Genomic DNA, 64953 nt, shown 5'->3' with positions numbered 1-64953 from the left:
TACTTGCTCAGAGGTTTGCAATGACATCAGTCCATCCTGATATGTGATGGTATTGCCTCGAGCGCTTCTTTAAATCTCTCCCATTTACCAAAATCCATATGAAACGAAGAGCTTTCGGGTAGGGGAGTAGCGGGCCGCCAGGTGTGAACAGTAGTAAGAAATTTAAATATACGTGTCCAGCGTTTGGAGTATTATCATTCTCGTACATTGTCTATTCCAGGCTTGATTTACAAGCATCTACATGTTTCATCTGCAAGCATCTACATGCAATCCGTCAGAGTTTTTCATTCGGATATTGGAATCGATGGCGCGAGGCGTCGCAAGACCCTCAAATTCCCGTCCAGCGTCTCGAGTAGTATAATTCTCGTGCGATGTAGATTTTTTCATTGCTATATTGGAATCCATGTGATCGAATTGGAATCCATGTGATCGTATGTACGTTTCCACAAGTCTCTACTACATTTTTTTCGGCATTTCGTATTTTCTATTTCGATCTGGAAAGAACCGACGGAAGTTCACTGACAAAGAATATCCATATTTCCGTCGGGGATCTCTTAAGAAATTGACTTCATTTAATTTTAAATTTCTTCACCAGCCTGTTCAAGGTTATTCCGATCAATCGTCACGACACTGCCAAATCTGCCTCCAGACAACATTTTTCCATCAGACAACTGAAGCTGACTGATACGACGGACATACGACGTTAAGTGCCTCCTTTGAATGTACATATCACAAACTGCCTCCTTTGAATGTACATATTACAGAATTCAAGTGGATTTTTGTTTTAATTCTCTGAGATATTTTGCAACATCTCTTTGTTCATACAATGGCACCCGCATCAGTACGAGACGCCTTCATTGGGTTTCGCCTGGGTTTCGCCAACGCTAATTATGTATGTTACATACTTCCCTTATTAAATCTGGGTATGTATCAGACTTCGACAACAAGATAATTCTAGGTGTCCAATTTAGAGCAAAATGCCAGTAGTCTAAATCTAATCTATTTTGCCAAGGGCCAAAATACCTAACTTAGCGTTCTTACAAAATCACATCGCCGTCTGCATGTGGCCCGCGTGTTGGTGACCCCTGGTATAGTGGGGCTAAGCTTGATGTGCAGACGTTAACCATTCTTTCATGCTTATTGGAATGCACTGTGATTTGATATGAACTGACCTCGATTTCGCTGTATTTCACTTCTCATTCACAATTTCATTCAATTTCCAAGTTTTTGCGAATTCAGTAATTCTAATTCTAATTTGGAAAAAACTGTATGTGTAGCTCTAATTCTATTCTAATCTAATTGGGAAAATATTGTATAGCTCTAATTCAAATCCTAAAACAGATAGATTTAAGCAAAAGACTATATAGGAACTGCGTTAGCTTTTAATGTGTTCCATCATGAAATGGGTGACGCAATTTATAACTGCGTGCTAAGTTTCGAGCTGGGGAGTCAATGTTTAGCACGGTAATTCCCTTAATAAAGTTGGGTATGTATAGGTGCGACTTAGGGTTGTTCAGAATTGATCGACTTTCAAAATGTCGTGGTTTTCAGTTCGATTCCCATGCCTTATACCAGAAAAAACATATTCTAGGTACTTTTTTCGTAATTCATCCCTTGCATCCGTGTGCACATTGATCTGGAAGAATATCGGCTAAAAATAGGGGATTCCCCTAAAATTTGAGTGTCGCTATTCGGACTAGGCTAGTAAAACGTCATATATAAGCTGGTTTTATGTAGCTATTGCTGTTGGAGTGCTACATAACCTCACTATAGAAAGTATTGTCAGTTCAGGACACCATTTACATGTCCCACACTGCCTTAGAACTCCTCAAAACTGCCTAAGACTGATAGTCATTTTGTTGGATCACCTATCCCAAACTCCTCAACCCTACCCGAGATTGTTCATCAATTGCCGGGATCATCACGTGCAAGAATACAACTGTAAATGTATCATTCACTCACAGCCACATTATAAACATCACATTGTCCAAAGGAAACGAAAGAAAAAGACAAAGAAACAGATCGACTTGGCACATTGCATTGCACTGGGAATCTGGGATGCAAAGCTCACTAGAAGTCGTTTCGGAGGGGAATTTGAGGCCTTGGCAGTGCTGGCATGGTCTGCGTATTCCAACGCATTTGAGAAAGGCAAACTTCTTGGCAATCGAACTCTGGAGAGTGCTACAGGAAAAGCACAGGCTGATCTGTCATTTGAACTGCTGGAACTTTATAATTTAACAAATAATGTCAGAGCTCTTGTGTTTGACACAACACCCTCAAACAATGGAAAAAATAAAGGTGCGGTTCTGTTACTTGAAGAATTGATAAACAGGAAAGTTTTCTACTTTCTACTTCTGCTTGTCGCCATCATATTTATGAACTAGTCATCCGGGGAGGTCTGAAAGTGAAGTGTGTTTGGATCTGCGACCACAGGCCCTGAAAACACAGATTTTAATACCTTCCAAGAAGTGGAAAGATATTGATCAATTAAGAAGCTCTAAAACACTTCAGTTTGATGAATGCAGCTGGTTGGCGATCAAAGCTGATGAAGCTAAGCAAGAAATAATTCCACTGATGAAGCCATATAATGGAAAGCAGAAAGAAGTCTTGATAATAAATGACTAGAAAGAATGTGCAACATGCACCTTGGCGATTGTAGCTGCCCAATATATTGATAATCGTTTTCGCAAGCCTGGTGCTACTATAGCACTGGATGGATGAGTCAAGTGCTGTACTGTCAAAAATTTTCATGTGGAGATAGCAAATGGGCTATTCTGAAGAGTTCATTTGAAAGTTGCCATGTTTTATGTCCCAGCTTGGTTGAAAACTGGTAATGCATGTGACGCACAGTATATTGATCTCAAATTCCTTCATGGCATGACAGACTTTTCATTGTGCGATTTCACAGTTGCTGATGTGGCATATAAAAATATGCGAGAACATCATTGGCATCTCACCGAGGAAACGGTGGTATAAACAATGTTCTCGGCTAAACCAAAGATTCCTGACAAAGTGAAGGAAGCGATGACTGCTAAATTGCTTCAAATGCCAATCCTTGAACAATTTCGCAGAGGTAGGCTATACCTCTGAGTCTAATCTCTGACTCTGTCTCTGAGTCAATGAGTATGGTTGCTTTAATTGAACCGGAATCATGGTTTCTATTCAATGCTATACATGTCGAACATGATTGGTTTAGTCTTCCAGTTTTGGAATGGCATACTGATTCGCATTTCGTGACTGTTCAAGAATTTGTGAGTAGCGTTGAAATAGTTAACGGCGCAGCAGAGCGTTTGGTGAAATTGAATACCGACGTTGATGCTTTCAAAACAGATGACAAAGAACAGCGAGCGAGCCTCTTACAAGCCGTGGAAGATAACGGGAACAGATATGCCGATTTCTCTAAAGCAACCATTTCATCCGGACCTGATTTAAGTAGTATTTGCCAAGTTGATCTGTTTCTTTGCCTTTTTGTTTCGTTTCCTTTGAACAATGTGATGTTTATAATGTGGCTGTGAGTGAATGATACATTTACAGTTGTATTCTTGCACGTGGTGATCCCGGCAATTGATGAACAATCTCGGGTAGGGTTGAGGAGTGTAGGATAGGTGATCCAACAAAATGACTATCAGTCTTAGGCAGTTTTGAGGAGTTCTAAGGCAGTGTGGGACATGTAAATGGTGTCCTGAACTGACAATACTTTCTATAGTGAGGTTATGTAGCACTCCAACCGCAATAGCTACATAAAACCAGCTTATATGTGACGTTTTACTAGCCTAGTCCAAATAACGACACTCAAATTTTAGGGGAATCCCCTATTTTTAGCCGATATTCTTCCAGCTCAATGTGCACACGGATGCAAGGGATGAATTACGAAAAAAAGTACCTAGAATATGTTTTTATGGTATAAGGCATGGGAATCGAACTGAAAACCACGACATTTTGAAAGTCGATCAATTCTGAACAACCCTAAGGTGCGTGCTAGGCTCCCGCAAAACTGATTTCACGCAAAAGTTGATGTTGGACGGCGTTAGCAAAATGTCATACAACCGCGTACCAAGTTTCATGGTGGGGACTCAATATTTAGCATGATAATCCCGTTATTAAATTTGAGTATGTATAGGTGCGTGCTTTAAATTTGAGTATGTATAGGTGCGTGCTATGCTACCGCAAACAGAATTAACGGAATAGTCGATATCGTACGGCAAGGGTCGGCAACCTACGGCCCGCGGTCCGGATCCGGCCCGCCAAGCGAAATCGTCCGGCCCGTGACGAAATAATTAGTTATCACAAGAATACGGCCCGCCGTTTCCTAATCAGTTCCAATCTGCAGAGCAGCACTGCTTGGAAAGAATGCGGCATTGCTCCGATATAAAGTATCCTACGTCGTAGTAGTCTATTGCTACGCCATAAAACTGGTGCGAAGGCGGTCGACTAGTAGCCTATCTCGTACTAAAAGTAGATGGAGAATGTCTGTAGAGTATATTAGACCAGTGCTTATCAAGCGGGTGTATCGCGCAACCGAAGGTATACCATACTTTTTTAAGGGTCTGCCTCTCAGATAGGGTGCGACAATAAAGGTGCCGTTCCTCTACTCAGACGCAATGACAAAATCTCCAACTTTCTCAGTTTCATCATAGATAACTAGCCTCCGTATGTTAGTCATCTGTAGTTTAATTCACCAGAAGACATTTTACGCCAAGACAACAAACCTGAGTAGTGTTTTGGACACAATGGTGAAAGCTGATTTTGTCTCACAAACTGAATCAACAAAAGTTAGCCTACCTCAGATATTGCTAGAAGCAGAGCATCAATATGGCGATGTCTTGTATATCGTCGCTGGAAAACCAAACTGTCCAATGTCCACTTTTGGTGATTTTGACTTGTTTGGTTTCTATTACTATTTGGACATAGGTCTTTCTTTTTAGCCGGGTTTCATGCTTCTAGGTAGTGTTGATCAATGGTCAAGTGGACATATACACATGGATTTTCAAGGCAAATTGAAAACCAAACTGGGTTATGTCCAAATTATGTACATAAACCTCTTTGACCTTCCACTTGACTAAGGTTTCATGTACGCCTGTGAGGCTTTATGTCAATCATTGCATGTAAGTAAAGTGGCGGGAAGATCCTGCCATGTGTCATTCGAGTGTTCTATAGTATCTCTCAGGATGTCATTACCTTTTTAGTTAGGTTAATGCATGTTCTCGAATATGCTCTGCCAAAATTCAGAGATGAACAGTGTGAGATGCCATAATTCAGAGTACTGGTAAATTAACAGTGAGAGATGAGATAATAATACTTGTGTTGAAATTTAGATGTTACTCATATCTTGATGTTTTTACTAGATTCCTATCAAGATTACAGGGATATATTATGGTAATTCCCAGTACTTGTGGTTGAAAAGTGGCAGAATGAATCGAATTAGAATAAATTCAAGGGTGCCAACGGAAGCCTGGCAATTTGATGAGAAAAACCAGTTTGACACTGACAGATGGTCTTATATGCATTTTGAAGATAATTGGAGGGATGCAAGAATACAAGGAACAGTAATAAAAGCTTTGGGATCTAAATAGCAAGTGAGAAGTTGTTTCTAGAAGGAATCACAGATAGAAAAGGAGGAGTTGCAGTTGAGCCATCTTGTTCTGGTGGTGCTGTAAACAGAGGCAGTGACTCTGACTCTGAGGAGATTGAATTAAGTGACTCTGCAGCGGGAAGCGATTCAGATTATGATCCCGAAAATGAAAAGAAGAAAATTGGCAGCAAGTGGAAAGATGTGTTTCTGGTAGATGAGCCTTGTTCGTCAAAACAGACAGATGGTCTTATTGAAGGAGAGGGGGTATATTTGTGTCATCATTCTATTATTCCAAAAGACTGCGGAATTATAACTTCACAATAACTTATATATAGGCTTACCATACGTCCTCTTTTAAGAGGATTTGTCCTCTTTTTTGACTTTTTTGAAAGTATCCTCGGAGGACGCCCTTTTGTCCTCTTTTTTGAGATTTTGTCCTCTTTTTTGAAAATTTAGGCAGATTTAGAGCAAATTGCGAGTGATATGCCGCATATTAGCACAGAAGTGAAGCTCCAGCGGGTATTTCGGAGTGAAAAACGGTGAGTTTAGCTCTGAGCAGAAGTGATGACCTTTTATTTTTTTTTTTTTCAGTCATCCACCCGGCAATGTGGAGTAAAAAACGTTATCTTGAGCTCCGAGCAGAAGTGATGACCTTTTTTTTTTTTAGTCAACCGATCACAAAGTGGGAAAAATTAACCGGTTTTTCAGAATTTTACTCCAGTTTTGCAAGCTGCAAATTTCTGAAAAAGTGTCCTCTTTTTTGATTTCCAAAATATGGTAAGCCTATTATATAAATTCAATGAAAACGACATGCTTCCTATGGAATGAAACTGAGGCCAAAAAAGGATCCTGTGAGGTTGCTACCGCAGTTTGTGTGCACTTGAAGTCATTGAATGACACAAGAAAGAAATCTGTTGATTTATTCTGTGACCGGTGCGGGGGGGGGGCAATAATAACAGAACGGTTGTTGTAATGCTATGCCCATGTTTCTACTGTTTTTGAATTTGTAGGGATAACTTTAAATTTCATGGTAATTGGACATTCACAAAGTGAATATGACAATGCACACTCTGTCATCGAAAACGCCACCAGAGGAAAGTGCATATTTACCACAAAACAATGGGAAATGGCAATAAAAATGGCATTTAAGAAGAATTCACCTGAAGTCAATGCCTTTAATTACAGTGACGTTATTTACTTCAAGTCACCACTGGGTTTTCCGCAGTATGCCTCAATTTGGCAGAGCAAATCCATCATTGATGCTGGGAAAAATGCCGGTGAAAAAATTTACTGGTCAAAAGTGATGTAAATGAAATTTTTGAAGGGTTCCAATTCAACAGTTTTTTTTCAAGTATAGTTAGTGAGCCCTCGTTCCAAAAATTGCAGCTGTCCAGTTCAAGACCAGCAACTAGGTCAAATGCCACAGTTCTACCGCTGCTGTATCAGGAGAGACCAGGGATTCCGGCAGACAAATACAAAGACTTGTCTAAACTCTGTGATAAAAATTTGGTTCCTCCAAACTTGCACTCCTTTTACAAAACCCTTCCGGTGGCATGCACTAGTGAAGGGAGTGACTGAGTTTTTCAGTTTCTTTCACTCGTTTCATTTCTTGTGTTCCTGTTTCTTAGTTTGACATTATTTAGTCTCACTCGTTTCATTTGTTATGTTCCTGTTTCTTCCTTTGACATTATTATGCCATAAAATGCTGATAAAGTACATTATTGACGCATTGATTGGTAATTTGAAGAGGAGTTATGTCCAAGAAAATACTTAGTTGAGGACTATTTGAGAACCAAACATCGCCGACTCATAATCTTGTCATCGAAAATGGGTATCTAATCTTGCTTTCGTAGTACATTTAACGTCACATCAAAACAAATTGAATTTGCAACTTCAGAGGGAAACAACTAAATACATGAGATGTTGAGACGCATTCGAAACAAAACTGTGACTCTGGGAAAGTCAACAATACAAAGGAAATTATATGCTCACTTTCCTATACTGGAGGAGAGTAGGCCTAAACCTAGTACCAGCACTAAAAATTTGTAACTGTGATATACTAAATTTAATTACTGAATTCCCACCCGCTTTTCCGACATTCGTTCTGTAAAAAATTAATTCTGACTACTCAGTACTCCGTTTAATGTGGACGCCAATACCATTGCCACAAAATTTCAAATCGGCCCATTTGAAATGCGATGCAGTTGAATTGAATGACAAATTTCATACAAAGAGCATATCGCCGAATGACTTTAACAAAGAGTACGTTCTGGAAATGGATCTTCATCCGAGCTTGACCAACAATGCAGAAGAAAAGCATCGAGTTTTGGTAGCACGCACGCATGTGAACAATAGTTTTCAACAATGAAATTCACGAAGAGCAAGCTAAGATCACGTATTCCAACGCCCATGTAGAATATGGTCTGATTCTTGCTTCCTCTGACTCGTTACCAGAAGTTGAAAACCTTTCGTAAAGCAAGCTGCGCCAAGTGTCACATTTATCCTGCGTTATTGAAGTTTAAATACGTGTGTTTTGCTCTTTTTGTGATTTGTATGATTGAGATTGCAGCATTGTAGGGTAATACACCGACGTGAGCGTTAATTATAGTATTAAGAAAAATTCCGGCCCGCCAAAACGTTGTGCACTCGAAATGTGGCCCGCGACTAGTAAAAAGTTGCCGACCCCTGTCGTACGGCGTTGGTTTTGAAGGTGTTCCATCGTAAAATGGGTGACGAAATTTGGTATGGTACACCTTAATGATGTTAGATATCACTGTTCCTAGTTTCGTAATTGGGACTTAATCAACAGAGTAGTGAGTGTACAGCAGTGACGAGCATCGGACGAACTCGGATAGCGTTCGGACCGGATATGGGCATATTTTGTGGCAGTCGGATATTACCACAGTTTTTTTTCGGATATTGTCGTATAGTTGTAACTTTTAATACGGATATTTCCGGATAGTTGCAGCCAGATGTGAGGTTTGATTACAAGACCACAGAAAAAAAATCATCAATTCGATAACCAAATACAGACAGCTGACACCTTGCAATATGACTGGTAGCACTCTAAAATGTCTGCCAAGAGTCCAAGAAAATATAAATCATTTACCACCGCTACCATTCAAGAATAGACAATATTATAAGGTCAACCATGTCATCACATTTATCTGCTAAAACATCAAGCATACTAGACTTGCCAGTCCAACGATATATATTATGTGAACAGATAAAAAATGGTTTGATTGGACATGAGCTCTCCTAACCTAGTTACCATCAGTAAGGTATTCTTGCAGAGCAATGTCTGGAGTTCACCAAAATTGAAGGTATTTTTTTCGATATCAGTCGCGGAACTGCATTTGCTCCCCGCCTCAGAGTGGAGACCAAAAGTTCGCTGAGACGGTTAAGGCGCACTGTCAGTCAGACATGGGGTAATCGCGATTAGTAATCGTAATCGATTACGACGATTACAGCATTTTCAAGTAATCGTAATCGCAATCTATTACATTAGAAAAAAATCCAAAGTAATCGTAATCGTAATCGACTACTTCACATATCTAATCGATTTATTAGTGAAAGAACGATTACTTTTTATTTGCACAATGAGTATGACATGACCGAATATTCGTGAACAAGGAAGAGATGTTATACCAGGTTATGGATAGCGCAAACGGTTGATTTTCAAACGCCACTGCTCATTATTACGTCAGAAGTATTAGCCTTGCTCGTCCTTGCGTAAGAAGTATCCACATGTAGTAAATATATATTCGCTGTACATTGTTGTGTGATTGTTAGAAGAGTGTAAGCCATGCTGTATATCAGGTTATCAATACACTCAAGACGCCACTACCTCGCAGCAAGATAATAATCACCACTCTGCCTAGTTTCAAATAGTAACTTATTCTCAGTTGAACGCAGTTTGACCGTTGATGCTTGGCGAGCAGTAGGCCTATCTATGTAGTATACGTATGTATTGTACGTACACCGGACAAAGATTTGAAATTTTGTACTCGTCAAATAAAACATTACGATGGTTAAAATCACCAGCTGCTGATATATATCATAACCGAGCCGTTCTTTGCTGTTTCTCGTAACGGCAGCTTTCAGTATCGGTTTGAAGTGTAAGAATTTTAAGCTCACTTTATCTTATTCTCATATGACTCTACATGAAACGGGCGCCAATCGTTATGTCACAATCCTTCACTCGACATTTATACCTTCGCCATAGCCATCCGCTTATACACCATGTTAGCGTAGGTAGTAGGCACAATCAGGACCAAAGCAGCAATTCGTCCCCCACTCCCAACGTTAGTATTGGTAGGGTTGTAACCAAGTCACAAGTCAATCTCACTTTTATAGTTTTGACTCGAGTCAAGTCGAGTCATTTTCAATTCACCCCCGAGTCAAGTCTGAGTCCAAGCCAGCTAGTATAGGGACGAGTCCCAGTCATAGTGTTTGACTCGAGTAGGCCTACGAGTCCAAGTCGTTCGTTATGTTCACAGATCAGTTTTCATGTCAATCCGGTTCAACCCACTTTTTTCAACTCTGCTCGAGTGATATAGAATGGCTCGTATTCATCATGTAGTAATTTTCATCAGTTTTCACAGTTTACGGCCCTATTTCCAAGTATCAGGACTGATAGACGAAATACAAATAATGTGGTAACTTTACTATTCTTCGAAGTTACATGAAATGTCTGTCTTGGCCGTTCTATTCTCGAGTCATACAAAATGACTCGAGTGCAAGTCGAGTCAATACAAAAATGGACTCGAGTCGAGTCCATTTACGCATTTGAAAAAATGACTCGAGTCAAGTCTAGTCACCAAAATGTCGCGACTCGAGTCATTACAACCCCTGGTATTGGGGCCCCATAGGGTGGTCAGTTTTCAAGTTGATAACTGAATTTCGTCAATAATATTGGTAATTGCATCATGTTGCTATTCATTCAGATTTACCGGTAGAGCTGGGGCACGTAATTCATAATTATAGCATCTAGTACGTTGTTATAATTACTTCATTGAATGTTGTTAATTAGTGACCGCCCGCCTTTTATATAATCAAAAGATACTGTAGTCACCCAAACGCAGCAGACTAATAAAAAAACTTTCGTGGGACGCACACACAAACTGTCATGTCTTTATTCCTCTGTGAGTGCCCCGGGTGGCATTTGCATTGTTGGGGCTCAGATTGGAAGGACCGGACTATTCGTCACGACCACAGAGCGCGGCTACTGACAATGGTGGACACATACCCAAAGTTTTGGCACAAAGGTCATTCTATGGTAGCACACTTTGTGGAGTTGCATGTTGGCCGAAATTGCATACGTCTTTCGGTGTGTCGTGGTGGGGTAATGACCGCCCACGAAATGTCTATTCCTATAAATTATGCTTGCTTTTTTTCTTGAGAGGGAGAGGTATGCATTTCAAAATCAAGCTATTTAGAGACAATAAATCCCGAAGCTCGAAGAAAATTTTCAAGTTAATTAACTGTCTTGAAAATACTCTATAACAATTTATGTTGATCTACGAAATACTTTTAAGTCCCCTTAGAGCTCGCTCCCGGTCCTATTGGGGAGTTTGGGGTGTGGCAGTTACGTACCTGGCAAGAATGCAAATCGTTGGGTGCGACGAATAATCCTGTATAGAGTTAGGCAATGGGCGCATTATGACGTAACAAGCAAATGACGTATAATTTATAAGTAAAGTTGTTATCTCATTAGACCTTTTCATCGCAAGCCTTATATTGTCTTCCAATATCTCTTCTGAAATTAGTTTTAAGAAGCAAAACAAATGTAATCGTGATTACTTTTGAAATGTAATCGTAATCGTAATCGACTACTTCCTGATTTTGCTGTAATCGTAATCGTAATCGTGGGAATCACAAGTAATCGTAATCGCAATCGATTACATTCGTGAAGTAATCACCCCATGTCTGCTGTCAGTATCCTTGGAGTCTCATTGAATTTGACTGACATTGGTATCCGTCATGGAACCACGTTTCCACATGGTCGTTTCAAGATTTCAAATGCCTCAGCTATCGTTTTTACTCCGCAATCAACGTCGAACATTTGATGGTACCCGTTTCTGTTTGATTGGTATTGCATGTTTCGCATTGTGTGATCTTTTCATACGCCAATTCGTGCTTCAATCCGAGCTCTTTCAATAATTTTGACAAATGTGACATCCAAAAGAAGCCAAAGCAATCCTGCTGACTACCAAATTCCAAATTAGGTCTGTTGCATACAGTTCGAAGAGCATTCATCAGTACTCCACGTGCAACCGGCTTGAAGTTTGTCAATGGGACGAGTATATTTGTGACTTCCGGATGAATTTGCATTGGCCCCGACACCCGACGTATGACATAAGAGTATGCCTGTCCCACGGAACTGAACCAGCATGTATTTCCCAAGTTTATGAGTCCTGGAATTTGAACGATTATCCCACTTTCCATTTCGGCATTCTGTAAAATTGAGATGACGTTATGTATAGTTGATGCAAGTCCCAAGTGATTTTTCCACGGAATTCATTTTGTGAACATCTTTGAAGATGCTGTTGCAAGCAGATATACGCTGACATACATACGCAAACGCCACATGCTGACGAGTCACAGTGGCGGCTCGTCCTATGAAGCAACTGGGCACTGGCCCACCTGAAATTCTGTTCAATAACAATGATTTACCATTTATAGACACTAAGCAATCAATATATACCGGAAACAGCGCAAATCGCATTATTTTTGTGCTTTCGCCAGGAAATGCCCATACACAGCTAAGTCTCTGCTAAAATCGAATTATCTTCTGTCTTCGCTTTGTAAATGCCCAGCGGGGGCTTGTACCGGTAACGATCGTAACAAGTTTTCACTGTTGGTTCTCTCAAAGCCGCTCACATTTTAAAGAAACGGCGAAACTGCTCACTCCTATTCATCAAATTACCGAGGCAACTGCCAGTGTGATGTAATGGTATATATATATATATTTGTATATCTGAAATCTGTTACCGTCCTATGCGTTGAGTCGACCTTTGCTGCTATTTCGCAACATAATTCTTGAAACCTTGTATGTAATGTCGTGATGGTGGCATTCAACACGGCTCCAAGTTTCAGGGTTGCTACTTGAAAGTTTAGGGTAATAATTTCGTTTCTAAAGTTGACTGTGTACTTATCCGTTTGTATCGCAAACAGATTTTGCTCAGAAGCGGGTATTGGTCTCCATTGATTTTGACGATGTTCCATACCGAGATCGGTCATGACATTTGGTATACCAAGTCTCAATGTTAGTATCGAACGCTCTACCAAGTTTATCGCAGAACTGTGAGAGCTTACTCGATATTTATCGCTAACAGATTTTACGCAAAAACCGGTATTTGTCTCTATTGATTCTCTATTGATTTTAACGATCCCCAATACCTAGATCGGTCATGAGTTTTTTTGGACTGTATGTCTTGATTTTAGTACCGAACGAACGCTGTGCTAAGTCCCGAGGTTGAAACTCGATGATTAGGTCGAGTATCGTAGAGGCGTACGCTGATCTGACACATAAGCCTAACTACCGCATTGCGGATTTCACTCAAAAGCCTGTGATCACTTGATCAGCCTATTCCTCAATATATTTTACGCAAGGCCCTTATCAGCCTAAAATTGTCCATTGATCTAATCGTACGCAGGAGGAAAGCGCACTCTTACATGGTAAGGCTGACGTATGAGGATAAAGGTCTCTGCACACTGAACTCGCGACGCAACATCGCGAGTTGCGCGTTGCGAGTCGTAAGTCGCGACGCAATGCACACTGCTGCCAAATGAGGGCTCGGCAGTGCCCACAGGCGGTAACTACCTCAAGCGCCAGTTCTGCCAGAAATTTCTCTGAGCAAAAATACACACTGAGAGAGAGAGTATTTATTTTCTTCCAACCAAAATACATAACACACGGCAGTGATGGTGGTACAGAAAATATGCTTGCACACTGCACAGTATTCGGTATTAGATAGGAATGATCGATAAGACCGTGAAGGTCATCTAGTCTGATCACACCAGCATCAAACAGGTACACTTGACTCTGAGCAGTCTGGCTGTAAAAAAGGTTACAGTAGTTAAAAAAATAAAATAGAAGACAAATTAAACGATGGTAGCAAATGATCAATGAAGCAATGTCTGGGCGAGGTAGGGCAACAGTGTTAGTGTAACGACAAGAGGTGATCAAGTAGGGCTTTTTTGAATCTATTATAAGGCAATTCACGGATGTGTGGTGGTAATGCATTCCAGATGATAGGTCCCGAGTAGTCGATAGATCTCTTAGTTAGGTTGCTATTGGGTGGGGGTAAGTAGATGTTTCCTTTAGACGAGGATCTCGTGTAGTGGGAGTGGACATTTTTGGCAGGTATGAAAAAGTCATCAAACACAGGAGGCAAACTATTGGAAAAATATTTGTGAATGACTTTTGATACTTCGAAGCGGTATAGTTTGTCAACTTGCAAAATTCGGTGCTTACGGTAGTAAGGCGATAGTTTGGTACGTAAAGGTACAGATGAGATCAGCCGTATCGCACGGTTTTGCAGGGTTCGAATTCTGCACAAAAATGTTGTGCATGCACTTCCCCATACTACGATTCCATATTGCAGGTGAGAGTGGAAAAGAGAGAAATAGATGGTTCGTAGTACTGATCTGGAAACAAAAGATTGCAGACGGGTCATTATTCCCACACACCGAGCTAGTTTTGATATTGTGCATTCAATATGCTGCTTCCAGGACATTTTGGCATCAATGGTGACGCCAAGATATTTTGCTGAGTCACATATGGAGATTTGTTTATGATGATGTCCACAGTGAAACTATGACTAGCGTTATTTAAAAGGAGCATCTCGGTCTTATCTGCATTCAAACTTAGTTTGTTTGCTTGCAGCCATCTCGACACTTTTGGGAGTTCCCTATTCACAGATGCATGCAAATCATCGACAGTGTTGGAGGTAATGAAGAGGTGAGTATCATCAGCAAATAGGGTTGTGCGGAATAAAGATGCATTAACAATGTCGTTAATATAAATGAGGAAAAAAGTCGGTCCAAGGACTGAGCCTTGTGGCACTCCACAAGTTATATCTCTGGTAGTCGTTCTTAATGTCCCCAGTTTAACAAATTGTTTGCGGTTTGCCAGGTAGCTTCCAAGTAGAGTTGCTGCAATACCCCTGATTCCATAGTGCTCTAGCTTGTATCTTAAGATTCTGTGGTTAACTGTGTCGAAGGCTTTGCGGAGGTCGATAAAAATGCTGCAGCCACTTTCTTTTTGCTTGATGGTTTTGTAATAGTCCGTTACAATTGATAGTATTGCATGGTTGGTGTTGTGGTTTGATCTGAATCCATGCTGAGTCGGGGACAGTACTGCATTCAGTTCGAAAAAATTCTTGAGTCTGCAGTCAATCAGTTTCTCAAAAACCGTGGCAAGATTTGGCAAAACAGAGATTGGTCGGTAGTTCGAAATTAGCTTTTTACAGCCTTTCTTAAACACTGGCATTACTCTGGCAGTTTTCAGTGCATCTGGGAAAATGCCTAGACGTATCGACTCATTAAAGAAAATGCATATAACATCACCAATAATATTAAAGACTAGCTTCAGAAAGTGTGTTGGGATGAGATCGGGTCCTACTGCTTTGTTACTTTTCATTTCAGATAATATGATCGCAACTTCTCCTTCACTTGTCGGCTCAAGAAAAATGGATTTCTGAGGGCCAGGACTCAAGTACGAGAGAAAGTCATCGGAGGGCGATCAACATCTGTAATCGTATGAATGAAGTCGCACAATAAAAAAATGTATTGCGTCATCTGCCATTGTAGATTTAGGCTCGGCATAATTCAAAACTATGACTACATACGACACAAACTTAATATCCTCTGCATACGGCTTCAGTCAGACTTGGCCATTTAGATAATTCTATTTGTCAATATTCTAATTAAAGCGAAATGATTGTAATTATGATCCAATTTATGACATCTTACTTTGCTATAATCCAATTTCTGGTTTCCTGTAAACGCTGCAGAGCCGTATAGTGCAAAGCGAGCCAACCTGCTGTACAGACGTTTGCTATGGTCATACTGATTGTTGGTTCAATGTCCCTAGTTTTTGCGAATTCGGTAATTCTACTGTAATTTTAAGAAAACCGAAGCTATGATTGTGATTTGGAGATAACTGTAGCTATAATTATAGTTCTACTCAAATTTGGAGAAAACTTCAAAGTCTGTAATTCGAATTCAATTGTGAAAAGCTGAGAATTTTCTAATGGTCCAACCCTGGTTTCAGTGACCAGCAAGTCTTCATATCCCGGTGCACAACTTCAGTCCGACATTCGACAGCAATTTCATTTTATTTTTCAATTAGTCTTCAAAGATAATCTCAGACATTTTTTTCATTTTGATTCTGGATTGCTCTTCAGGCATCAACCGCAACTGGTTTGTGATGAAGTCGCCAAAAGTTTGAAACTGGTCCGTGGGCTGGCTTACTTCTTCAGTCGAAGCTCTCAGGTACTTTATCATCTCCTCCTTAAAAATAGATTTATGAACATAATTACAATAGGAAGCTGTGGTAGGCTTATATGACATATGAGCATAACCAACCCCCAATTACATATTCACAGCCAAACTGAAAAATATTTTCAGAGACTCAACTATCAACATACTGAAAAACCAATGGTCTACTGCCTCCCATTTATCTCTTTCATTTAGCTCTGTAATATTCAAAATAACCAATCATGACTCTGGCCACACATCTTACACTCATACATTGGCCACACATCTACACTCATAAATAAACTAACTAGTTTTGTTTATGCGCTTAGTTGACGTTCAGTTGTGCAATGTTAAAGTGACTATTGATACCACCTTTGACACGAGGTAGGCCTAGGCCTACTGTAATTACTTGAACTTTGCTCTTGTCTGCATGACAATAAGGCCTCTTTTTATTTTGGTATCGTTGGGCAGTCTGATTCTGCGAATCCACATCAGCAGCAACTGGGGATTCTAGATTTGCAGCAACTGCGGAGACGTTGATCGAGCCCCCTGAAACTATCAAGCACCATGAGGATATATATGTTGTATTAAAAATATCTGAACTCATGTCACCATCGCTAGATGCCGAAATGCTCACATCCACCTGATCTTCCAGCAGCACTGGTTGTGAACTCAAATTATCAACTGAACTAAAAATAAACCAGCAACAATTTTAAAATTACTTAATTGCTGAACTAATGACAAAATGGCATCCATTACTCTTTGTGGGTTAAGACTGGATCTAGAAAACTCATTTGAGAGTAATATATCCAAGTTTCGGGAACGGCTGCAGCCGACCCACTGGGAATATCCTTCCGCTTCTTGTGTTTTCTGCCATATTGTGTCCGAAGACTTGTCCAACGTCGCTGGCAAAGATCAGCTGAAAAAGAAGGTCAGAGTTGTAAATGTCTGGTCTCCCAGCTGACTATGTGCAAGTCCATATACTCACGAGAAACTGAGAGGGTAGCTGCGATATATCTCCACGCATCCTCGATCATTGGCCGGTTTTTATGTTGATGCAGTTGAACATCCCAGATTGCTGCATGCTGGGACACAAGGTCGATGAGCCGATGGTTAAAAAAGGAATCCATTTAATAATCTTGAATTCCAACTTTCAGACAGGTTTATTTTATAGACTACCAATCTGTGGAGAAAATTCAGCATAACAGTAGTGGAGAACTTTCTTCATCAATACAAAAAGAATGTATCAAACACAACAAAATGAAATCTGCCAAGAAACACTCAAACAAGTTCACTGCTAGGGAACTGACCCAACCGTCTCAAAATATCTCATTAATATATTTCTATAATGTCCAACTTCCCTGCTGTAGTTATTTGATCCCATGGATGATAAAGCGGCATAGTGGCCGTCTTGGATAACTGTGGGAAATTCGGCTCGCCAACTTCCATCAATGATACTGCTATTTGAACAAACAACGTCCCCTTGAATACCAATGTCGGCCCTTCTGCTACTGTTACTGGATTGCAAATAATTATGCAAAACAACTGCAGCTTGCACAACAACTTTGGCCCGCTCTACATCACAGCCGATTGGACGATAGAAGATCTGAAATCGAACTGCTAGTATCCCAAAAGCATTTTCTACGACCCGTCTAGCTCCACAGAGCCTGTAGTTGAAAATTCTCATTGCTCTCCCAAGAAAACGTCCAGGGTATGGTTTAAGCATACCAATTTGTAGTGGAAAGGCATCATCACATGCAAAAAAATAAGGCATTATAATGTTGGTCGAAGGCAAAAAGCTGGCTGGAGGAATTGCCAAAGTGTTATTTTCAAATCTCTTTCCAATTTGCGAGTTGCTAAACACACCTCCGTCACTGTGACGTCCAGAGTCACCAATATCAACCAATATAAAACGGTAATTTGCATCACAGACAGCCCAAAGAACGAGTGAAAAATAGCCCTTATAGTTATAATATTCACTGCCGGAATTGGAGGGAGCCTTTAGTCTAATGTGTTTCTCATCCATTGCACCTATGCAATTGGGGAATTGCCAAATGCTGTCAAAGTCACGAGCGATTTCTTGCCACTTTGCTGTTGTAGGCGGAGCAAGCTCTAACGCAATGAGTTTATTCCATATAGCCTTACAGCATTCGTCAAGAATCACCCCAACAGTGCTGTGACCAACTCGGAAAGAAAACGACAAGTCTTGTTGGGTAGCACCAGTTATCAAATACCTGCAAATAACAGATTTGAGATATTGGATCGCAATCTTATATCTTATCTCATTTCCAACCTCAATGTAACAATCAGTCTTCTTTGAGGAGCAATTGCTTTTCTAAAATTTGTATCCTCATGGAAAATATCCTCCTTAATTAAATCCAATAATTTATAGAATTTTTCTCTCGACATTCGAAAATATTTATGACACAGTTGCGGGTCCCCATTTTCACACAGAAGACTTTCTGCCAAGAGAAACTCGGACTTCTCATCTCTTTCCTGCCATAAGTCATGCGTCCAAAATGATCTGCTCAAGAAAGTTTCATACACCAAATTACAGCAGAGAAAATACAAATTCAGCAGCTAAATGACACACCTGCTGACACCTGGGAAAGCATCTTCAAATAAACTGTAAGCCAAACAAGCTTTCAAAGTCAAATTACGAATCTTTCTTTTCCTGTTGTTATTTCTCCGCTCAAATTAGGATATACTATTGTGTACGGTACTGCTATACTAGTGTGCACTGTACCCAAAAGCTCGATAAAATGGAACATTGATGGAATCTGACATCTGTACCATGCTACCTGATCATTTCAAAGGTTACGGTCTTGAGATCTATTGGTATCAGAAATTTCGATTCCAACTCGACACACTTTGACCACTTGTTTTTCGGGCAGTGCATAAGGTAGGTTACATAAAACCGAAATCCATTACGCTTCCATAACGAGACACACACAGGCTATATATCCCAATCATTTTCGCTCTGAAACTATCAACTGTCTCATGGACTTCAAGTACCGGTGTGACTCTTCACAAAGTATGCCTACTAATACAGCTGACGGCACAAAAGTGCTCTTGCAATGCTTCAAGATCGGCACTTCTTCGATGGCAGTCAGAGATCGAAAAGTGTTAACCATGATGACCAATGAATGTTTTCCATGAACACGAATAAAAATTTATAAACGTCAAAATATATTGTTTTGCGTTTGGAGAGGGTTAGGGTCAAAGTTGGGTTGTGGGCAATGTTTCCTCTAAGCTGCGCACGTGCGCAAATGCGCAGTGCTGACATGGTCTCTGCGCACAGAAATTCTAAGCTGCGCACAAAAAATCCGAAGTGATGACCTTTTTTTCAGACGTTTACGCACTGTTGTCCAAAGATCTGCGCAGTGAGTTGGTGAGTGTGCGCAGACTCGTCGAAAATTAGAGGGAACATTGGTTGTGGGTATCCCAATATTAGGGTTGGCGTATTAGGGTGGGGGATGGGGATATTAGGGTTGCGGGAGGGGGATATTAGGGTTGTGAGAGGGGGGATATTAGGGTTGGGGAAGGGGGATATTAGGGTTGGGGAAGATTAGGGTTGGGTTAGGGGATATTAGGGTTGCGGGAGCGAGGATATTAGGGTTAGGAAAGTGGGATATTAGGGTTGGGGAGGGGGATATTAGGGTTGGGATAGGGGATATTAGGGTTGGGGGGGGGAAATATTAGGGTTGGGGAATACAGGGTTGCGGGAGGGAGGATATTAGGGTTAGGGAAGTGGGATATTGGGGAGGGGGATATTAGGGTTGCGGGAGGGGGATATTAGGGTAGTGATAGGGGGGATATTAGGGTTGGGGGAGGGAAATATTAGGGTTGGGGTTAGGGGATATTAGGGTTGCAGGAGGGAGGATATTAGGGTTCGGGAAGTGGGATATTAGGGTTGGGGAGGGGATATCAAGGTTGGAGGTGGGTTAGGTTCAAAGTTGGGGTTAGATTACTCCTAACCGGGGTTTAACCCGCCTCCAATCTCCCTTTCCCCCAACCCTAATATCCCCCTTTACCCCAAACCTAATTCCCCCTTCCCCAACCCTAATCTTGGGATACCCTAACCCAACTTTGACCCTAACACCTTATTTCCCGAACCCCAATACCCCCTTCCCCAACCCTAATCTTGAGATACCCTAACCCACCTCCAATCCCCCAACCCTAATATCCCACTTTCCCCAACCCTAATATCCCCCTTCCGCAACCCTAATCTTGGGATACCCCAACCCAACTTTGACCCTAACCTACCTCCGATATCCCATTTCCCCAGCCCTAATATCCCCCTTTCCCCCGCCCGGATATCCCCCTTTTCCAACCCCAATCTTGGGATACCCTAACCTAACCCACTTCCAATCTCCCGTTCCCCCACCCTAATGTCCGTCTCCCCTAAGGCACAAAAAAACACAATTTATTTTGACGTTTATAAATATATATTTGTGTTCATGGAAAACATACATTGGTGCTTATGATGAACACTTTTCGATCTCTGACTGCCATCGAAGAAGTGCCTCAAGATCTACAATGACCTCAAGTCAATCTTAATTCGATCAAGAAACTATTGTAGTCGTCGTAAAACATAAATACCGGGGTAAAGTACAGCGGTGACATCGAGACCACGCTCAGTAAGTGATGCGACCTCGCTCGCAACTCGCGACAAAGTTGAAAATTTTCAACTTTGTCGCGGAGTTGCGCAACCCTGTCGCAGACGTGATGTTGCGAGTTGCCGGCAACTCCGGTGACATATTCTTTATTCGTACGATGATTGTTCACACAAATATGTAAAAAAGACAAACACAGCGATATGACCACATCAAGATGTGTAGTCTTCAAGTCAGCTGTAGTCAAGGCGTAACGTTAGAACATTTATATCATGCAACTGTCGGTCAGTAACACTTCAACAAAAGATTAAACAACAAAACGCAAACGCAAAACAGTGGTAGTAGAAAAATAAAAAACTGTAACACTAGTTCAAAATAAATACCAGATTATACTCTCAGGTCTCAATATGTAGAAATGAGCTTAGACTTAAAATTCCGACAGAATGATGCAAATGACAAACCTCTGTGCTCTATTGATAAGGAGTTCCAAATCCTTGGACCAACAAAAGTTAGGGATCTCTGGCACACACTAGCGGCTAAATTGTTTATAAAGATATTTCCAGCGGTGGCGGATCTAGTTCCGTGAGAGTGGACACCGGCAGATGGCGTAAAGATGCGGCTAAGAGCAGAAGGGAATTCACCATGGTGATATCGGTACATGGTCTTGGCAATTTCATAAGTGCAGAGGTCGCGCACTTTCAATATCCCCAGGGATTTATATCTTGGAGAAAGACGCTCGTATCGGCCCATGCCACTTATCAAACGGATAGCCCTATTTTGGAGAACTGCGATTTGATTCAAGTAGGTATCGTAAGTTAACCCCCAAAAGATGATTCCATAGTCGAGGTGAGAGTGGAAGAGTGAAAAATATATGTCTCTTAGTACAGATCTAGGGAGAATATGTCGCAAGCGAGCTATAATACCTACTGCCTGCGCTAATTTGCTGGCAAGAGCTGCTAGTTGAGGCTTCCAACTCAAATCTTTATCAATACATAGTCCCAAATATTTGACATTAGGGACTGCTGATAGTTTATCTTTGTCAATGGTCAAAAATGGAGAAGGTAACAAGATCTTAGGTCTGACATTGATAAGAAGGACTTGAGTTTTTGTTGCATTGATATTCAATTTATTGAGGCTCATCCAATGACAGATTTTTTTCATCTCAATACTGACTGAGTCTTGTAGAATACTCAAATTGTGGTCAGATTTATACAGGCAAGTGTCATCAGCAAATAAGGTAGTTGAGAATTTAGATGCACCTGGTAAGTCGTTTATGTAAATGATAAAGAAAAGGGGGCCAAGAGCTGAGCCTTGAGGAACACCGCAAGTAATTTCGCTTAGATCAGATTTCGTACATTGGTCACCAACAAATTGTTTGCGGCAATTTAGATAAGACTTGAACAAAGCTAGCGGTGTTCCTCTAACCCCATTATAGCATAGTTTATTCAGAAGTATTGAATGATCTACCGTATCAAATGCTTTTTTCAAGTCAAGAAATATGGAGCAACCGACCTCATTAGATATAATTGTTGATTGGTACTTGAGCAGTAAATCTAAAATGGCATGTTGAGTATTGTGATGAGTTCGAAAGCCGAATTGATTGGGCCATAATCTGGTTTGAAGAAATTCGGAGAGCGGTGAGTGTAGAAGCTTTTCAAAAAGTATTGCTAAGCAAGATAAGACTGATATTGGTCGATAATTATTCATTGACATTCTGTTTCCTTTTTTGTGTACAGGAACTACTCGGGCTACTTTAAGAGCTTCGGGAAAGATTCCTAAAGCCATGGATTGATTGTAGAGATGAGCCAATATTGAAGAAATTGCAGGGAAAACTGCCTTTAATATTTGCACGAATAGCCTATCATGACCCTCTGCTTTATTATTTCTCATGTTGGCGACTATTATGCTAATCTCTCCTATGTTGGTGGGACTCAAGAATATACTGTTAGTACTACTACGTGGTGTACTTTGGTAGTGTTTTGGGGGGAGATTAGGGCAATCAGATGCAAGTTTTGGCCCAATAGAGGTGAAGTAATTATTTAATGCATTAGCTACATTATTTGGATTGCTAACAGAATTGCCGTTGTCATCAATTATAATAGGCGGGATGGTGGCATGGGAGCTGGAAGGGTTGATTAGGTTTCTAATAGTTTTCCAAGTTTGAGCTTTATTGTTTCTGCAGCTATGAAAGTGACGAGCGAAGTATGATTTTTTTGCCTTCGTTTTAATGTGGCTTAGCTTATTAGCATATGCCTTGTACTGTCGGCGTTGCGCTTCAGTACCATTTAAATACCATACACGGTGAACATTATTTCTAGTTTTGATAGACTTCAAGATACCAGGAGTGATCCACGGTTTGCAGTAAAGCTTACGCTGCTTACGTGACAGACATGATAACGGTATATGATGATCTACCAAATTCATAAGTTCGGTCATAAAATTATTGAAAGTCATATCAAGTGTGTCATATGTTAATGCTGTCATCTCAAAGCTGCCGAACTGACTGAACAGCAGCATCTTGAAGACTCTCAAGAGAGTTGGTGGTAGGAAGGCCCTTATAGATAGGTTTCTTATTGGATAAAGGAGCTCTTGTGAGACATTTAATCAAAACTGGAAAATGGTCTGTAAGAGGATATTCGATAACAAAAGGGTATATAGGGCAGGAAGACACATTTGTATAGATATGGTCTAGCAAAGTCGATGAGTGGTCAGTAAGTCGAGTAGGAAGTGTAATAGTTGGATCTGCACCGTGGGATTTCAACATATTGATGTAATGTAATATGGGTTGCGATTTCGATAGTAAGTTAATATTGAAATCTCCCATGATGAAATACAACTTTTTATTTACATTTAATAGTGATAAAGTTTGTGACAGATGTTCTGAGAAGTCATCAATGTTGGATGTATTGGGGTGTCTATAAATAATTCCAACTATTATGGATGTTTCTCTTCCTATGGGACAAGAGATTTCGATCCAGATATCCTCAACCTCAGCCATGTTTAGATTGTAGCAGTCTGCTGCAACGGTGGTACAAGAAGAATTGGCAAAAACACCGGTACCCCCAGCATTTGTAGGAGTTGGCTTATGAAAAAACTGATAGCCATCAAGAGCCAAGCCACCGGTGTCAGGAGTTATTAGCTTGGTTTCTGATATGCCAAGAATCATAGGCTTGGTATTGAAGAACGAGATAAGATCATTTACATCATCTATGTGGTTTCTTAGGGATCTGGAATTAACATGAATGATAGAAAGGTGCATTGAGCTTTTAGTATTGTTTAAATTGGCTGCAGCATCTTCAATTGATAATGAGGAGCATGAATGGACATTGTTATATTCGAAGTCGGATGTATCTAGCATAGCCTCGTCGCAGACAGGCGCGATTCTCTCGTTTTATCGGGTCGCGAGCTCAGTGTGCAGAGGCCTTAAGGACGTTATATATGATTAACTGGGTGTCGACATTGCCTCAGACTGCGTATTACCAATGCCTCAGACTGCGTATTACCAACCATGTAGTATGATGGACTGGACCACAAACCATCTAGAAATGTCAAAGATACATGCATGACCTTTTTCAATCATTCATCGCAGGCATCAGTGAAGAGCAATCCAACGGGAGAGCACATCAACTACAATTCAAGTTGCAGCTGACAATAGGTCCCGGAAGTTACAATAAATAATTAGCTTTATCACTTCACTGTCAAGGATTACACTCTTCAAAACGCACACTGAAAATGTTTGATTCTACTATATACAGTGATGCTGCCAAGAAACGGCCCCCTCACTACTGCTGAAGTATGTGACGTATTCTTATCGTGTGGCTCTAGCTTTCCCAGCCCTTCTCTTCCCCGTCTCATCATAGGCAGTAGCGACGATGACCAGCGCTCTTCATTCACTGCAACATCATAAGAAAATTGTGTAGAATGGTACAGAGGCTCGGAACACCTCGGAACACTTCATCTACATGCACATGCTCAGGTAAAACAACCATTGGCCTTCGAAAACAAGAGAAGCGAGTGGATAATATCCCGAAAGCATTCTCAGCAAGTCTGGTACATGACAATCTCTAGCTGAAAATACGACGTGAGCGAGGAAATGGCCTGGCTCATGATATGCCTGTTCAGAGGAAAGGCTTCATCTGCCACAAAGACATAAGGAGTTGGACTGTGAAACCCACGTAGAGAAGCTGATGTCAGATCTAATTGGTTAGAGGACCAAAAACAGAGTTACTGAAACATTTACTATCATTGACCCTACCTTCAACATTTACTATCATTGACCCCACCATATTGACCAACAGCAACAAAGCTGTTCTCAGCGTCCACAACTGCCATCCCCGACCCCAATGCCTGCCCCCACTGCTCCAATTTCTTCTGGTGTTAGGTCTTTTGCTAAAGGTCACATACAGTAATCGGATGCAGATTTGATTGGTGCGTCACGCAGCAAAGCAAGGCGCAGCATTCACAGAGTAGCCTACGTCATCGCCACTTAGAAGCCTTCCTTCATCCAGTATTCATATGCTAACGCTCAAAAGACCAAGGAAGGCTTCTATAAAATTGCTGGTTTTCCTGGAGTAGTTGGGGCAATCGATTGCACTCATATAGCTATAGTGTCACCAGGAGGTAGCGAGGCCTCAAAGGACATCTTCATCGGTTAAATCGACTTTCCATTATTTGGTAGATAAATTTCCACTGATTTTGAAAATACATATGGTTTTGGCAGTAAATGAGTATTTTTCAAGATATCGGGCGTAAAACAGCACCCCCCCCCCCGCTGAAACGACACAAAATCAGTCGAGCGTGTGATGACGTCAGATTGTGTGCAGTTTTATTTCTGTTGCTCACTCATCGTACGTACATATTTGGCTTCGCGATCTGTTGTCTTGTTCCTTATCGTATATCGCGTGTATCGAGGAATATGGACACTGGACAGAGTAAATAGCAGCCTATCGAAGTGAAGAGAAAAAACGGTAAACGATGCGTGGCTTATGGGTGCTCAAATGACTCTTATACAGAACCTAAGGTTTCGTTGCATGCGTTCCCCAGGAAAAAGTCTGAACCTATAAGGCACAAGGCATGGGTTGATGCGGTTAGGAGAACGAGGAAAGATTGGTTGGGAACGCCAGAAAAACCACCCTCCTTCTTAAGTTGTGTTTTGTGCTGCAACCATTTTGAATCGGAATGCTTTGTGCCTATAAACGATCTTCACAGGCAGGCTGGTTTTCGTTGCAGTAAAGTGCAGCTAAAAAAGGATGCTATTCCGACTAAATTTTTTCTGCGTACTCATGATAAAGTATTGAATAAATCGAGGGACATACCATCATTGGCAAAGCTTCATGAGGCGAGAACGGATACATTAGTCATCAAGCATGATGCCAAGGAAACTGATCCGTGTGATATGGATATCATCGAATCATCTATGAGCGAGAGTACTTCTGCTGGTGATGCCTATGCCATTCACCGAATATTATTAGATGAAGTGACTCAAGACAAATAATGAATGTATGGCCAGTGGATTTGTGATGGTTAAAAAACAGAAGATCGTTGATCTTTTTTCAATTTGCCCTTTGTGCCAAATGAAAGCCGACATTAAAGTTGCATGCCATGGCACCTTGATGAAAATTGATCAAAAGTGTCCTGACAAGTCATGCAACTATCGCCGTACGTGGGAAAGTCAGTATTTGAGGGAAGGCAAGAGTGAAGGAAACATTGTGATGAGCAGTGCTATCATGTTCAGTGGATCATCTCCTTCGAAAGCACTGAAGATGTTTCGTTTGATGGGTTTACAGTCGATTTCCTACTCTACGTATATGCACTACAAAAAAGCATATTTGATTCCAGCTGTGAATCATGTATATACCACTGCAAAATTGCGATTTGACAATGATTGCTGCAGTGGCGGCTCGTCCTATAGGGCAACTGGGGCATTGCCCCACCTAAAATTCTGTTCAATAACAATTTAACCATTTATAGACGCACAGCAATCAATATATACCGAGATCACAGCGAAACCCGCGTTCTTCTTGTGCTTTCGCTTGCAAACGCCCATACATAGCGAAGTCTCTGCGAAAATCGAATTCTCTTCTGTGTTTTCGCATTGTGAATGCATTGCCGGGGCTTGCCCCGGTAGCGCTCATAACAAGCTTTCACTATCTATTCTCTCAAAGCCGCGCACAATAAAGAAACGGTGATTTACTCTCTCCTATTCGTAAAATGGCCGAGCAACCGGGGCAAATATGCTTGCTCGCCCCTAAGGTGTGATGTAACAATCGTATCTATATCTGAACTCGGTTACCGTAATATGCGTTGAGTCCACCTTTGCTGGAATAGGTCGATTTTGACGGTGTTTCGCACCATGATATTTCTTGAAACTTGGTATGATATGTCGTGAAGGTAGTATTTAACACTGCTCCAAGTTTCAGGCTTGCTACTTATAAAGATAATGGTAGTAATTCCGTTTCCGAAGTTCAGTGTGTGCTGATCTATCATGTACATAGTAAAGCAAACAGATTTTACTCAAAAGCCGGTATTGGTCACCGTTGATTTTGACGATGTTCTATACCGAGATCGGTCATGACATTTGGCACGATAAGTGTTAGTATCGACCGATGTAACAAGTTTTAAGTTTGTCACTGAACTATGTGGGTGGTAATTTCGTTTCCAAAGTCGAGTAAGAGCTGACTCTTCATTTATCGCCAACAAATTTACGCAAAAGCCGTTATTGGTCTCTATTGATTTCAACGATGTTCCATACCTAGATCTGTCATGAGCTTTCGCACGGTATGTCTGGATTTTAGTATCGAACACGGTGCCAAGTCTTAACGTTGACACTCAATGATTGAGGCAGTTATTTCGTTTTCGAGGTCGAGTATGGTAGAGATGCGCGCTGATCTGATACTTAGCCTACCTACGTCATTGCGGATCTCACGCAATAGCCGGTGTCGGTCTGTGCTAATCTATAGTCTGCGTTCCATAACGAGATCGGTGATGATATTTCCAATGGTATATCTCGATGATCGCATGAAACAGCTGACCAAGATTCTCGGTTTGCATTCAAATATTCACATAATTTTATGTTCGCCAATGTCCATTTCACTGTGAAATTGTGGCCTTCAAACCATTTGCTTACAATCCCCTGTCAAATGCGATAGCTATTTCATTTTCGATGTCGGCTAACAGCTGATCATTCGATCAGCCTATTCCTCGATCTATTTTACTCAAAGCTCGGTGTTCGTCTGTTTGTATTGATTTTGACAGTGTACCATACCGGAATGGGTTATGAGATTGCGTATGCTACTTCTCGATGATTTCTTGTAACAGTATACTAAGTTACGGCTTTTATTCATGTATTTATTGATTAGTATATTTTCCAACGGCGATTTCGCAGCAGACTTATAGACTGTAAGCCGTATGTGTTGTGTCACAGTCTCCAGTTTCAAGGCCAAAATGTCCTATGATGTTCCGAGACCGAAGTTCCGAGGCTGCTGTCCTTAGTTCTTCAAAGACCATTCAAATTGATGTTCAGGATTCAATATGACAGGCCCAATCTATAAGATAACAATTGCGTATGTGTCCGAACTCGTTGACCTTTCCAGTTAGGCTTACGCAATCTCTCGAGTTCTAGTCATTGGAATGAGTCAGGTCAAGTCAAGTGCGAACATGAATCGTATTGAATCTTTGCTCCGTACGTAGTTTACGCAGTTGTCTTTAGAGCGAAAATGAGAGGTCTAGAAGTTGTCCAGTCTATTGATCCAATCGTACGCCGGGTGCCTACGTTTTGGTTGCCTATTATCACCTGGTCGTAACCAGAGATGGCCACAGTCCGGTTCAGGAGCCGGAGCAGGATTTCAATGTTTTTTTACCTGGCCGGACTGGATCCGGATTTTGAATTTGGGGTGACGGTCGGATTTTAGCCGGATTTTTTTGCTGTGATATGATTAATTAGCATTGTTCTGGCAGGATTTTTTCGGATTCCGAACTGGACATTCACCAGCCGGATTTCTTTGGACTATGAATTTCCAATTGCCAGCCGGATCCGGATAGATTCGGATCCCGAAATTTTGGAATCCGCCCATCTCTGGTCTTAACCACCAGCTCAGTGGTCGTAACACACCAGGATCGTGTACGAAACACTTTCGGACGGGCTTAGAAAAATTAGGGTCTATCGATTTGCGTAATCTATAACTATACCATGAAATCATAACGCATGCTACTAAGGATGACCTGATACTTGATTCGTGGCATAGGGACGATTCTTAGTTCACGTACATTTTGTAAAATAATCCTTTGTTAAAAAATAAATGAATAAAACATTTGTTACCACACTTCAAGTCACGGCTCACCGGCAAACCTCTCGCGGCACCTACGTTAAAATCACTGTTGTCGGGAAATTCATGTGAGCATCATAAAGTTACTTTTTTACGTTGGACAACGCCATTGTGACGTCATGTTGATAAAAGTCGCTCGCAGCCCTTGCCCCACCACCCGATATTGTCACGAGCCGCCACTGGATTGCTGGAAATTCACTGATACTGATTGCTGGAAATTCACTGATACTATCTGGTGATGGGAGGGCTGACAGTCCAGGACATAGTGGAAAGTATATGATTTAAACTCTAATGGATACCGCCTCAAGGAAAGTTTTGAGCTGCGAGTTGGTTCAGTCAAATGAAACGGGAGGTAGTGCGTATATGGAGAAAGAAGGTTTGAGGCGAGGTTTGAGTGCATTATCCAGTGTTACAGTTGAAGAGCTTGTCACAGACCGACATCCACAAATTAGGAAATATTTGCGGTTAGATCATCCGAACACAAGACATACATTTGATACGTGGCATATTGCCAAAGGGTTGAAAAAGAAGCTCTCATCGTTGTCTAAGAAAAAGGATTGTGAGCTCATTGGACGTTGGCAAAAGTCATTGGGCAGCCAGCTTTACTTCTGTGCGAGACGTGGGAATGGCAACCCAGAGCTTAATCAGCAAATTTGGAGTGCAGTTGGTCAGCACATAATTAATGTACATGAACACCCAAACAATGATTCTTTCCCAGTTCGTGAGCATGGTGAATTGTCAAGACCTCGACATTGGTTCAATCCGGATTCATTCGCTTACGACTAAGTTATGGAAGTGCTATATTCAAAATCAATGTGCAAAGACATACGACAGCTTTCAAGTTCCAGCAATACTTCGGGCAACGAGACCTTCAACGCACTCCCCAATCACTTCTGTCCGAAATTATACCATTACCATTACGCAAGCCAGAAAGCAAGAATGCAGCTAGCGGTACTTCAATTTAATGAAAACGTGTCTAGGAAGCATCGGCTAAGTACTGCTGGAACACCTCTTTATGCTGTGAAATATCACAAATACAAGGGCTGCTCAGTTCAGAAAGTTCTTCAGGATGCTACATATGACTACTGTGAAAAACTGATTACCGAAGTCGAGCGTCGTATCACGTTCGGATTGCCTTTGGAGAAGACAAAATACCACCACCTCTTGCATCACTGTCAGAAAAAACAGAGAAGTGATGCAATCAGATCTCACAGAAGCAGGTACCATCACACTTGAAAGATGGACCACTTTATTATATATTTTCCGATTCATGCTATAAACATATGTGGGTAGCGTGGTAATTTGTACCGATTGGCAAATGAGTTGCTGTGTAGGCCTGTTGCGATGGGCATTGAATGTTTATTGGGGGGTCTATGGTTTGAGAGCCATATTTGTATTCGCTTGGTTGCGTATGCTCGACGCCATTTCTTGGTCATGTCTATTGTCTAAGGAAAAGTCTGGATATAGGTGTGATAGGGTACTCCACTCTGTACGTATAAATACCAGACGTTCGGCACTATATTTATCGATCTTGTTGGGTCTTCAAAACTATGCTGTTTCGATCTATTTCAGTACCGTATTGTCTTATCATATGAATATAAGTATCATCGATCAATTGGTACTTTCAATCAATATACCGATAATACTTCAGGATCGCGTGTAATTACATAGGGAAACCTATAGGACTTTGTGGCGCTGGCAGAAAAGAGGAAGACAGTCTACATCTAGAATCGAATAGGCAGTTCAGTGACCACAACAGGGCCTACAGTACTAATGCCGTTACAACAAGGCATGTGTCATGCTACTAATATATTACCAGAGGGCTAGTAATAAAGTACTCGTGCTACCTCTACTCGACGATTTTCAGTCTTTGAGATCAGACTAGGCCTAGAACACTTACTTCTTACTCGCTACTTTTTTTTACATGGTTCTGCCTAAGTACCAGCAGTGGCTGCATTGACTATCTCTGCATGCACTGCACAATCCATCCACTCACTAACTACATTGCCTTTCGTAGAACGACGTCTTTACTTCTCAACAAATATATTCATGAATGATTAAAAACGAATCCTTTATAGCGGTCAGATGTAAATTCTCTTCTGATTCTTGTCACCGCGCACGAAGGTAAAACTTTCCTGTTGTCTCTGCCACACCATCCCCATATCCATCGCACAAAATTACGGTAGGATGTATGCCTCAATTTCCTGCAATTGAGAATTGATATACATAGTTGCTGAGCTGAATATGTACCTACACGTACTCGTGTAGTGTGTATCTGCTTGTCGACTGCCTTCCATATTGCTGCCTATGCCCATAATATGCTGTTTCAATACCCATCTATCCAAACAGACCGTAGAAAATCCAGGGTGCTGCGTGATACACTTAATGATAGGATAGTCCAAACGGTCACGTACGTAGCTGAGCTCCTTACAGCACACTGATTCTCTGCCAGTTGGCATAAAATGGCACAGCGAGCACTGGCACCTTAGATAAAATATAGAATTGAACACATGCTGGACAAGTGACGAGAGGGTTCGCTAAAATCACCGTTCGGTGTTGCCTTGTCTTGTGCTATTGCTGTCAGGTACTGGGGTTGGATTGATGGTGCTGACCTCTCCATCCGAAACCATGGGCTTTAACTCGGTAGGATCAAGAACGTCTAAAATCACAAGTAGATTAATTAAAAGGCGTTGGCTATATATTTCTTTGATATCACATATAATTGATGCCCTCGTCCGAAAATTCCTCCGAATAGCTTCCGCTTCTAGATGTGTCACTGGTATCATAGTATCACGCGCGTCCACGTCGTCCAAATATCATATGATCGACCGAAAAGATCATCGCTCTATCAAATATGCCGGACCTGATGTGTGGAACAGTATCCCGCCGGCCATCCGACAGTCGACGAGCATGCCCACATTCAAGTCGAAATACAAGCAATTACTACTAAATAAATACAGTCCATCCTCAAGATTACCGGACCACGACTGACCTATCGATCTCGCTTCCCATGACATGCCGCCCTATTTATTGTCGCTTTCTTTTTTCTATACTATCTTCTTTACTTTCATTCAGTGTGCATGCCTCCTCTTTACATCGCCTAGGCCAAGGTGGGTGTCAGATTCCATAGACTGCTCCTTGTCGCTTCGACATCTTCCTGTCTTTTCATTGTATCGCATTTTTTGTGGTGTATTGAACTGATAAAATTGCTAATAAACCAATGATGATGATGATGATAGTGTTCGAAACACTATGCTGATATCTCTTTCCATTATTATTTAGTGTTGCTAACTAACTAGCGTTGGGTTGCCTTGGCGACTTTGCACACAATCTGACGTCATAGAACGTATCGCTGACTCGCAGCTCGTTTTTTGTAAGGTCGGGATTCTCGACGTTCAACTTAAAAATTCTCCGTCATGCTGCGTTTTTCGGCAGTCGTTTTGAACTATAAATGCTCAGCATGAAGAACTCTTCAATATAAGATAAAGTTGTATTTGACGATATAGATGACCTTTAATATTCCGGAATAGGAAAGGATACATGTCGATCAACGTACAAGTTATATGCGACAGTGATCGTAAGATCTTGAACATAGTTGCAAGGTGACCCGGTTCCACTCACGACTCGCGCATATTCAATGTCAGTGCAATCAAGGATGATTTCGAGGAAGGCGTGATTGACGGGATCCTTCTCGGTGACAACGGCTATGCCTACCTTCCATATTTAATGACGCCATTAATGAATCCAACACAGGAAAAGCGATATAATAAGAAGCACACATCTCCACGAGATCTAATGAGCGTTGAGGAGTAGCACATCATTCTGCAGTCGTATCTAAGATAAAAGCAATTTGAATTACATACCTCTTTGAAATGGCACAGTTTGTATGATCTACACGGCGCTATATTTAGAAGACTGGGCGTTAGCCATTACCAGGATAAACATTTTAGTGGAAGAATTAAAATTGGTAGGGACCAAATACATTCTGTGGACCCAGTTCTACCCTTACAAATCAAGGAAATTCTGGTAATGTGTGCTCGCCTTTAGCGAAGCGCCTATAGAAAGTACAACAGCGCCACGCGTCTCTGGAGTCCTACGCAACTAGCGGGCTAAGGCAATCGATATCTAATAATGTGACATATCCAATGTAGACTATTTCGACGTAGCCTAAATATCTCCATCAGTTGAAGGATAATGCAGGAAAATTGGTAGGGCCCTAATAAATTCTGTGGACCCAGTTCTACCCTTAAAAGTCAAGGAAAGGCTGATAAGGCGTGCTCGCTTGTACCCAGGGATATCCCTGTTTAGATATCCCTGGCTTGTACCGAAGCAAATAGAAAAAGTATCAACAGCGCAGCGTTTCTCTGCGACGCGTTTGCACATAGCTATTGCCGCGACGTCAGCTGATCCCACTCTCGCCGCTCGGCCGCATCCTTGCTCTTGAGTTACTCTCTCGTTTCGCCAGACAACATTGTTGCGTCACACTGCCAATCTACTCAACAATGAATAATTTGGGGCTGATTGTGGGGGTTCCAGGGCCATGAGTGGAATAAAATTTATATTTTCGTAATCAGTGCGAAGTCAGCTTTCGATTGATACCCGATTCATCAAATTTATTGCTCGGCAAGCCGGTCAAAAATAACCGTCAAATTGCCTGTAGCCAAATGGAAATTGTGACGTGATACAATTTCATTGAACCGTGAGATTTGCTTGTGTCGACACCATATAGGACACTATGCTCAGAGGGTCAACATCGCCTCTATTGTCCCTCCTCCGGTTTTACGCTGCTCTTTTTTAAGCTTCGCCGCATCAGCCTTGCAGCGATCTTTCATGTTCTGCCATCTTTTTTGAGGCATTTCACTGATCGCTCGCAGCTAATGGCGGCAGCATTAAATTCCACTGATAACAGCTCCCACGCCCGCTCCTCGGCAGCCACACAAACTTTATCAATTTTTTTTCAATTTTTTTTTGTTCTCCAGTAAGAGGCTTTGCCTTACTAGCTCTGGTAACAGAGTTTTTCTTTTATCTAGAAAATTCGGCTCTCGTCGCACGATTGTATCAGAAGCCATATTTCTGTATCTGTAAAATAACATCATTAACCTCTATCTATATACCTTGACGCGAGAAAGTTCAAAATGTTGTATCCACATACGTACCATACCCACAACCAACTCTCTTCCACTCAACGAAACGCTATGCTACGTACCGTACACCCACAACCAACTCTTCCACTGAACGAAACGCTATTCTAACTCCACAGCATTCAGCAGATTTGCCTACTGTCCTATTTCGGATAACCGCGGCGGGTGTTGCCAAGGTTACTTCCTGCGGTTGGCTGCTCAACCGTGAAAATTGACACTTAAGTCTGGTGGTGCCTTAAGTTTTGAGTGCCGATTCTGACGTATTTGAGTGTGTGAGTATACACTTTTTGACGCGAGTCGAGTATGGAATTCGTTGCTGAGTAGAAGAATTGGCCTCGGACCCTAAATAAAGTTCACAAATACGCTACAGCAAATATTCTTAGGGTGGAGCCCAATTCTTCTTAACTAAGTACTGCTTAAATGCGAATCTCCACTCAACTAAAAATACATTGGTACTCTGCGTTGAGTGCGCGCCAATTCTCTCTGCTCAGTTAAGTATCGATTTCCAGACGTCGTTTTCCGAGATAGCGTTGCCAGATTTTTTTTCGCCCTCGACCGGACACGCGTGAACGATTTTGTCATGACAACACGACGCTGTCGTCCCTATTTCGTCACTGACCTACAAACTAGACGCAGTTCTCACTCATTTATCTAAATGCAATGAATACCCTCAGCTAATCCACACTCTTTGAAGATAACCCAATAGAAATATATAAATGCTTGAAGATACCCGGAACGTTCCTATGCCCCACAGAAGTATATTTGCAAGACGCTACAAACCCATTCGAAATTCATGAAGATAAGTTTCACCATAGCCTTTATAAAGTCTATGGTTTCACAGCAGGCGAACACGTAAGTGCAGGCCTGAAAGAGCAAAAGAATGCATCTATATCGTGAAAACAAATTGAAAAATTAACATATTTCAGGATTTCTTTCCATTTATCTTTGAACCATTCACTTTGCCCTTCTACTATTCAACTTCCCGAATACCGAGACCCACCCGACATTTTCTCTCTTAAATATTCAGTATTTCTCGTTTCCAGTAGCTTATTGCTGCTATCGTCCAAATTGGCTTGAAGGTATAGTGACTCCATCCCAAAACTGATATTACCATGCAGGAACTCTATCAGCTGATCGAGGTTCATGCTAGGGTCTGTTCAAGATGCTTCGTCTATTTAATTGTGGGAAGACCATGAGTAATATTAATAATAATCGTTAAGTTGTATTTTTCATCTGAAAAAGTCACACACAATGTAGAATGCGATGTAGTGAACAGATATGAGGATATCGAACGACACGCAGTTGCGATCTTTTTTTATATACCGACATCCACCTCGGCCTAGAGTGCCCGATGTCACAGTTCTTTTCGATGTTTATCATTTTGAAGCCGCGGCCCTTTTTAGTTCTTTCCATTCCTTGTGAGTGCTTTCTTTCGTCGGGTATTTTTCTGGGCTTTTTTGTCGCCGTAAGAATGGCGACGGCGGGGGATGCTAGCGCATTGAGACTGCAGAAGTTACCATTCCGGTATACTGAGATGCCGTACGACAAGAAGTCAAAAGGGTACAGAAGATAATTACAAACACAATTATAAATACAACATCCGTCCAAGCGCCACTGATGTCATTCTCTTAGCAGAACCTCACATCACGAAATAGTGTGCCTACGACAATACCGCTACTCCGGTATTTGGCGGATGTTGCCTGCAGTTGGCTGCTCGACCGTGAAAATTGACACTTAAGTCTGGTGGTGCGCTGACTTATATTTGAGTGCCGATCCGGACGCATTTGAGCGTGAGTATACTTTTTGGCGTGAGTTGAGTAATGAAATCGTTGCCGAGTAGAGAATCGCCACTCAGCAGAGAAATTGGGCTCCACCCTTAGAGTCTAAATTATAATATGCTTGGCTGGTACTGGTACTTTGGACATATCGCCATTCGCCGATATAATATATCTACAGGTGCTAAAAGTCACTTATAATATTTATAACTGACTTAAAATCAATTATACAGCCTTGGGAATACCAAAACCAAATAAAATCTCAGAGCGAGCGTTTCCGTTCCCAGTACTTGTCGCCCACAACTGCCTGAAGTATTATAGACTCCCAACCTAACCTGTTCGTATAATCCTTTCTACCAATAGTTGAAGCTGTGACTGGTATGTGCGAGCCATCAATGCAGCCAAATACCTAAGTTGATGTATTTGTGTAACGACCAGGTAAGTATAGTTAACACTTAAAGTAAATATTGGTGTAACGTGTTGAAAATGCTGAGTCTCAAATATTCGTCGACTTATATCTTCTGCTTCTTCAGTTGATGGCATACAAATGAATTTTGATGCTTTTGCTTGAGCTGCTTAGCAAAATCTGCAATCAACATAGTAAGGTGCCAGTACTGCTCTAGTAACACCAGGCAGGTAGGCCTATTGAAATAGTCGATTTAAACCTTTTCACGAAGTTGTGAACGGAGCTGTCACTTACGCCAAATAAATGACCAACTGTTCTGTATTCTGCTGTAGAACCTAGCTTAAATATAGCTATTGCAATTCTTTTGGACGTGTCGACTGGCTTCCGTACAGAATCTTCATCTGTGAAAACAAAAAGCGACTACGCACTCGACCAAGTTAAATGACCCTGAATAGGCTATATACATGGCTTCATATCGTCATAAAATTCCTCCACGACTGATTCAAATGTCACTCGTCTCATTCGGAAGTTGTTCATCCAATCGTCGTTGTTGTTTTCATACATGAGCCGCCTCCAAAATTCATCGTACCTTAACAGACAGTTACGTTTGAAGTGCAATAATTATTTCGTTATTATAAATTATGATGCATTAGCCTGATGGATCTATGGTAAACTGACCTAGATTTCATCCATAATTGTCTGGGAAGACGACTGTCTCGCTCTCGATTCTCTCGCTGTAGTAATGGACAGATCGCTGGGTACTGCTGCCTTCGTTTTGATCTACTGCTGAACCAATTCGTAATAGATGATTTAAACAATCTCCTCAATAAGTCCTGATCTAGATCCATCTAAAAATAACTCCGTCATTTAATATTATGGATCATTTCTTTTACTAGAATTAGAGATATTTATGGCAAACAGCAGTCGCTGCAGTTATTTTTCCTGTATCCCATCTTCTGATTAAGCAATATATGAACAGTGTGCACTGTTCAGGGTGAACAAATTTGGCGTCTCGTTACCACGGAACGTGTGCAATTGCGTGAAATGTGGAGAAGTGTCGGGTCATTCTTGTGACCTGCAAAACGACGACGCTGTCGGGTAAGCTGTCACCATTTGGGGAATACCCGTACGTAATAATGGCAGTCGGGCACGACATGTAGATAGCTCTACAGTGGGTAAATTTCGCGAGACAATCTGCCCGACAGATTTCCCGACAAATATCCGTCGTCTGTGACGCACGAGTACGTCACCTCACACGTCGGGTAATTTATCGAGACATCTAGCGACATGTAGATAGGCCTAATGAGACGTTTTGGGAGAATAAATTGTTGTCAGTGGCTATTTGTCCGGCACTGTGTGACGTAAGCCCATTACTACTACTACTATGGATATCTGAAATGTGCATTGTTCAGAACAATCGAGTAGCCGCGAAATAATGACCATAACAATGACCCGTTGCGGCTCTTCGATTGTTCGGACAATGCCGATATTTATGACTTGTAGCGCGGATTCCAAGTGGATCATTGCCTGATTATATTTAAATTCACAATTTCGAAATCGTAGCGACAGTAGCTTTCGATCAAGACCAGATTCAGTAAATTCTGCGCTCTGTAAGATAAATTTTGGATTGCCAGAAATCATAGTCGCTTGCTTACGCAAAACAATTCCGAAACACAGCTTCAGTGAAGCTGCCAAATCGGTCGTTGCCATTCCATGTTTACATTCTGTATAACTTTTACAATCGGAATTTCACGAACGGACTTTCACTACGCATAGTCATGTGTGACGGATCTAAACAGAGAACAATAAGTCGTCAATCCATCCTACGATCTCTATAATGTGACTAAAAAACTGAGCTCCTGTATTCCCATTGTTAGGTAGCGCCTGAAATAATCTAACGGTTTTGAACAACCGAAAAATTACTTATAAATATGATATTAAGAAACAACAAATATAATAAACCTGATTGATTGATTGAACAAATTCACCCCCATCATGGTGCCAGAACAGAGTCTTCAACTTCAAATTGCCAATTAAACTGCCTTTTTTCGTAAAACACCCGATATTCTCAATGGTCAATCGTTAGCCGTTCACATTGCATATTATATTGCATAAATGAGTCTACCTGACTCGAAGACTCGACTTATATCTCCATTTCTGCCTTCTGAAGTTTTCTTATGGTTCTGCAAACCTTTTGGAAGGAAATTGGTCTTCTCACTAGCGCACTGGTTCCCAACCTTTTTCGTCTCGTGGCCCCCTTGGCCGATATTTGAGCTAAAATTCCCCCCTATGAAAAAGTCGCCTATGACTAAAAATAGGTGTTTTTCAACGCCCGGCCACTTGTTGACTGAGAAAATATTGGCCAAACATATTCAGATATCTCCGATTCGTATCGAATGCGGACCGTACTACACTTTGGAAAAGTACAGTTGAATTTGACCTGATTTTTACCAGTCGGGTAGCCGGTGACGGAAGTCCGGTTTCTATGGCCCGTTGTTGCATCGTAGTATTTGGTTTGTTTTTCACGTTAGCTCATATGTTTGCTTGAACAGTTAAACAATTTCACCAGCGGCCTTGTGCTGAATTCGGTTTGGCTTTTTCCTGCTTAGTAGCAAATTGGTCGAGAGGCTGTCGCTGGCCAAAAGAGAACGTCTCGCGAGCCTCACTTTATCAGGGGTTGTAATATCTACGGAAGGCATTTAAACATACAACTAGCTTAAAATCCGCCAAAAAAACGTACCATTGTAAAGAACTAATTTCTACTTAACAGTTCTATACCATAAAATTCTGTAAACCTTGTGAACCCAGTATATCTTCCGATACAACGCTAAAGCCAGATTCCCCCCTAAAAATTTCAAATATCCTTCAAGGGGGGAATTCCCCCCGGTTGGGAACCACTGCACTAGGGGTTTGCGATGTGTACTTTTGAATACACTAGTGCATTTATCGGGAGATTTTTAGTTGGCAGCGCTCCGATCCTAAGCATTTCTTGAACTTGTTGGTTATTATGTCACTTTGGCTGAAATGTTGCTCGCAGAATGCAATCCTACATGGTGTAAAACAACTACTGAACAACAGCTCTCTTCTGGTAACCATTATAGCTTATTCACATTACTCTACGGAGCTTGTCTGCAACGATCTTCTTTTTCTCATCCCCAAGCGAGTACACAGTTTTATGGAGCATTTCTCTGTGGTCTTCCTCATTGACTGCAAATTAAGGACGAAACACAGTAAAAAACTATTCGATTTCCAGATGGTTTTCGAAAGTTCCAATCAGCAACACAATTCGATGGAGCCATGCTTATATATAGCAACTTTCAATTAAATAATTAAATAAAAGGGCAAAAGAAAACAGGAGGGCAAAAGAAAACAGGAAACAAGATAATCCGTTTTGGGCCCTTGTTATGCGCCTCCAGCGTGGGCGGTCGTGGGCGTCTTCGAGCGAAAGCTCGCGTTGCGCTAGCTCGGTCTCTATTGTCGAGCGCCATGTGGTTCTATTCCAGCCACCTCTGCGCCATGGCTCCGACGGAATGTGGTTGATGATGGCGGCGGCTGGTTGATCGTCTTGATGCCGCACTAGATGACCGATTAGGCGGAAGCGTCGTTCAGCAGCCAGCAAACGGCATGGGACCGTTTTTGTAAGTTTGCGCAGAGCATTGGTGGACATGTGCTCCGGGTGGTGGATGCCGAGTGCGTAGCGGAGGAGTGCATCGTAGTTGGCGTTGAGTGTCTTACCCAGCTTTTATGTCAGCGTGAGTGCTTCTATTTCGTAGAGAAGAACCTGCTCGACAGTGGCACGGAAAATGCGGGTCTTGAGCTGGGATGAGGCACTCGAGTGGAAGAGGCAATGTAGCCGTCTTGCCGCGCCCCAGGCCTTTGCTCGCCTCGCCTTCAGTGCTTTTCCAGAGTCCGCGACGTCAATAGCGAGGTATATAAAACTCTTGACATTCTTGAGCCTGACTTCTTCCAGTTGAATTGGTGTGGCGTTCTCCGACAGAGCTGGTATGGCCAGAACCTCAGTCTTCTTGGCATTGATCTGGAGGCCAATAAGAGCGGCGGTGGCCCTCTAGTTGATTGATGAGGCGCTGTGCCGATGCGGTGTTAGGGGCAAGTAAGGCGAGGTCATCCGCGTAGGCAAGAATACCTACGTGGATAGCCTGGCGAGTCGTACGCGTTCCTTGCCGTGGCCGCCATTCAAAGAAGTCCGGGAAGGCCGTTCGTAGCACGAAGTCAAGAATTATCACGAACAAAAATGGTGCCAAGGTGTCACCTTGAAGCACGCCACCCGAAGTGGTAAAATCTCCGCTTGGACCGTCATATGTTCGGACTCGCGCTCGTGTGTCAATGTAGAGAGCCATAATGGCGTTCCTTATCACCTCAGGAATTCCATAGAACCTGAGGATCTTCGCCATGGCTGGCGCGTGACCGAGTCGAAGGCTTTTGCAAAGTCAACAAAGACAGCCACAACATTCTTTTTGTGTGAGCGACAGGTGTCAATGATTGTGCGCAGTGCCAGGATATGCTCTGTTGTACGGCGGGATGGTCGAAATCCATTCTGGACATTCAGGAGCTTGGTAGATACTTGCTCACGTATGCGAAGGAGCAGTACTCGGTCGAACAGCTTGGCCGCGGTCTGCATGAGGGAGATGCCTCTGTAATTCGCTGGGTCACTCGCTGCGCCTTCTTGTATATAGGCACGATTTCGCTCTCGAGCCACTCGGGCGGCACCGGGCCGCCTTCGAGGACACCGTTCATGACGTCGAGGAGCAAAGGTGCAACACCCGAGGTGTACGCAGCCGTTGGGATGCCGTCCGTACCGGTGGCTTTGAATTGTGGTACGTCACGCCATGCTTGGAAAAACTAATCTTTGAAATACAAAATGATAAGAATGTTTACTTTGAAGAGCAAAGTCAGGACGATTTGAATTGAATGATAAAATCGAGTAATCAAGCAGCATTGGCGCAATGCGGGCGATATCTAAGTCTCATATCATTAGACAGCTGCCACTAAGATATTATAGTTTTTCGTTTGGATTTAGCTGAGTATGATCGGACTGGTCATCGTGATTAGACGACACCAATTCCGCGTGAATACTGCTCGCAAATCGTTCAACCGCGTCATTTTGAAACTTTCAAAAGACCGCAATATGGCATATGAGGTGACCAATATTCTCTGGGACTACACATCTTGTGATGGTGATACAGAGTATACTACGTATTGCAGTTATTGCGGTCATTCAATAATTTCTATAACAATGGAACCTCCGTTATTTCTATAACAATGGAACCTCCGTAGACTCGTAATTTCTATAACAATGAAACCTCCGTAGACAATTTCTATAACAATGAAACCTCCGTAGACTCGTAATTTCTATAACAATGAAACCTCCGTAGACAATTTCTATAACAATGAAACCTCCGTAGACTAACTTGCGAATCAAGTGGTTACGCACAAAATGCAAACATTGTCGGGGCTTCAAGGGGGCCTTGGAGAGCTCGCGCAGGTGCCCGACATCCCACACGCCCACATTCAGCCCCAAGTAGCGGAAAACTTCGTCCGCACCCGACGAAGGGACCAGCTCTCCAGAAATCCGAAACGCGCCGACCGCATCTACGCAACTCCATCTACGGCGTCCATCCTTGCGGATGGACAGAGATCTGCACTTACCCGCTTTCGCTTCAAGCGCGGTCGGGGCAAGGGCACCAGATAATTGCTTCAACTGAGACCGTATGCCCATCACGGACTTAGCCGATAGCGCGACATCATCCGCAAACCCCATGGCGCTCACCAAGTGACCCTCGACAGTTGGACCAAAAGGTTTAAGACAATAGGCTACTACACACGGCCTCATGAATCACCGAGTTGAACAAAATCGGCGAGAGGGGTCGTCTTGACGGACACCACGTGTGACCATCATGCGCTCACGATACAGATCGGTCGCTGCCACCTTGTAGACCCTACTCGTGTACTCCACAAGAGGTTTATGCGTACCTATCCGTTGAGCCGCTCGCAGGATGCTGTCGTGCATTATCGAATCGAACGCTTTGTTAAGGTCTAGAAACAGCCTGGCCTTGGCCTGTGCGATCAACGTGTCCAGCAACATCAAATTTTCCGCGCAACCCTATGAACGCTTTGTTAATGTCTAGAAACAGCCTGGCCTTGGCCTGTGCGATCAACGTGTCCAGCAACATCAAATTTTCCGCGCAACCCATGTAAGGAGGAAGGCCATCAGCTTGGGATTGAGTTTAAAGCTCCCGCTGAAACGAGAGGCCAGTAACTTGTGAAACGCCCGGACCAACACCGCCCCAATGGCGATCGCTCGGTATTCACCGGGTTCACTTGGGCTATTGACCTTTGGGACCAACACTGTCCGGGCTGAGCGAAGCGACTTTGACAGTTCGCGGCTTAAGCTCCAAAGGTTAAATAGCTTGACAAGGCAATCGACGGTCATCATCTTGACGCAGTCGAGTGTCATCCCATCCGGACCTGCTACCGAAAGGCGAGAGGATCGCAAAGCATCAATGGTCATGGTCACCTCCTCTGTTGTCACCGCAGATAACAGCCCCCAGTCAGTCTGTCTGTTATCTGTTCCAGCCGTGAAACTCATGATCTTGCCCCAGAAGTTGATCATTTCTGAACTGGACGGTTACCCTGAGGCCCCCGTACTCTGCCAACCCAGGATCAGCACCGCACGCGACTTCCTCGATTTCGCGTACAACCGTTGTACGACCGCATACTTATCCCTACGGAGGGATTCGTCAGATCGGCTGCCCTTGCTAGGTATGTGCCTCCTCGATCTCCAGGAGTTCGATGGCGAACTGATCCCGAATAGGTCCAGTAAACTCACTGCGTGCGCCTCCAATGGGGCTGCCAAGTTCGCCCCCGAGGTTCGTTCAGCAACCGAGTAATCTAAGACCCCTTCTCCACCAACGCTCTCAGGTTCCGTAGGATCCCAAGGCTCCAGTTTCGACAGGAGCACAAGTAGTTGTTCATCCCAATCATCACGAGCTTCGGCCGGCCTCAAGCGGACCCGGGGAGTCCAGTTCATTAGCCGCACTGTACTCCTCTGAGCTTGCGGGCCCTTGCTGAAGGGGTTATTGGGGTTGCAGTTCCTTGTTCGCACTGCTCCCGGCAAAGCTGGGTCATCTCGTGGACAATCTACCAAGCCAGTGGCCGCCTCAGCTTCCAATCTTCGTACCAGCTCTGTGTACTTCTTCGCTGTGAATTCAATACGAGTGAATAATTATAACGGTATGGAATTCTTACTCACAGCATGACAATATGTCTCCACGATTCTTAAAACATCACAGCTAGCACTTTGACAAGTCTGGTAATACAATGGATGTTTTGGCAGTTTCAAATTCCTTAGTCATGTCAACCTCGCCGCGTCTGATGGCATAATTGTGCAAGCTGGCAGTCGCAACCGTGATCGGCAAGGTATTATCAACCCCGGTACATAGGCAAAGATATCTCTGTTTTCAAACAATATTCTTTAATTTTTTATCCTGGTGGCATAATGGATTTATTATATACCTGTTTTCAGCTGGTGATAAGTAGTTTAAAATTGGTCTCCTCAAATATGGAACACAAAGTTCTCCGAGTAGTATGCCATTATCGTTTCCAATCAAGAATGAAACGGCGCCGTTTTACAGAACTCGGCTGTCGCGATTAGAGCCAGACCATCTGGCAACTGTGCGTAAATTATATATCTGCAGTGCACGCAAGTTGTACTTTTATAGAAAAGAATCGCTTTTCGGTTGCGGCACAATTGAAATCCCGACGAATAAGAGTTGGTCATTGATACAACCTTGCATTATTGCCGATTGCGATCAAAAATAGTGGTTGGACCCTTGGATCTAATTGAGGCTCTTTCCACAAATGATCAAATGTGACGTGTCCGAACCCCGATACCCAAAATTATCTTCATTCAACTGGGAATTTCCATTGCGCGCACAGTGGATTACAAAAGCATTATTAATGATGTATGTTAGCAATCCTGGTCTGAAGTCATTTGTCATGATTTCACTATGATTTTCTCCGATGGGGCAAACGGAGATTTTATATGCATACGGGACATCGACGTTTATTTGAAAGTGATCGCGGTTCTGTAATTTTAGAACCGACAGTCGACAAGGCGTGTTCTTGTATCGAGTTCCTTAGCATTTCCTGCAATTTCTTTTTCTCCGGCGTCAATGATTTAAGTTACGATCCTTGTTCTTTTTCGGCTGCCGTGGGACACAATATCCTCTCTTTTGAGAGTTGCATAATATTCTTCTATTTTAATTCGTTTCTTTGAATTTCGACTCAAGAAATTATGGCTTTTTATTTACTAGCTGTTTTGCTTTACGATATATTAGAAGTTTCTGTTTCATTTGCGGGCCGCAAACCGTATTTCACTTTACCAAATCATCAGCAAATAAATTGCCAGTCACTCTTGTTGCATCATCGTAGTCTTACACGAGTTGTGGTAAATTTGATGTACGCTTGTTGTTTCGACAGTTTCGCTTCAAGTGCAAGTATATTTGCTCAATCGAACCTTGCGTTCTTGTTCCATCGCAAATAAAGCTCAAGCACCCTCCATCTAGTGCAGGGGTCACGAACTCAAAACGAGTCACGGGCCACTTTTCAGACTTAGAAGACGTCGAGGGCCGCAATAATGTAATATCGAAGCAAACAAGCTATACAGTTTAGAAAACATGCTGAGTCTACTGCCTCATCGCTTTCTAACGTGGGGCGATAGGCATATACTTAAGACAGAAGAACCAAAAAATATTGAAGAAATCACAATATAATAAAAAAACATGATCAGCACTTCAAATTTCATTTAATTTAACGTTTTCCAGCGACTAAAGAATCGATGTTAGAGGGCTGATCGAGCGCGAGGGTCTAAGGCTGATTTATTGATCTCCATGGTTGAGAAGCATCGCGAGGATCTTCCGGAAATGCGAAGAAAGCTTCGAAAACTTATGCTCCGGCAAGTACTTGGAAAATTCAGGCAAGGCTACTTGTGAGTACTTTTCCTCCGTTGCCGCGTCACATTGAAGAGCTAACAATACTATTTGATATTCCTCGGTGACTGATCCGACATCAATAGTCGTTGATGTAGCAAAAAGAGCAAGTTCGTTTTCCAGAGTCATAAAATCTTGAATTGAATTCTGTATGCAGCTACATGAGTTTACAAGAATATTGCTTCATATTCCCGAGGACGACTGTTCTCATAACTCAACTTTTAACAAATCAACACATGAAAAACATGTATGAACCAACTATAAATTATAATTTAAGAATACAATCATGCTCATTCGATCAGTCTTCAATAGACTTCTCCAATCATATACGATCTGACCGCACCTCGAGAAAATTCCTTCGCTCGGAACAGAAGTAGCCGTACACATTTTGCATTTGGGACAAATGCGGATACACCAATTCCCGATTTCTTCAAAAAAGCAGTGGGTCACTCACTTGTACGACAAACAATGGTGCCATTCATATAGTGCTGCACTTCTACAATGACTGGTGATTGTGGTATTGTTTCTTTTCTGACATCGTTGAGATCTGTCGGTCAAATTCGCCCCGAAGTACATCGTCAAAATCAACAGAATTCTCGTTATGGTGAGGAGCATCGTTATCGGCAAGTGCAGCCTCACTCCTGCGACGAGTCCCTGATACGCCTGATCGTGTGCATACGTTGAACGAATTCCATTACGTTCAAATCGCACGAGACAGAATAATTGGGTGACTTTCCATGTTCGCGAAACAAGCGTTAAGATTCTTAATCAGCGATCGCACCAACTTCTCCGCCAATTCCGACTTGAGTGTTGAAGTTACACGACCACATGCTGATCTAAGTGCGTTCGCAAGCTCAATGATTTTTGAAATGGTTAATTTTCTCAGCAAAATTATCTTCGTCACATAGTCAAACGGCTGCAAAATGCTGCATAGTTCGGGTAGTGCTTCCCATTCCAAGGACGAAAGATTTTCAATGGGGCTGCGCAAAATCTTGAGTTGCCTCAATGGGCTCCTGAAGAACAGTTGCTCTTTCGAGCATTTGGTAAGTCGAATTCGATCGAGTAATCACATCATTTTCCAGTTTTGAAACCGGTTAACCGTCATTGATTTGAGATTGGAGTGATGCAAATTTCGCCCCCGCCATTGTGCTACCGGGGAAATGATCAAAAGTCGTTTTTATCTTGAGTGTAATTTGATTTTATATAATTTGAATAGCTTTCTGGCCTACCAAATTCAACGTGTCAGCGAGGCTGGGAAGGAGAATGTAGATGCCGTGACACGGCATCTACAATGTTTGAAGCATTCTCTGCAACAATTAAAACTACCACTATACTGCTCTACTCTACTGCTATATTGTAGAACGTTACTGCTATATTGTAAAACGTTTTAGTACTATCAACAATCGAAGTGTTTATTTTTATTTCGAACAATAACGGAAAATAAACACTTCGTGCAGAATTGAGCAAGATAGTTCAAATTGCTTGATGAATGACTCTGTCCCACATATAACCTCCAAATTCAAAAATTTGCCATGCAAGAGTCAACCCCCGTCAACTTGCAAATCTGGTTCAACTACACCAAATCAGCTGTGCACAATTTTTTGATCTGTGCTCAAGTCTTTCACAACACACTGAGGAGTTCTGGAAAGCGAGGATTAGGAATGCTTATGAAAGGAACGACTGGTCATTCAGAAACACAGCCATCTAGTCTCGGGCCAATGGACCGATAAAACCATCCGGACTTTTTATTGAACCATAGTGTCCTATATGGTGTCGACTCAGTGAAATTGTATCACGTCATAATTTCCATTTGGGTACAGGCAATTTTACGGTCATTTTTGACCGGCTTGTCGAGCATTAAATCATTCAATTCTGTGAAAACATGTCGCAGCCGTTGAATCGCCCAGTGCAAAACCTCTGGCTATCTCCTATCCGTTATGAAATATTACTACATCACGTGACTTAATTCGCCCTTGGTATAAAACCAAGTGCATAATGTGTTCTGACTCATATAGAATAAGACTCATGTGTAATACATAACCTACTGTTTAATTTATCCGTAGGCTACAATATATCTGGAAAAGTCCTTCTGTTGAACTGGTTGTCAAGGTCTCCGCTATACTGTCAGTTGAAGAGCTTGGAGGTACAGAACTCCAATCTACAATTGAATTGTATATTCATACTGAAATGAACCCGAGTATTTTAGCCTACTGAAATGAACCCGAGTATTTTAGTCTGACTCGTCAGGGGTCATCGTCAGCAACTGTAGAGAACCGGAAAGAACATTGCATGCATATCAACAATCATATCACAAAATCGGCATTTTCTAAATCGCAGCGACGCATCACAATGATCATAATAATGGCCCTTGCGTGGTTGCGATTGTTCAGAACAATGCCTATTTAAACACTTTGGGGTGTATTTCACTAGGGTTCCATTGCCCTGATTAGATTTTCGTGTATATTTTCGGAATCAGTGCGTCAGTAGCTTTCAAATATGATCAACTTTATTGCATTTAAGCACGCGGGTCGTCAGCTATGGGATTAGCAATTATGTTGCGTTCAGATTGCTGAGTAGTGATTTCCTCCGGACAAGCAAGCGTGACGACGGGTGTTGCGTATCTCTTAGTGCGGAGCGGATCGACAATTTCTCTGGTCCGACTACGAAGCCGGATTCTTAAAATCAGCAATATCCGATCCAAAAAAACGTCGATAATAATTATCGGCGGGTATCCATTTCTATTTCTATTCCACTACATAAACAGTCTATTATGCGATGTGGGTAAAGGTTATATTACAAAAAAGACATGACATTAAGAACTCACAGGTTTTTATTAAAACAAAACATGACAATATTTTTTCAAGATCACAGGTTGGTATTGAATAGTGATTGAAACAAAACAAATAGGAAATTTAAAAAAATCAAAGACCAAACCCAACCCTTAAAAATCAAAGACCAAACCCAACCCTTATCTCAAGTAATTATAGCAAGTTGAACTTGGCAAGCGGTTTATTTCCGTGGCCTGTTCAATGTTACTATTGATTCCAGTGTGAAAGAGGACATGGCTGCCCTTTCATTTGTAACTGTATTGCCACGTGTACTGAATCAGTGGTTCTTACTAGAGGTCGACCGATTATCGAGGCCGATATTTAGAGCTTGCCCGATTATCGGTATCGGTCTATGAAGGCCGATATCGCGGCCGATATTTTATATTTAAAAAAAATTAAAAATATTGGAAATTCAGTGCCCCGTGTTCTCAATCTCAAGAACTTGACGACGCAAAGGATAATATGTGACAGATTTACCATTGTAGGACGAGTTTAATTTGGTGAGCATGCAGAGAAACTTTGCTTCCTGCATTACAATCTACCTTTTCTGAACTGATCTGCAATTCTGTATCATGTTTTGATTTTCGGGTTATCCCAAATTTCAACGAATGTTCACAATTAAGCAATAAGTCTTTTCAATTTCAGTTTTCTCGTTTGTTGTTCAGCTTTCTGTGGCATGAACAAGTGCCATCTTGCCTAATATATAATATTTTTGGCGAAAATGTTCTCTGCTCCTTTCATATTAATATCGGCCTATGATATCGGTTATCGGCCTTGTTAGTGTCAAAATATCGGTATCGGCCTGTAAAAACCAATATCGGTCGACCTCTAGTTCTTACCAGAGATGAGCGGATTTGAAATTTCTGTCCTAATCCAATCCAAATCCTAATCCAATAACTTTTTCATATTCAAGTCCATGTCCAATCCTAATCCGATTCCAACTGGAAATTCAGAAAAAATACTAATTTATGCAATGGAGGGATTCGAAAATTTTCTTCCACAACCAACGATTCACTTGATTTAAGATAACTTAGTAACCATAAGTACATGAATAACTGATCTGAATAAAGTTTGTCGCCATTCGCCACACGACATTTCAATCTCCCAGAAAATAGGTAAATCCAATCCAAATCTTAATCCGTTCTGAAAAAATGTATAATCCAAATCCGACAAAATTCCACAAATCCCGTTTTTTCAAAACCTAATCCTAATCCATGCTCTTCTCTGGTTCTTACTTAACCTTGCCACCGTCATTTCCGTAAACTGTCACATAAAAAGGTTGCTGGTTGATATTGGTTACATTGTATAGTTGAATTTTTGATTGCAAATAGTTCGAGGATTCAATCAGCCTTGAGTAGAAAAATATCGCTTTTTTCGAATTTACCCCAATATTGTGGGAAAATTGTGTGTAGCATTTGAACTAAGCCTTATCCCCATGTAACACATGTCACTGTATGGGAAAAATTGAGTATAGTGACGAGGTTTTAAAAATAAACTAGAAATAAATCTGTTATTATTGCTGGTCCAAGAGAAACTTTTCCTGAACGAACCGCTGAACGAAATAATTCAATGTAATTCAACTCTTCGCATTTAAATCAAATTTTAAACCCCTATACTTCCTGGAGTTGGTGCGCTGACTTTGCCAATATCTTCATTGAAGGAAATATTCTTCATATCAATGTTGTAGAGCTAGCAAAATATACAAACATCATGTTGTTTGTCGACTGTGTTTGTAGCGAATAAAATTAATATTCAGCGTTTCTCCCCCACCCAGCACATTTTTTACTTGGCCCAGACTCTCTGTCGATATTGAATAACAAGCCAGGTTACTTTGATAATCTTCTTTACTCCCCTCAAGTCTATACCTACAAACTGCTTGTAGTTTGGCTTCTTCCCCCTCGTCAACGTGACTGGTCACAACTTCATTGGTTTTTCCACCTCTGCGCTGGAGCTTTGTTACTGTTTCCTCCTCTCGAAGTATGACCAATGGTCATTGGTCATGCTCTTCTCCGATGTCAGTACCTCACCTGTTTTGGCCACAACATGTCTCCGTACCGCATTGTGATGATCTAAAGCAGTTCTGGTTTCTTTTAAAATTGCTGGTGACGCCGATTCTCCTAATTGCCTGTGTCAAATTTTTCACCAGTCTCTTTGACAATTTCGTTCTAAAAACGATGGTGATGCATTAAATTAAGTAGATTGAATTTCCCCGGCTACTTGAAACAGGAGTATGTTTCGCATAATCTTCTGCAAAATGCTGCGTACCGATCATTCGTGCTCATATCACCATGACGTTGTATATGATGAGCATATTCGTGTATAACAGCATGTAAGCAGTATGTGATATCACCCTTGCGCAGTGCCGATTCAATATTTCGACTGAATTTAGGTAAAGGCATGACTTATTCAGAGGTACATTGGAACCACATAGTGATGAAGTCAGTTCTTGGCTAGTAGCAGGTGGCTCTGTCTCCTAAAAACATTCAAGTGAATTCAATTTGCTGTAAGCATCTGATAAGTGCCGAGCATAACCCGCTGATTCAGCCGACCCCGATAGCATTCAAAACGTCACTTATATACTACAGTTCGAGCCCAATAAGATCACACAAAGTATAGTGTCATTCACTGATGACGGATCCCTTCTAAAACGGTTGAATAGCTTTCTTCGCTGATTGGTTCGTCGATGTGGACTGCAGTTGCATCCTGGTACCGTGCAGTCCGTTGAAGACATGATTTACAACTTACTGAAAATGAAAAAGGTAAAATGATATAAAATTATTATATAAAATCCTCGTTGATACTTAAACTCTCAAGAGAGTGGAGCATAAATTTCGGTACTCAGAAATGATCATCCCGTACTATATTTGACTCGAATCATCGAGCTGACTAGTTAGAAAACTGACTAATGAGGGATACAGCACCAGTGTTCACACGTTGACGCATCCTTTCAAAGATTTTTTTGCATAACTATGTGAATATAGTCTTATCAATTTGGTGACAAAGCAGTCCTCTAATATCGTTCTCAACTGAATCCTCACTACTCATAGCGCATACACGGTGTACCACTGACTCATAAAATTGACCACTTATGACAGGGGCGGTCCACCTTTTCGGCCAAGGACAGGGGTGGTCAATCTTTTCGGTCAAAGGGCCACATGAGATTTACGAACCTTTTTTGCGCGGGCCACTTGAATGTTGATGACCTTTTTTAGTCGTCTGATAGGAACGAACCAGATTAGGTAACGGCGGAAACAAAACGCATCAAAATCGATAACAACTATGTCATGAAAAGACAATGTGTGTTCACGTGATAACCGCGTGAAGCGCGAAATCTTTTAAAAGTTGATGTACGAATTCGGTCAATAATGTCAATTGCATATATTGCGGGTCACCTCTGTATAACGCTCGGGTCGTTTGGCAAGGACAGGATTTCTCGGCTATTGGACATATAAATATCGAAGATTGCCGCGAAGATGTGTCAATCATTTTGTGCAAAGGTTTCATTCGCCGACGACCTTTCAGCGTTCGCACAGGCAAATTCGGATGTTGGACGAGATACATTATTCTCTCTATACTTGAGAATACTCTCTATAATTGAGAATATAAACACACTCAATTCTATAAATTGAACGTATTTTTAGTTTTCAGGAAGGGGTACCAATGCTAAACGCAAGCAATCGCCTGGCTATAAATTGCACGAAGTGCTGAGAAAAAAATCGAGTTAAATAAAAATGGCCACGAAATATTTTACTTTATCGTCATATACAAAATCTACGAAAATTGTGGCTGGCCCCTAGTTATGATAATGCGTCGGAACTGATAATTTAGTGATCAACTATGGATAACTAACCTACGGATAGTTACGCAACACCCGTCGTCACGCTTGCTTGCCCGCAGGAAATTACTGCTCAGCAATCTGAACGCAACATAATTGCTAATCCCATAGCTGACGACCCAGTGCTTAAAGTCGAGTTGATCTTATTTGAAAGCTACTGTCGCACTGATTCCGAAAATAAACAAAAATCCAATCAGGGCAATGGAATTCCATTTAAATACTCCTCAAAGTCTGAAAATTGGCATTATTCTAAACAATCGTAGCGACGCAATACAATAACCATAACAATGGCCCTTGCGCGACCAGATTCGCGATCAGATTCGAGTACTCGAATCATTGTGCCCAGCCCTACTTGTTACGTCGCGGTACCCAAGTAGTCGTGTCCAATTCAACCATTTTCGAGAACTATTGTCCCTCAGTAGGAACTACCCCTTGAGGTAGGGTTTATTTTCCGGGGTTATCACCATATTCCTGTATTAATTACCATCATGTGCGGCTTCGAATATCCTCAAGTGAGCTTGTTGATGAAGAATCGATATGTATTTTACTGCGCCTTGATCCAGCTACCTCTGACTCATGGTTGTGGCTTTGTCGTTTCCCAGGTGTGTTTGTCGTTTCCCAAGTGTGTTTTTACGAGGTCAAAGCAAGCCCCGAACTGCTGTTGGCGATTTTAGATGACAAATATGTTGATCATCGTTTTCGCAAGCCTGGTGAAACTCATAGCGCTAGATCAGTGATTCTCAACCGCGGCTCTCCGAGCCGCATGCGGCTCTCGACTGCTCTCCGTGCGGCTCTCACTAACGATGTGAAATCATTGATGCTTCTACGGAAATTCTAATTATTCATGATCATAAATAAATCGCGCCTTCAACACAACAAATGTACGTTTATGTTCACGTTTACTGACGCGAAGGTCATTCCCTGATCACAATAGAATCCTACGTAATACAAGTTGTACGGGTTGTGACGTAACATTACCGATAGTAATTTCGGTAGGCTTTAAATCCGAACCTTTACTGCTTTACTGAAGGCTCTGACCGTCTGACCTAAGCCTAATCAGGTGTCTGTAATGAGACGGGCGAAGTTTATTTCGCTCGAGACGGCGGCTCATATTAGAATACGGGTGACAAGAGACTCGGTCAATAAGACAATCAACGTTTGGGGTAACTGCAGGTACTTTATTTTCTTACTCTTTGCTTTGATCTTGATAGCGTTAGAAAATATCGGAGACTTTGGTTCAATGATAATGTCAGGTTCAGATCAACCTGCAAAGAAATCTCGCACCCTTGTGCAAGAAAATCGGGCCTTTCAAAGTGAATGGGAAGAGGCGTATTTTCAAATTGAGGAAAACGGCAAAGCGAAATGCCTTCTGTGCCCTATAATAATAAACGGTGTAAAATCTTTCAACGTTAAGAGGCATTATAAAACACATGCGGGAAAATACGACGTCTATCAAGGTGAATCAAGGAAACGGAAGTTAGAATGTCTGAAAGCAGAGCGTAGCAAACAAGGAAAAATGTTTTTAAAAAAAAAAGAACCCGAAGAGGTAACAATAACATCATATAAGATCAGTCATCTATTGGCCAGCAATATGAAGCCATATTCTGATGGCGAAATTACGAAGCAGGCTATTGTTTTGTTTACCGAAGACAATTGTTCTCCTGCCATTCAGCAGAAAGCTAAAAAATTGCAGCTTAGCAATGATACAGTAACGCGTCGTGTCGATTGCATATCCCAAGATCTGCATGAGCAACTTATTCACAAGTCGCAAGATTTTTCTTACTACTCGCTTGCTCTTGACAGCACTAACGACATTACCGACATAGAGCAATTAGCTGTATTCATCCGGGGAGTCATGCCAGATTTCAAGATTTGCGAGGAGTTTCTTACTTTGCGATCTATTCATGGCACAACGAAGGGAACCGACATGTTTCGTGAATTTCATGCTACTCTTCAAGAAGCGCATTTAGACCCATCGAAATTATATTCATTGGCGACAGATGGCTGCCCAGCAATGCTCGGCAAAAATCTAGGTCTTCAAGGACTCGTCAACAAATGGCGTGCTGAACAGAATCTTGACGCTGTGACTTGGCAACACTGCATTATACACCAGGAAAGTCTTGTTGCTAAATCATTAAAGATGTCCAATGTGACAGATATAGTAATATCGACCGTAAATTGGATTCGAGCAAACGCACTTAACCATCGAAAATTCAAGGCTTTTCTCACCGATATTGATGCTGACCATGGAGACTTGATCATGTTCACCGCTGTACGATGGCTAAGCCGAGCTGCATGCCTCAAAAGATTTTACGCGCTACTTCCTGAGATTAAAATATTTGTCGAAGGAAAGAAAGACATCCCTCAGTTGGGAAACGAACACTGGGTTGCTGACTTGGCGTTCATGGTGGATATTACCTCACACCTGTCGTCACTAAATCGGAACTTACAAGGAAATAACAAGCTCTGTCACGCCTGGTACGGGACAGTGTCTGGTTTCATTGAGAAATTGTGTCTTTGGAGAAAGCACCTAGAGGAGGGTGTTACGACACATTTTGTAACGCTTTCAAACCACCGACAGAATGGATCATTCAAAACATATGACCAGGTTATTAGTACCTTGATTGACGGGTTTAAACGTCGAATAGAGGGAATGCATCATTCCGTACCCCTGATGAATATATTTTCAAACCCAATGGCAGTAGATGCCGCCACTGCCCCTGATATTTTTCAGATGGAACTGCTGGACTTGCAGTCCGATATAGAATTGCGACTGTTGTTTCAAAGCAATGGACTCCTTGAATTTTGGGGTGCTGTTCCTGAAGAAAAATACCCCAACCTGATAGCTAACGCATCGAAGAATGCCTGCATGTTCGGTTCAACCTATGTATGTGAAGCCCTTTTCAGCAAATTAGTGAGGATCAAAAGCAAATATCGCAACCGATTGACTGATCGTCATCTGAAACAGCTCTTGTGCACAGCTTCCTCCACGATGAAACCTCGTTATGACAAACTTGTGAAAAATCAAATTCAATTTCAAGTTTCGCACTAAGTTGCAAAATAGATAGTGATCACCACAGATTTAGCGTCACGCCTTGTTCATCCAAACTCAATTCACATGCTCTCGGAACTCAGAAAGATTGTGGATTAAGTCTCAATAAACATGTTGTGACGCTAAATCTGTGGTGATCACTATCTATTTACTATCTGGAAGAATGTAAATTGTAAATCATCCGCAATCGGCTTCAACGGTGAAGGGTATACCTCGGTATACCATCGGTGAAGGGACGTGGCTGGGTAACGTCGTTTCGGAAGTTGTCCGTATGGGGAGTGCCCGCTGTCACAGTGTCGTCTGGGGAAATTGTCGTATTTGTTTTGGCCGTCGCTGTTTGAGCCAATCGCGGTTTTGGCCGTCGCTGTTATGGCCGTCGCTGTTGTGGCCAGTCGGTGTTTTGGCCGTCGCTATTAAGGCCGTCGCTATTTTAGCCGTACACCATTTCGTTGATACCATTTTTGATGATATTTTTCTATTCTCAATAAATTACGTTATTCGTGCCATCATGCGGCTCCCGACAGAGTTGAGGTTCATAAAATGGCTCCCACAGTGAAAAAGCTTGAGAACCACTGCGCTAGATGGATTAGTCAAGTCCTTTACTGTCAAAAAATGTTCATGCGGAGTGAGCAAAAGGACTATTATGAAAAGTTCATTTAAAAGTTGGAACGAATCAATGCATTCATTGCTTTGTTTAATGTTCTAGCATGGTTAAAAACTTTTCATTATGCGATATCACTGTTCCTGATGAGGCATACAAGAAATTGCGAAAACATCATTGGCATCTAACTGAGAAAATGGTGGTATTGACTATGTTATCGGCTAATCCAAAGATTCCTGACAAACTGAACGAAGCGATGGCTGCTAAATTGCTGAAAATGCCCATCCCTGAACAATTTCGCAGAGGCATGCCCCTCAATCAATACATTCGTTGCTTTGTTTAATGTTCTAGCTTGGTTGGAAACTGTTGCATGTGACGGACCTATGAATGATCTCAAATTCCTTCATGATATGAAAAACTTTTTATTGTGCGATATCACTGTTCTTGATGTGTCATACAAGAAATTGTGAAAACATCATTAGTATCCAACTGAGGGAATGGTGGTATTGACTGACAAACTGAAGCGATGGCTGCTTAGTTGCTGAAAATGCCAATCCCTGAATAATTTCGCAGAGGTATGCCCCTCAGAGACGGTGTCAGAGATCACAAACTGAGTCAACGAGTATGGTTGATTTGATCGGGCCAGAATCGTGGTTTTTATTTATTGCTATACATCTGGAACATGATTGGTACAGTCTTCCGGTTTCGGAACGGCATACTGATACGGATTTCGTGACTGATCAATAATTTGTGAATGGTGTCGAAGTAGTTAATGATGCAGCAGAGCGTGAAGTAGTTAATGATGCGGCAGAGCGTGTGGTAAAATTGAATACCGACTATGCTGCGTACAGGCCATGGAAGATCACCGGAGCAGATATGCAGGATTTCTCGAAATCGATTCATCCACCTGATTTTTTACCGAGTTCATCTGTTTCTTTGCCTTATTCTTTGGTTTCCTGTGACGGCTGTGAGCAGATATTAGATTTACAGTTGTATTCTTGCACATGGTGATCCAGGAAATTGATGAACAGTGCCGGCTAGGTTTGAGGGGTGTAGGATATGTGATCCAACAAAATGACTATCATCAGTCTTAGGTAGGTTTGAGAATGTTCTAAGGCAGTGTGGGACATGGAAATGACAACCTGGACTAGGAATGCCTTATATAGCGAGGTTTTGTAGCACTCCAAACCGCAACAGCTGCATAAATCCATGTTATTTGTAACTTTAACTAGGCTAGGTAAAATCGTGACACTAAGAAGTTAGGGGAATCCCATATATTCAGCCAATATTCTTCAAGCTCAACATGCACAGCACACGGATGCAGGGACGAATTACAAAAAAAAGTAGCCAAAGGAATCGAACTGAAAAGCTGGACTTTTTGAAAGTCGGTCAATTCTGAACACCCTAACGGACTGTGACATTATCAAGTGCCCATCCCCGATTATCTGAGACATTGAGTTGAGTTCAAGTTTACAATAAATTCAACATAAAAGAAATTGTTCCTATATTGTAAGTTAAGAGACGTAAGAAAAGGCAATCATTCATAACAATTCTGAACAACCCTAACGGACTGCGGCATTATTCAGTGCCAATGCCCGATCAGCTGAGAAGACATTGCGGGGTGCTTATTGAGTTGAGTTCAAGTTTACAATAAATTCAACATAAAAGAAATTGTTAAGAGACGCCAGAAAAGGCACTTGATAATCATTCATAGAAGTTATTATTTGAGATTCTTTCGTAGAGCGGCAGATCGCCTTTTGTTCAATTTAGGCTGATTGTGCGTAGCTAATAAATGTTTGTAGTACATGTGTGCGCGTGCACCCACAAATCTTCTAATGAGCGATATTAGCACATCATTCCATGTCACATTCCTAGAAGAACTAGACGCATTGATCAATAATGCTTGCTCGTCCATGAATTTATCTTTTAATTTGTTTACGGATATCCACTTATGCCGCAATCGCAATTGTCAGAAATGCGTGACTAGACACGATCAAAAATCCACGATTCACTTCAACGTATTACTTAGGAATGATTGCAGTCAGCATCCTCTTGATCCACACTTCCGCAGGGACATGGTTGTGTACATACTGAACATGGACGTTAGGGTTGTTCAGAATTGACCGACTTTCAAAAAGTCTAGGTTTTCAGTCCGTTTCCCATGCCTTATACCTTAAAAACAAATTCTGGCTACTTTTTTTTGTAATTCATCTCCTGCATCCGTGTGCATTTTGCCGTTTTTTCCTGCACCAAAAAAATTCTTCGGAATTTGGGGATTCCCCCGTTGTGAGTGACTCGACAGCAATCGCATGTGTTCTCGTTGACAGGAAGCGGATGTTCAAGCGTTGATGACGCGCTAGGCACGGCAGTGAAATGGGAATCATTGATTACTCAGGTATTTTGCTGCTTTGTTGTTGAAGAACTGTGTTTACGATTGAGGTGCAGGACTTACCAGGTAGCTTTTTAACTCATGCTGTTAGCGAGTCTAGCGCAGGATTAGTGATTATAGTATTGTAGCAGTATTGAATTATTCGATCTAATGGACCTGATACTCTTTCTTGTCTACTGAGATAGAAAACAAAGCTTGTAAATGTCTTTTCCAGTGACTGTGGAAAACAGCCAATCGGTTGCTCTGAATTTTATGTTATTTCCTAAGATAGCAATATACTGGTCGGAGTATTTCCAATTTAGGAATCATTATCTTCCAGAATCAATAACTGGATCTAATCCGACTATTCCTGCTCAAGTTGTGCAGTATGTGTTTGACCTTAGAGAACTGAAATGTTTCCAACTATTCTTTGTTGCTTGACTGAGTTGATGTATATTTATTTTTCTAGGATTAGCTCTAGTGCGAAATATCTAAAAAAAAAGAAAATTGCCATCTAGTGATATATTATCGAAGAAAACTAGAAGATCACGGTCGCAGACACAGCATTTCCTAGCTGGGCCCTCTGAGGAAACATTACGAGATCGAAGCTGCTTACTCTTAAGAAAGTTATGCAGTATGTGTTACACCAAAGAGAGCATTCATATGCGAAAAATGAACCAGTAAAGTTACACATCCAGGACGTAGGAGATGAAGTACGGTAATGAGTTTTTGGTTCCTGGCTGCCACAAAGACCATCACACAAGTCAATGCCATTGAAAGATTAGAGACAGTGTGAAGACAGAAACCAAATGGCTGTCACTAAAGGCCAGCAATATGTATCAAGAAAACAAAGTGACTTTGAAGCCAAGTTGAGTGAGCTATGGGCATAGAGGAGCTCCTGACGCGATGACGACAATTGAAGCAAGTACACTTCTCTCCGGCGATAAGAAACATGAATACAAAACATTTTATCAGGATCAAAGGGGTCCGTGATTAGCAACGATTGGTGGCAAATATACAGTGTTGAAAGTGAAAACCATGCAACAAAAGAGACGGACCATGAGTGCGAGAGAGTGCACCAGCTTCAAGTAGCGAAGGTGAATTTACAGAGAGCTCATCTATATCTTCGCAGGTAGATGACACTTCCCACAGCAGTGATTTTGAAGTGGCGCAGTCGACATCGGGTCATTGCTTTAAATTTGTGACTCTAAAAGCGCCTGTAAACCTGTTCAACGACAAAGACATATGCCAGGTTTCCGATCGCTTGAAAGTCAGCGATAATGCTGCTACCATGATAACTGCAGCACTGATTAAAGCTTGCGATGGTGACCCTAATGACTTTCATCTTTCAAGATCTGGAACCTATCGACAACGCATTGCAAATCGTTTTAAAATTTTTGAGTCTATTGTTGAAAAAATAGCAAACGATCCACCAAAGCACATCACATTGCACTGGAATGGAAAGCTCACTGGGAGTCGTTTAGGAGAGCAATTTGAGGCCTTGGCAGTGCTGGCATCGTCTACATGTTGTAACGCATTTGAGAAGGGCAAACTTCTTGGCATTCGAACTCTGGAGAGTGCTACAGGAAAAGCATAGGCTGATCCGTCATTTGAACTGCTGGAACTATATAATTTAACAAAAAATGTCAGAGCTCTTGTGTTTGACACAATATCCTCAAACAATGGAAAAAATTGTTCTGTTACTTGAAGAATTGATAAACAGGAAAGTTTTGTACAGTCTTGTCGCCATCATATTCATGAACTAGTCATCGGGGAGATTTGGAAGTGAAGTGTGTATTTGGATCGGCGACCACAGGCCCTGAAAACACAGATTTCAATACCTTCCAAGAAGTGGAAAGATATCGATCAATTAAGAAGCTCTAAAACTCTTCCATTTGATGAAGGCAGCGGGTTGGCGATGAAAGCTGATGAAGCAAAGCAAGAATAATTCCACTGATTAAGCCATATAATGGAAAGCAGAAAGAAGTACCGGTATTGATAAGAGATTGTGAGAGACTGTGCAACAGGCGCCTTGGTGATTTTAGATGACCAATATGTTGATAATCGTTTTCGCAAGCCTGGTGCTACTATAGCACTGGATGGACGAGTCAAGTGCTGAACTGTCAAAAAATGTTCATGTGGAGTGAGCAAATGGGCTATTCTGAAGAGTTCATTAGAAAGTTGGTACGAATAAATATTGCCCAGTTTTCTGTCCCAGCTTAAAACTAATATTGCATGTGACGCACAGAGTAATGATCTCAAATTTCTTCATGACATGACAGACTTTACATCATGCGATTTCACAGTTGCTCATGTGGCATATAAAAAGATGTGAAAACATCATTGGCATCTCACCGAGGAAATGGTGGTATCTACAACGTTCTCGGCTAAACCAAAGATTCCTGACAAAGTGAAGGAAGCGATGGCTGCTAAATTGCTGCAAATGCCAATTTTTGAACAATTTCGCAGAGGTATACCTCTGAGTCTAATCTCTGACTCTGTCTCTGAGTCAATGAGTATGGTTGCTTTAATTGGACCGGAATCATGGTTTCTATTCGATGCTCTACATGCCGAACATGATTAGTTGAGTCTTCCAGTTTCGGAATGGCATACAGATCCGCATTTTGTGACTGCTCAAGAATTTGTGAGTAGTGTTGAAGTAGTTAAAGACGCAGTAAAGCGTTTGGTAAAATTGAATACCGACTTTGATGCTTTAAAAACAGATGACAAAAAACAGCGGACGAGCCTCTTACAAGCCATGGAAGATCACGGGAACAGATATGCCGATTTCTCTGAAGCAACCATTTCATCCACCTGATTTAAGTAGTATTTGCCAAGTTGATATATTTCTTTTCCTTATTGTTTCGTTTCCTTTGAACAATGTGATGTTTAAAATATGGCTATGAGTGAATGATACATTCACAGTTGTATTGTTGTACATGGTGATCCCGGAAATTGATGGACAATCTCAGGTAGGGTTGAGGAGTGTAGGATATGTGATCCAACAACATGATTATCAGTCTTAGGCAGTTTTGAGGAGTTCTAAGGGAGTGTAGGACATGAAAATGGTGTCCTGAACCGGCAATACTTTCTATAATAAGGTTATGTAGCACTCCAAACCGCAATAGCTGCATAAACCCAGCTTATATATGACGTTTACTAGCCTAGTCCGAATGGCGACACTCAAATTTAAGGGGAATCCCCTATTTTTAGCCGATAATTTTCCAGCTCAAAATGCACACGGATGCAAGGGATGAATTACGAAAAAAAGTAGCTAGAATATGTTTTTATGGTATAAGGCATGGGAATCGGACTGAAAACCACGACTTTTTGAAAGTCGGTCAATTCTGAACAACCCTAATGGACGTGTACATACAGAGTAAGTTTTATGTAACAATTCAGAATAATTTTCGAGCATATTCTGTTTTGTGCATCGGATCTTAACAATGTCATTAGTCAGAGTTTCCCTGAGCTCACATGAGATTCCCAACTTTAGCTCGGGAGCTATATGGGCTGTACGATTATATCTTTCACTCGTGGAAGAAGTTCATCTGTACCGGAACCGAATAATATTTCCAGACGGTAACGGTACTGGACTTTCAATGAATTCCCCCGGAACAGAAATTTCATCATCCATCTGATAGATAAAATCTCAACACGTCAATGGAATTTCAATTGATAACCCTGTGACTGTAACTTCTTTACATCGCATAGGCCCAGGACGGTGTTTGATTTGAAATAAGCATTCCTATATTTACATGGATGCAGTATCGCGTGCTTTGAAATATAAATTATAAATTGAACAAGTTTTAAAAATGGTCAGAAAACTGCTCGTAGCCGCACTGCAGAAAAGGAATAAATAATAAATGAAATGGGATACTCACGTCGTCAAAATTCTCCAGCAGTTCAGCTTCACTCAAATCCATTTTCAACAAATCACTTGGGAGAGTAGCCTATATAACACTTGACAAAGTAGCTTCTGTAAGGACGGTTATGAATATAAATGATAACTTCCATTGGTTTTAAAGGAATACCCGACCTCGAGAAGGAGTGTACTGAAGACCTTGTGATGTCAGTTGCCAAGAAAGTAGATGTGATAGTCACGAAGCATGGCATTAGTGTTAGTCACGAAGCATGACATTAGTGTTTGTCATAGACTAGCTCAACCACAAACTGAAGACTATCCTGATTCTATCTTGATAGTCAAATTTTGCTGTAGAAGAGTTCGCGACATGATCTACAACAGTAGATCAATACTACACAAAACCAAAGAAAAAATATACATCAATGAGAGCCTTACGAAGACTAACCGAAAAAGATTAAACGCATGCCTAAAATTCAAAAAAGTCAACAAGTTCAAATACATATGATCAAGGCAAGGATTATCTTACTTGAGAAAGGACGACGAAAGCCAGATTTGGACAATCAGAAGTGATGATCATCTGACTAGGTATGGCATCCCCCTAGAATGAATTGTAGCCTAATTCAGCCTTGATCAATAGATAAGAAAATTCCGGTCTTATTTCCATGTGGCTCTTGCCACAAACCATGCAAGTCAAATCAGCCTTGCATTTGCTGCGATATCTGTGACTACTGGACCCATTTGAAGTGCACCAAACTGACGACACCGCAATTCAATCATCTTGGAACTACTGATGAGCATTATTATTGCTGCCAATGCCTAAACTCGGAGTTACCATGCAACTAACAAGGGAATTATCGTATGTCAAAAAGTTATCTAGATCTGACTTACCAAAGGAATTCTCTAATTATTATAGTATAGAATAATTTAATGCTCCTACCGATGATAGCCCTTATATTACTATGATACATGCTAACGTAAGATCACTTCATACAAACAGTGGCTAAGTCACTTCATTAATTTATGAGTTTTCTAGACATCCTGACGTAATGGCATCTAGACATCCTGACGTAATTGCCATAAGTGAAACGAGATTATCTACTGTCCTTCCTTTTGACGTCCATATTGCAAATTCTCCCACAGTAGTGGGAGGAGTGGGGTTCTGTATTAGGAACAATGTCCAATTCCATATCACTTCAGAGTTTGGTATGAGTCTTCAAGGCTGTGAAGACCTGTGGATTGAAATAACTTCGGTGAAAAACAAAAATAGAGACACATCATAATAGGTGCAATTTACAGACACCCTCACCAATCGATGGCTCAATTCATAGATGCGATGCTCCGATAAGTTGACCCAACAACAAAAACTGTGATAGAACTCCTTAAATCAGATAACAAATAGTCTGTGGAATGTGGATACGTCCAACCTAATATCATGTTTCTCGTATCCTTCATCAATTAAAGACCCAACTAAAATAAGTCATAACTCACAGACACTGATTGACCTCGTATTTACTATCAGGTCGAGCAGCAATCCAGAAAATTACCAAGCGATATATCTGATAACTTACCAACTTTCTGTAAAATCATTAACGCTTCAGTAGGAGTGAAACACAAAGTATCCTACACTCGTAACTTTAGAAAACTCTCGGACAACTTCTCGAATGAACTTTTTGATGCAATAAATGACCTTGAAGTCGAAAGTAGAACTCAAACTGATATGATATGAACCATACGTTTTCATCTCAAATTAACCCTTTTAATAGGAGGGGGCACTTGTGACCCAAGTTCAAGTTCATCTCACAATTTCTTCAAAGATATATGTCGTGGTGGACTGCTTTTGGTTTCTATGGAAAGCCAGCTATCTTCTGATTTATATGACACCTAATTTGAAGGTATAGGGCATGAGAATTTTCGAATACCGACGATCTGACATGTGGAGTTCGGCCGAAAATACGAATGCCTATGATTTCCAGATATTTTCCGAGTGGGAAATATAGTCAGAAATTCTGCCAGAACATCAGAAGTCGACTTGTACGGTATTCTGTGCAATTTTTCACCGTTTCGAACATCAAACTTTGTTCGGAGGGGGTTTGTTAATTGTGGTCACGCTTCGGTGAATTTCAACAACATAATCAAGTCCAAGTTCGTGACGGAATATTAGTCATAAACTGGTTTACTATGTCTGCAAAAGGTCGGATATGACAAGAGCAAGTATATCCCGTTGTTTCATGCCATTGACTAGGGGTCCGGTCAAGTATTGATCTTAAACTTGACCATTATGACTACGCCTATATGTTAATTTTCCATGTATTTTTGATTTTTCGATATCTGGCGAGCTGTGCGGTTTACGTTCATGGTTTACGCTGGTTTGAAACCAGGCAACAGTGGCTATGCACTGAGGCATCATTTTTCTGAGAAAAAGTTTGCTTATTTAGTCTTACTCTAGATATGTCACGGGGTGTAGATCGACGGCGGAAACGGGGTGTAGATCGAGGCTCGGATAAACTCTTGGTGACGTCACGGTATGAATTTGAAAAGTGATATTCAGTTCTGCAAAATCTGACCTCCTATTGAAAGGGTCAATGCCATCAACCTTAATTGAAAAACATGCGCCTCTCCGCAAAAAAATCGCAGGGATATGAGATACGCAAATGAACCATGGCTGATCTCTGCAATCCGAAACTAAATAGCGACTCGACACTAACTCTACAAGAGTCATTCTCTTTTCTGTGTGTATAACAAAGTGAAATTGTATAAAAATTACACAAATATATTAACCAAATTGAAGAAAAGTCAAAAAGCAACTATTACAAGGATCAATTTTATAAGAACCAAGGTTATCAAACAAAAACATGAGGGCTCTTTAATAAACTTTTTAAATCAACTGATAAAAAAATCCAACTAAAATCGGCAATGCGCTCGACCAATACTTTGCAAATATAGGCAAAAACCTTGCTGACAAACATGTGCCTACCAATAACTACAAGAAATATCTCGATAAACCACAACAGAGCTCTTTTTTTCAGCCAGTCGTGGAGAATGAAGTCATCGCGATAGTTCAATCATTTAAGAATGGT

General features: G+C 41.6%; 1 protein-coding gene, 1 long non-coding RNA gene and 1 pseudogene across 2 annotated transcripts; 2 read left to right on the top strand and 1 right to left on the bottom strand.

Moving 5' to 3' along the window:
- Window positions 1–21333: 21333 nt before the first annotated feature.
- Window positions 21334–22630, top strand: LOC145448891 (uncharacterized). The gene is made up of 2 exons (XR_013918063.1): window positions 21334–21474; window positions 22410–22630. It is a non-coding gene; the product is annotated as an uncharacterized LOC145448891 (long non-coding RNA).
- A 3392-nt stretch (window positions 22631–26022) lies between these two features.
- On the top strand, window positions 26023–30233 carry LOC145448686 (uncharacterized; annotated as a pseudogene).
- A 387-nt stretch (window positions 30234–30620) lies between these two features.
- LOC145447829 (uncharacterized) lies at window positions 30621–34121 on the bottom strand. The gene is made up of 3 exons (XM_080326107.1): window positions 31545–34121; window positions 31258–31481; window positions 30621–31201 (listed from the first exon to the last, which is right to left on the bottom strand). The coding sequence occupies exons 1-3, from the start codon at window positions 31781–31783 to the stop codon at window positions 31194–31196; spliced, it is 471 nt and encodes a 156-aa protein (XP_080182233.1). The 5' UTR covers window positions 31784–34121; the 3' UTR covers window positions 30621–31193.
- Window positions 34122–64953: the final 30832 nt, after the last annotated feature.

Source organism: Botryllus schlosseri, chromosome 10 (genome assembly GCF_051294905.1).
Source record: "Botryllus schlosseri isolate E-star chromosome 10, Bs_hap1, whole genome shotgun sequence".
In the NCBI taxonomy this organism is placed as follows: Eukaryota; Metazoa; Chordata; class Ascidiacea; order Stolidobranchia; family Styelidae; genus Botryllus; species Botryllus schlosseri.
Note: the sequence above shows the minus strand (reverse complement) of the source record. Positions and strands in the feature narration are given on the sequence as shown.

What these genes read in the sequence shown, in the direction of transcription:
- LOC145447829 (XM_080326107.1), bottom strand. Translation starts at nt 31,783, where the DNA reads ATGATACCAGTGACACATCTAGAAGCGGAAGCTATTCGGAGGAATTTT. An exon ending in AGACAAGGCAACACCGAACG is followed by an intron (nt 31,482 to 31,544) that starts GTGATTTTAGCG and finishes ATTTTATCTAAG; the next exon opens with GTGCCAGTGCTCGCTGTGCC.